The following is a 72089-nucleotide window of genomic DNA, read 5'->3' as shown; positions in this document are numbered from 1 at the left end:
ACTTGTATGACTGTGGTTGACAGGAGGACCATTTGGGCCAGCCCTGTCCTGCTGGGTTTTCTGGCAACTCCTTTACCCAAGGGGCAGACTGGCCACAGAGAGATGGCTTTGCTCACAGCCAACCAAACTTGCTGTCTGAAAGCAGAGCTTTGTCTTTTTCTGCTTCGTGACCTCAGCCTTGGGGAAGGTTTTGGCTCTCCAAGTGTGGCCCAAAAGCGTGGATGATGAGACACAGGGCAGAAGGCAGTGAGCTGTGCCTGGGCTCAGTGACCTGAGCTGGGTCTACTCCTTGGGCTTGGGGAGAGATAAAGTTGTCCTTCTGATAGGGGAGGAAGGGAAACCAATGATGAACTCCAGGCTGGGCGCTTTCCACACAGTGTCTCCTTCAATTCCCTACAAACCTGTATGATGAGCTTTCTTATCCCCATTTTACAGATGTGAAAACTGCAGCTTACAGAGGGAAAATTACCCAGCTTGTAAGCAGCCAAGTGGGATTTGAACCCTAGGTCTGTTTGACTCCAAGACCCATGGGTGATTGGTTTTCTTTCTTACTGCACTACTCTTTACATCTGTGAACTCAGACTGGAGCGGGTGGGACTGGGCGGATCAATGGCTTGGTGGAGTCCAGGTAAGGATGCATGGCCAGCTCCATCTGTGTCTGAACTTGGTGGGCAGTTCAGTTAGTTAGAGAAAGCTAATTACGTTTAACGCTGCATCTGAACATGCGTTCTTCTGGTTAGCTGGTTTTAGCTGTGGCTTTGATTTCTCAGCAGAAATTATATTCCTGTGAAATAATGGCATCCTCTAAGTGTTGCGCTTTGCTTGTCATTTAGACAAGTCCACACTTCCAGGAGACACACTATATGCCAAGGATGGATTCCTGGTCCAAGAAGGAAACCATATAGGCCCTCCAAGATAGAAAGCACTTGCTCCCAGGTGGAATTTCATTTCTCTGTGCCTTGGGGATCTGACAGGTGCTTTGAAAAACTGGCTTCACTAGCCGTTAACAGAGATATCTCTTGTTCACACATCTGCAACTGACTTTTCTTTGTGCTTGAGAAATCACATGTTCTTTTGTACTGTGCTGTTCAGAGGTCAGCAGGATAGCCAGAGCCACATGTTCTTGGCCATGTCTCTAAAACCCAAGTCAATGACTAATAACAATAACAATCATGACAGGGATCATTGCAAACCATTCACTCTGTATTTGCTATGTGCTGGGCCATGTAGCAAATTCATTTTCTATTCACAACAACCCACTGAAGTACAGGTATACCTCAGAGGTATTTTGGATTTGGTTCCAAATAAAGTGAAACAAATAAAGTAAATATTGCAATAAAATGAGTCGCATGAGTTTTGGGATTTTCTAGTATGTTGAAATATTATGTTTATACTATACTACCATAGTATTATATCTACAAAAAAGTACACACTTCAATCAAGATTTACATTTTTAAAAAAACATTCTATTACTAAAATTGCTAACCTTCATGTGAGCCTTCAGCAAGTCATATTAGTAACATCTAAGATCACTGATCACAGATCACCATAGCAAATATAATAATAACAAGAAAGTTTGAAATATTGTGAGGATTAGTAAAATGTGACACAGAGTTATGAAATGAGCCAATGCTATTGGGGAAATGACAACAATAGACTTGTTCAACGAAGGGTTGCCTCAAACCTTCAATGAGTAAGAAATGCAATATCTGCAAAGCACAGTAATGTGAAACCCAATAAAACAAGGTATGCCTGTGTGTATTATTTAGGATGGGCTTGACTGCAAGTAGCAGAAATCCAGCTTCAATGGCTTAACCAGATGAGAGATTTGTTTTTCTCATAGGCTAAGAAGTCTAGCACTAAGTACTTCAGGGGAAGTATGCAGGCTCCATCAAGAACCCGGGGTCCTTCTCTGAGGGAGCCTCATATTTGCAACCTGGCTGCTCTGCTTTGTGTATTACAACTGATTTTTAGACAGAAAGAAGGAAAAAGGATAAAGACTAAGTGGGGCAAACTAAAACAATATGTAAGCTGAATATTTCACTTCTAACAAGCTTTCTCAGAAACCCTAGCTGGCACTTTGAGTTGCGCCTCACTGTCCAGAACTGTGTTGCATGTCCATGGCCAACTGCAGGGGAGTCTGACAGCAGAAGAGTGTATACGTGAGCACCTTGGTTAGCAAGGAAGGAGTAGTGGGTACTGGCTTGGTGACGAGCAGGGCCTGGCTTAGGTGGTTAGTATTTGTTCAAAACTTATAGACAAAAAGTGAAATTAGAGAAGTAATTCTGTTACTCCTAGTTAAGGAGTGACAGGGCCCAGACCTAAATCCAGGTCTGTCTGATTCTAAAGCCACATTCCAAAAGCTCTGCTAGAATTTCTTCCTGATGCTTGTGGGTATTTAGGATGGAGAACAGAGAACTTTAGGGGCCTCTCCTAGGGAACAAAAAAGAGGAGTGATTTGTCAGCTTCTTGAGAATTGGGTGAAGGTCAACACTTGGAAGATATGAAAAGGCAGATTATGGCACAAGGTGAGGGAATGATTCTAACAGTAATTAACTGTTCCATGGGCTGGGTAGCAAACTCTCATTTGTATAGAGATGAGATTACCTATCAGAGAAGATCACTTAACTGATCGCGAGTTAGGATCTATTGTGAGTTCCAGATCCTGGGTCTAGGGAACTAAAGTGCTGATATAGAACAATGGTGATACAGGAAGGCTTCTGGATCTAGTGTAAAAGCCTCCTGATTTGCTAGAGCTAGAATGATTATACAATTTATGGTCCAACCTGAGGCATTTTTTAGAGTAAAAAGGGAATTATTGCTAATTACTCTGGGACTTGTCTTGTGGCTCAGATGGTAAAGAATCTGTCTACAATGAAGGAGACCTGGGTTTGCTCCTGGATCGGGATGATCCCTTGGAGAAGGGAATAGCTACCCACTCCAGTATTCTTGCCTGGAGAATTCTATGGACCGAGGAGCCTGGCGGGCTACAGTCCCTAGGGTTGCAAAGAGTCAGACAGGACTGAGCGACCAACACTGCTGCTGCTACTACCCTGGGACAAAAGGCATACACAAGGATCATCACAGACTTGTGGGTACCCTAAGAATAGACTTCTGAGGGATAAAGTAATGGAGAGGCCTGGACTTGAATGGGGGAAGCAGCTAGGGGATCTGTCAGAAAGGACAGACACCCCCAAGCCAGATCCCACTTCCATAGACTGGACCTTCCAAGAGGCCTTCTTTGTCTGTGACACAGTTCAGTGGTCGGTGTTGAAATGTGATGGGCAGGGACAATATGTAACATTATAACATTCACTTGACAGAGACCCTTAAGCCTGAGTCCCTGTAACATGACTTTTTTTAAGAGATGCTGAGCATGGATCATGCTGTGTTCCTTCCTGAGTCATGAACCAGAACCATTCTGGGCTGGAAAGGAAACTGGATTTCATATACCCCCAAATCCTTCTCAGCCTTTAAAAACTGCCTTTCTGCTTAGCTCAGTGACCTTGGGCGAGTCACAACCTCTCTCTATGCTTTGGTTTTTCCTTTAGTGGAAGTAGAATGGAAATAATTGTTACCTAAGAGAAAAAAAAATGATTCAAGATTTTCCAGTGAAGGATGCCACATGGAGCCAAGTGATATTATTATTTTTATGACAGTTATTAGCAGAGCTGCTTCTTGTCCCATCCCCTCTCATTAGGCCACTGAGCATGAATAAACACAGGTTCAGCCAGTGGCTGGTATTTGATGATGTTGGCACTGGAGATGAAAGGAAGGAATTTCTCTCTGGTTTGTGTTTCACTATTAACCTCCTCATGCCTGGATCTCAGTGTTTACATGTGTGGTAACTGGGCACCAGTGGGAGTCTCAGCCAGTGGCTTCATAACAGAGGCGCCCTATTCAGGAAGCCTGTTAATAATGATGCTATTAAAATATTGTCTTCACTCTTTCCCTAATTCCTTTATTTAATAGACATTGATTGTCTCTGTATGCCAGGTTCTCTGTCCCAAGCATATGACAAGATGCATAATGGCACACATTAAGCTCTCTGATGTTTGTGGAATCAAGGAATATGTCAGAGGAGAGCTAGTTTTCTGCTGCAATTTTACATCTCTCTTACCTATCTTTTTTTTTTCCTTTTTAAAAGAGCGTTTATTGAGTCTCTTACCTATCTTGATCCCTGAGAAACACTTATAAATGCAAAAGTGCTTTTGCTACCTATTTCTGGAAAAGTCAAGACTAAATTTCTTTTCTTAAAAATATTGAGGTATAGTTGATTTACCGTATTATGTTAGTTTCAGGTGTACAACATAGTGATTCAAAATTTGTATAGCTTATACTCCCCTTATAGCTGCTATAAAATATTGGCTATTTACCCCGTGTGATACATCCTTGTGGCTTATTTACTTTATGCATAGTCTTTTGTACTTCTTAATCCTCTATCCCTATCTTACCCCCCCCTCTTCTTACAGGTATCAGTTATTTTAATATAGCATAAAAGAATCTTCAGGATTTGCTCCCTTTTCTATCTCATCTCTCATCAAACCTCTTTTAGGACCACCAAGGTCCAGCAACGGGGCCTATCTGGCAGGCTCTTGAATATTTAATAAATATATTAAGTTTTGTAGATCTTGTGGTCCCTGTTGCAATTAATCAGTGCTGCTGCTGTAACATGAAAGCAGTCTTGGTGGGCATGACTGTGTCCAAATAAAACTTTATTTACAAAAACAGGTGGCAGGTTGCATTTGGTGCACGGGCTCTGGTTTGCTGATCTCTGCTTTAGATCTTAGCTCATGCTAGGTTCTTTCACTTCCTACACTAAAAATCTCTTCTTCCCCCATTTATCTGTCCATTTATTGGTCACCTCAAGCCTGAGACCTTTCTCTACCACCCTGGCTAGAACTGACCACTCACACCACCGTATTCTACACCTGCCACCTGCTTATCTGTGTTTTCTCCCCTTACTTGACTGTAAGCTTTATTCCTTCATTCATGCATCCTTTGATCCACTCATTCAACGTTATTTAATGAGTGCATGCTGTGGGGCAGAGTTGATGACTTTCTAGTCTTTGTGCAGCACTGAGGTGGAAGGCTAGCCCTTCATATGTGACTAATATGTGCTTGTTGAATAAAAGGAGTTAGAATATAGAGAAGTCCACTGCTAAGAGATATCTGTGTCTTGAGTATAAGTGCCTAGAAGTGGGGAATTACTTTGATTTTGAAATCTCTCCATTGTGCTGAAGGCTTTAAGGCTTTTGTAATGTTCCTTTCGAGGTTTCCGTAGCCTGGTCTGTCTGGCATAATTCAGTGGCTCCCACCTACTGTCCATCTTCGTCCTCTTTCCTAAGTCCTTGGGGTCCTACTTCTGGGGACCCTATGTGGCAGGATCGAGAGCAGCAGCACCAACTCCTAGACCCCTTCATGGGCAGGGCTCGTGTGGGATTGAAGTTTACCAACAAAGTGTCACCATAGTACAGTGGTTTCTTGCTTTCATTTTAAATAGAAGATCTGGTCTTTCCATTGCTTCCTGAGCAAGCCCTTACTGTTGTTTAGTCACTAAGTCGTGTCCTGTTCTTTTGTGACCCCATGGACTGTAGGCCTCTAGGCTCCTCTGTTCATCGGATTTTCCAGGCAAGAATACTGGAGTGGGTTGCCATTTCCTTCTCCAGGGGAACTTCCCAACCCAGGCCTTGAACCCGTGTCTCCTGCGTTGCAGGCAGATTCTTTACCACTGAGCCACTAGGGAATTAGTCCAGGGCTATCTGGACTAAGAAGCTTAAACAGCCCACAGCATGAGAATATTGACATTGCCTCCTTGCAGAGTTCTAAATCTATTTTCTTTTTTTAACCTACAGTTTCTGGCTCTTTGAGAGTGATTATAAGATAAATGGAAAAATGAAGCTCCTTGGTTACTCATATTATGGCAATTACTTTATGGCTCCTTGGAGGCCCAAAATATTCGAAGCCGGACATAATCTGTTTTCTTAAATTTGCAACCTATTCTATATGTAAGCAGAACATTTATTTAATTGGTTGCTACCAATGAAACCAAAATTACTTTATTCCATTCAACCCAGTCAGATGTAAATTTTGAGTGGTTACCAGAAGGTTATGAGTTTGTGGTCAGAGGCAGGGAAAAGAAAATGGTTACAGCTGGTGACAAAACAAACCCCAAACCTCCACATGTTTCTCATGTTACAGGACCAAATAGGAAAGGAGCCCTGACGAGATGCCGGCACAGAGTGTGTGTTGGGTAAATTCTAGAGAGACTGTTCTGGATCTCTTCACCAGTATTTCTGTTTGTTTGTTTGTTTTGTTTTTTAATACAGGAAGCCAGTGAGGAAAGTGGCAGCTGAGCAGAGTACAAGATTGTCATTCATCAACTCACTCCCACAGGTAATAGAAAATTAAATAAATCAAGTTCATTGTGACAGAGCCCTTTTCACGGATGCATCCATCCGTAATCTGCCTGGCCTGACATTTTAAGACTGGTTACTTTTGTGAGGGAACACTGGCAAGAAGAAATCGTGTCCCTGGTAATTCGGAGGAGGAAGGGAGGGGGGTGGGTGATAAATTGACCTTTGGTTACAAAAAAGAAAAATAAAGCAGTGTTGCTAAATGACCAAGGCCACAAAGATAGTAAACACAGCAAGGGCACAGTGGAGAACGTGTGGTATTCGTGAGCTAACCCCATTGCAACACTCACGCAATGTGGTGGTAAGAAACTTCTGGCAAGTTCCTCCTTTAGCGAGTCGCTGTCAAGTGTATTTTGAATGGATTCATACTAGGTGGGTAAGACATTGGCAAATGAATTTCATTAAAAAAACGAGATGCCTGACAGGTATTACGGTTTAAAATAAAACATAATCTTCGCTTTTGTTTCTAGCGTGAATGAATACTTTACTTTTGGCAATTCTCACCAAAACTTGAGTGTCACTGTTTGAGAATGTTTATCAGAATTAAAATTCACATACCCTTTGATTTTGAAAGTCCATCTTGAGGCACTGATTCATTCTATTCAGATGCGTGCAAAAATATGTTTGTGGGAGCAAAGGATTGAAAGCTACGCATTTGTCCATTAGGGGTTGGGTAAAACTGGGGACATCCACACAGTGGAATATTGTGCAGCTGTTGAAATAAAAAAGGTAAATCTAAGTGTATAGATTTGCAATAAACTCCACAATTTCATAAGTTTCACTGAGGAACAGAGGAGTATGTATAAGACAGGGAGGGGCACATATGCTTGTATATACATAGACTATTTCTGGAAGGATGCCCAAGAAATATAATACTGGATGCCTCTATGGAAAAGACTGTGAGACTGGGTTCCACAGGTTGATAGAAATTTACTTTCTTCTCCTTATGCTTTGCACTGCTTGAAATTTTTATTGGCCTGGCACACAAATCATTTTAAAAACAGAATTCCAAAGGAAATGTCATTCTTCCCAATTAATTGGGTTTTGTTGGTGTTGGTATCAGTGCCCAGTGAAATAGGTTGAACTATATGGTTTGATTCATGGACTGAATGCTTTAAAACCCTACAGGAGAAGGCATTTTGCAGTTAAGTGTGTATTTGGGAAGAGTATTTCAGTAACTAATGAATAATAAAAAACATTGATTTGGGGCTGCTATTTTTGTGTTGACAATTTGGAATCCCAGAGAGGTGTGTAGAAGTTCATGGCATGGCAAAGTTCCTGGCAAGTGGAAGGGTCGCCCTGACCTGCAAAATCATTCATTAATGACTTCTAACTTCTCATGCATTCTAATTTCATAGCTGTCATCATTGCCATTTCTTTCTTTGCCAGTGGATGACTGAAGAATGATTGAGAGGATAAACAGCCATTGATTTATTTACATTAAATAATACCCTGCTTGCTCCCAGGAGCTGATAAACTCAGTGGCCCTTGGAAACCAGTCACATGACAACAACTTAGCAACCTCCCTCTGAAGTCCGGCTCACCAGCGATGGCAGGAGGGGAATGATAAGGACAGGAGAGTAGGGGCTAACACACAGTCTTTTCTGAGACTCGCTGCTGAATCAAGACACTGTGTTTTGGGATAGGGTGTATAGCAGGGTGCCCTTCATTTAACCTTTAATAGCCTTTGTTATCTCATGTAATGTTAGGCTTACTGTTAATTAACACTGTCTTTGTGTATGCCGTCTCGCTTCTCAAACAGAGACGAGCTTTCTCTGCGAGCTCTTTCAGTGCTAGACTGGTGTCTTCATCTATTCATTAGTTCATTTATGGAGCAAATATTTAATGCATTGCTGCCACACACGGCTGCTTTGCTAAGCCCTAGGGGATGTAAGATGAGTATTACTCGCTTTCAAGTCACTCACAATCTATTAGTCTCTTCAAAGTCTAATAGTCTCATTCAGATTTATATCTCCCAAGGTTATTGACACAGAAATGTTTAACAAACATCAAAAAATTGAGAAATTTCTCATTCTATGAGAACTGTGTCATGATACTGTAGGTGCACATTTTTACCAATGAGATTTGAGTAAATCTGTTTCTTAAGGTCACTTCAATAATAGCACTTAGAAACACAATTCCTTCTTTAGGTCAGATATTTCTAGACCTGGGAATGAACACTTTTAGGGCTGGCATTGAGGACAACAATTATTATAACCCAACAATAGCCAGGGCTGTAAACTCCTGAGGAAGCAGGCTCATTTTCACATGGACAAACAGCTCCACTAACAAAGAACACAGGAAGAGAGAAGGCTGTCTGGGAAGCTGGCGTTTCCTGAGTGCCCACTTAGGGCCCAGAGTCCCACATGCTTCACTTCGTTCAGGGAACAGCTACCCAGCAAACACAGTGATATGGATGTGGAGAGAAAGAAAGGAATGTTTTCAGTACTGGCCTGGTTGTTAGTGGGCCACAGACATATTTGTAGGTATGCATGCATGTACTTCTAACTTAAAATTAAATATTTACCAAGCCCTCTTCCAGGTGCTTGGTGCCTAAAGAGGTATAAGCCATAGTCTGTGCCCTGAATGAGGCAAGTGGTATAAAGAAACACAAAGCTAAATAGCCACATGGAAATTATATAGCATTTCCCAAGAGGGTTTTAGGGCTGACTGGATCCACAGTGAACATTTAACCTAGAGTTTGCTAAAATGGTGTATGCCCCTCATTGGTGGAATGCATGAAGATGTTATAAAAAATATTTTTAAATTTCATTAAAAATTTATTTTAATGTGCATTAGAAAAACCTATAATTATGACATCCAACCCTTGAGCATATGGATATTCCCTCTGTGAGGCTGCATATGAAAGTGAATTGATTTGAAGATTATCTGAAGGAAAATATCAAGTAAATAACCAGGATGGGATTTAGTGTGTGCTGTGTGTGCTAAGTTGCTTCATTTGTGTCTCACTCTGTGTGACTCTATGGACTATAGCCTGCCTGGCTCCTGTGTCCACGGGATTCTTCAGACAATAACACTAGAGTGGGTTGCCATTCCCTTCTCCAGGGGATCTTCCTGAGCCAGGGATCAAACCCGTGTCTCTCCTGCATTGGCAGGCAGGTTCTTTACTACTAGCACTATCTAGGAAGCTGTGATTCACGGATATGGTAATGATTCTACAAGTGTTACTTGAATAACCTGAGTTTGGAAAACGCAGATCAAGTCCAATTTCTGGACTGCAGGGAGGTTACATGAGTTCTCCCAGGTCAGAAAGCCAGCAAAGAACACAGACCAGAATCTGGTCACCTGACTGGCCCTCTGACCCCACATCCTCATTCAATCACTACTTCCTATTTTGCAGATGAGGAAACTACAGCCCTGAATCACACATCCTCTCTTGGTACAACTTACTTGAGAATCTGTAATGTAGAAAGAATAGAATTGCCTTCATGAAGAATCAGTTAACATAATTATAGTGTACTTAACTAAGCATGGCAGTATTATAAAAATATCATACTTATTAATTTTTGGTCATCCCCAAACCAGCCTGTGAGATATCCTTAGCTATTTCTACCATCCCTCTTTTCATAGGAGAAAATTAAGGAGCAAAGATCCAAGATCTTCCCTAAGATTGTAACATAACAAAGCTGGGATTTGAACCCAGATTGTTCAGCTCTGGAATTTATTCTTTTAACCACCCCACACAGAGTTCACTGTACAGAGGGGAAGGAAGCAAACTCTCTCCCTGCTGAAACCAGACAGAGTCTACTCAGACAATATATTGATATTACTCCCTGTTTCAAATTCCCAATAGACCCGCGTTCATCTCATAAAAGGTTTTGTTTCTTCAAACCATCATTTTTTCATATGTGGAAGCTCCTGAGAGGAACCAGTGATTACCAAAAGCAACCTTTGTACAAGAATAATTTGTTAGATCACTATGATAAGTACTATAAAGAAATGAAGGGGGGAGCTGGAGAGAGTCGGGGAAGGTGACTGGAGAGAGGGATGGTCTGGGGACACCGTGGGGCTGAGAGTGACCCGGGAAATGGGGCTCCTGCAGGGCTCCTCCCTGCGCCACAGGGGGCCACCAGGTGCTGTGAAAGCCCTGCACCAGCCCTGCCTGGTGCCCAGGGCTTGGCACAGCACTTGGCACACAGCAGGTGCTCAAAAGCTCTGTGGAGTGAGTGGAAGCCTGGATGGAAATCAAAGGCAAGCCAGGAGGCAGGCATGGGTACAGTGACTGGAGGTGAGAGGGCATAAAACCCACACTTGACCTACTTTATCACTGCTCCAGGTGGGCCCGAGGACGAGAGCACTGGGTGAATCTGAGTCAGATAAAGGGTGCTAACCACTTAACATGTCCCGATGTGTCCAGGAAGTTTTGCTTTGGGGAAATCCATTTATTAGAGCAGCCCCAGTTCAACCTTCAGGCCTAGGCTTCCTAAGATGAAAAGTCCTCATTCCCCCTCAGGACAGGGTGCTTCAGGGTGAGACCAAGGCCGCCTGGGGACCAGAGCCAGCCTGCTCTGTGAGGCTGCCAGAGAGGGATCAGCCTCCAGCAGCCGCCTCCACACCAGCAGGTGCCGACAGCTAAGCCATTTGACGCACCTTTGGGGCAAAGAACTGCCAAAACCAAGGCCGAGCTTGGAGCCTGAAAATTCCTCAGCAGTCTGCGAGGAGAAGCCCAAGGGTGTGCTGACACATTACATAGGGGGGTTCGAGGCGGCCCGCTGGTGTGCGGAGCCCTGGGCCTCAGAATTGCGCAACTGTTACGCAGGAGCGCTTGTTAAGTGTTGCAGCATGACTCCACATCTTTATCAAAAATGTGAAGCATCCACCCGGCACACACTTGGAAAACACCAAAGCTTTTCTCCACCAGGTGGTTGAGGCTCTTGATCTGGCTGACAGGAGAAGAAGCAGTCTGGGGGGACATGACTTACTGTAGCTCTTGGCCCAGGAAGCTGAACACGCAGTACCTTGTACCCCGCTAGCCTTGGGCAGCGCAGGCTTCTGATAAATGTACTTTTTTGTGTGTTTGTTTTTCCTGGCAGTCTCATTTTGGGTTATAAATGGCTCATTATTTCCATCCCATAGATCCATTCTTGCCTCTGTTGTGTTCTTGCTTCCGAAATAACTGAAAGGTTGGTAAAATCATCACTGAGGAACCCTGCCTGTCCCGACCTTGAGCGGAGGCCGGATTGCCACATCGCTCATGCCCTCTACACTTGCTCCCTTGTGGGAGCGGTTGGCTGGAAAGCCGCCATCCTCCACCCCCACCCCACCCCACCCCCACCCCCGCCCCAAAGCAGGGGATATCATTCTATTTACACTAAAGCACTTGATGCCCTCCAATGCCAGGAAGCAGTGTGGACTTTCGCTCACTCCGGGCCTGCAGCCTTTTCAGAGGACTATTGAGCAATCGTCAGAGGTTATGAAGTTGGAATAGCATTCCCCCTAGATAGGTCATTTTCCTTGCAGGGCAGCCTGGAGGCAAATTTCATTAAGTATCAAGTAGCTGACCCCAAGCAGTATAAATAGCGAGAGAGCATATGACAAACCCAGAACTGAATGTGGTTAAACCCTAGGCTGAATACGCGTAATGCGTTTACTGTCATCAGCACCCGCATGGAGATGTTTGCCCAGCAACCATTCAGGAAAGGTGTTGAACCGTAGGGTGATATTAGGTTTCCACCTTAGAAAAATAATTTTATCCCTATGTTTGAAAGCTTGCCGACCACACAGTTAGCCCAAGGAAGGGACCTGAAGATAGGCGGGATGTGCTTTCTTATAGGTAAAGATTGACCTTATAAAACATCCCAGGTTCATCCAGCCAAGAGCCAGAGAAAGGATGGAAACCTGATTTGTAGCAGGTGAGAACTGTAGGGAAGATCCCCTGGAGGAGGGCCTGGCAACCCACTCCAGTATTCTCATCTGGAGAATCCTATGGACAGAGGAGCCTGGCGGACTGCAGTCCATGGGGTCGCAGAGTCAATGACTGAGTGACTAAGCACGGCACAGCACAGCAGGCAGTCCTATCAGGCAAAAGGGATGCCACAGTGAAAATTTTCAAGGGAAACAAGGGGGGAATTTTAATTCCCTGTTTTTCCCCACTGTTCCCTATCTTTATTTTAGGAAGCAACACAGTGTAAACCATGCTTTAATGAGACCAATCAGATCGCAGAAGATTGAGTTATGAGAGGCCACTGAGCTTGCCAGGGCCAGTTTCCTAAACAGGCTGCTTTGTTCAGTTCTGCCCCCACTGGCTGGAGCTGTTGACATTCCAGAAGATAATCTTGTGGTCTTATAATGATGGAAGGAGGCTCTGGGAAGGCCCAGTGTAAGACTGATGGACAGTGGAATTTGTTGAACGCTTCTATTCAGAGACAACAAATTTCCAAGTACTCCCTGGTCTTGCCTGCAATGGCAGCTTCCTATTTCCCTCATAAGGAAAGATTTCTGCTTCATCAGATCGAAACTCCAAAACTATTTTGAAGGGTGGCAGCATCATTAGAGTCTAACTCCTTTGAAGAGGACATTAGCCTCCTGAGCATGTCAATTTGTGTGTTTATTAAAAATCAGTTCCTTAACTTTGTATCTAGAACCAAGGCAAAAAAGCCATAGGCGGTCAGAGTCCAGAGTGACCACGAGGGGCTGATGTAGTCAAGAAATGCTGCACGGGAGTGGTGGGGCCTGGATGAGGACCTTTTTCCAGGCTTGCCCTCAGTTTCTTGCAAAGACTGTCAGTTCCTTATTCACTCTCCATTTCTTCCTTAACAAAACAACTCCTATATGGCAACAACTCCTGGCTGAAGACTGTATTTCCTGGTGTCCCTTACAGTTCAGTTCAGTTCAATCGCTCAGTCGTGTAAAACTCTTTGCGACCCCATGAACTGCAGCACGCCAGGCCTCCCTGTCCATCACCAACTCCCGGAGTTCACACAAACTCATGTCTATCGAGTTGGTGATGCCATCCAGCCATTTCATCCTCTGTTGTCCCCTTCTCCTCCTGCCCCCAATCCCTCCCAGCATCAGAGTCTTTTCCAATGAGTCAACTCTTTGCATGAGGTAGCCAAAATATTGGAGTTTCAGCTTTAGCATCAGTCCTTCCAATGAACACCCAGGATTGATCTCCTTTAGGATGGACTGGTTGCATCTCCTTGCAGTCCAAGGGACTCTCAAGAGTCTTCTCCAACACCACAGTTCAAAAGCATCAATTCGGTGCTCACCTTTCTTCACAGTCCAACTCTCACATCCATACATGACCACTGGAAAAACCGTAGCCTTGACTAGATGGACCTTTGTTGGCAAAGTAATATCTCTGCTTTTTAATATGCTATCTAGATTGGTCATAACTTTCCTTCCAAAGAGTAAGCATCTTTTAATTTCATGACTGCACTCACCATCTGCAGTGATTTTGGAGCCCCCCGAAAATAAAGTCAGTCACTGTTTCCACTGATTCCACATCTATTTGCCATGAAGTGATGGGATCAGATGCCATGATCTTAGTTTTCTGAATGTTGAGCTTTAAGCCAACTTTTTCACTCTCTACTTTCACTTTCATCAAGAGGCTTTTCAGTTCCTCTTCACTTTCTGCCATAAGGGTGGTGTCATCCGCATACCCGAGGTTATTGATATTTCTCCTGGCAATCTTGATTCCAGCTTGTGTTCTCCCAGCCCAGCGTTTCTCATGATGTACTCTGCTTAGAAGTTAAATAAGCAAGGTGACAATATACAACCTTGACGTACTCCTTTTCCTATTTGGAACCAGTCTGTTGTTCCATGTCCAGTTCTAACTGTTGCTTCCTGACCTGCATACAGATTTCTCAAGAGGCAGGTTAGGTGGTCTGGTATTCCCTTCTCTTTCAGAATTTTCCACAGTTTATTGTGATCCACACAGTCAAAGGCTTTGGCATAGTCAATAAAGCAGAAGTAGATGTTTTTCTGGAACTCTCTTGCTTTTTTGATGATCCAGCGGATGTTGGCAATTTGATCTCTGGTTCCTCTGCCTTTTCTAAAACCAGCTTGAACATCTGGAAGTTCATAGTTCACATATTGCTGAAGCCTGGCTTGGAGAATTTTGAGCATTACTAGCGTGTGAGATGAGTGCAATTACACTCATCCCTTATAGTAGGGGGTGGCTAATGAGGTTTAAGAGTTGTTGGGAGGGCAGCATTGTCAGATAGAATGTGATTTTCCCAGTTAAATTTGAATTTCAGATAAACAATGAATAATTTTCAATTTACCTAATATGTGACTCAAGAGTAAAGAATCTGTCTCCAATGCAGGAGACTCAGGTTTGATCCCTGAGTCAGGAAGATCCCCTGGAGAAGGAAATGGCAACCCACTCCAGTATTCTTGCCTGGGAAATCCCAAGGACAGAGGAGCCTGGAGGGCCACAGTCCATGGGGTCACAAGAGTCAGACCCGACTTAGCAACTAAACCACCACCACCATATAATATATTATTGTTTTCATTTACCAAATTGGCAACTCTACAGGTGAGGCTTCTGGGAAGCAAGCTAGAATACTTCTTTGGCCCTTTTCCCCCTTTCTCCTCTTTCCTGGGTTATGGATGGGAAAGCTGAGACTTCAGCAGCCATGTTGGATCATAAGGTTGAGAGAAAGAGGAAGGACTTGGGGTCCCTGATAATTGAACACCTTCCAACTTTTTAAGTGAGAATAAACTACTGACTTGCTTTAGCCACTAACAGTACTTCTGTTATTTGCATCCAGCTGCTACTCCTAACTGATACAGTCATAATAACAAGCGCACTGTTAACTTAGCTATTCAGTCTGTTTACTCTGTGTCATCTGCCTCTTATGTAACACAAGCTACTTCACTTTCACTTAATTTTTTTAAGACCTAAAGAGGGACGGATGGTGCTCTTTCTACCCTCTGAAATGACAGCCCCTCAGCATGAATTTCTACATGGCACTATTGCCTTTTTTACAAATAACATATATGTATTTTGAGCACTTGCTTCAGGTGATTAATAATAATAATGATAATATTACTAAAGCAGAACAGTTCTTCTCTCCGCACAAATATTTGATCTGAAACCTCAAGTCCCATCAAATGATACTCTGAAACCCCAGAATTATTATTTCAAATCAGTAAATCACATTTAAATTTTGATCTTTTGCTTAGAGAAAAAAAAATTTATATAGTGTAGGTCTTCGTTAGCCCTTATATTGACAAACGTTCTTCTCTGTGGTAAAGATTAGCTGAGCATAGTCATGTGCACAGGTAAAGTTGATTTGCAAAGCTCCATCGATAATTCAGGAATGATATAAGCCCTAACTCCTCCAGGCTTGTTAGCAAGTTGACTTCTTTGAATGTTCCCTGTGAGTCATGTGGGGAAATTCAGGGGGTCATAGGATTGGCCTCGTTATGTATGAGGTCAAGCTAAATAGCTTAGCTCTGCTGGGTGTGCAGAGGAAAAGAGGTTCCTGGGCTGTGAACTGTATAAATCCCTGCCCTTCCTTTTGCAGTGGAATCTTTCGAAGGTTAAGTCATAGTAAATAATCAACTAAGATTTCTCAGATTGGCCGCATTTACCTTTCTCTGAAAAAAAAAATTTTCCCCATGAAGACAAAGCAACTTTGGCATGAGAGCAATATTTCCTTTTAGGCCTTCCTGCTTCAGACATTCAGAAAACAAGATCAGGCCTGGCCTAACTGGCAGAGGCTGCCTGGGGCAGACAGCTAGACTTGCCATGTGGGTGAGTGGAGGTGAATTAGAATTTAAGAGAAGGGAAGGGAAATTCCCATTTCATGTTTTAAGATTCTGCACAAGCCTTTCAGAGGTGAGCAGAGTCTTGCCCTTCACTTATCATTGGGGGTAAATGATTAACTCCTGAAATCTGAGGAGTATATGTATATATATTATAATATATACATTGTTAACAAGTAATGCACAAATGAAATAAAATTGACCTAGAAGGTCTAACTTTGGTATTTGGTGACAGGTCATGATACCATGATTGTTAGCTCAGGAAAATTGACAGATGAGCATATTTGTACATGTCCATATTACAGATGCAAATAAAAGTTGACTGATGTGAATTGTGGGGAAAAAAACATATCTGCTGAGTAGTATTATCTATGCAATGTTAAGGGGGAAAAATTGTAATTTTTTTTGTTCAGAGTGCATTAATTTCTATTTTGACCACAGCATATTCATTATATTTATATTGAATACCCATCCAGCAAGCATTCACTGAGTGCCTACTATGTCCCAGGCTAAGTTCTATGTGCTGGGAATGCACCCAGTAGTATAGGGCTGATAGCTGAAAGCATAATAATGCCTTTGAACTTCACAAGTAGGTTAGAATTTTACAAGACCCCTCTATTCTCTTCCCTCAACAAGAACACAGCCTGAGCCAGCCACCTGCCTTGGACTATGATCTCTTAAGATAATGACAATTGCTGTTTAAAACAAAAGTGCACATGGGCTTATTTGTAAGTTTTTCCTTTCTTTTAATAACCTTATTAGAAGCCCCGTAGTAAAAATTAAAAGACCTTTTTTTGTTAGAAATCTTTTCTCTGCTAGTGAATAATAACAACTTTGGTCAAGTTTTTAAATTTTTCTGAGACTAGATTTAAATATTTATAAAATGAGATGGTAGAAAGTAGGGCTAGGCTGAGTTAATGATTCAGTTTTAGAATAAGCAATAAGAGAAGTTTACTAGCCGCTAACAAACTGTATGATCTCAGGGTAGTTACTCAAACCGCTTAAAGACTCAGTTTCCTTATCTGAGAAACGGGGATAATGTGCTTATTGTTAGAATGAAGTGGGTTAATGGGTATCACACCTGGTTCAATGCAAGGCATAGCAGAAATACCCCGTGAATGTAACTATGTTCATCCTACTAAAAAATTATCTGTCTTGGTCTATTGTATGTATATATGTGTGTATGTATGTATCTCTCTCGTTCTCTATCATCTCTCTATCATCACTGATATCTTAGTAAGTGGTTAACTGAGGTATGTCAGCATCTTAGGGCACAAAAATGTAAAGGATTTTTTTTTTTTACCCTGCCAATCAGTGTCTAGCCCCTCTTTCTATCCCTCAACAACATCTAGGGCAGACTGTAGAAATTTTCAGTTTTTAAAAGCTAGGTCCATGCAGTTTGAATCTTACTCTAGTTCACAGCTTCTCTCCCCCCTCCGCCCTTCCCTAGGCTCGGGTGCATTGGCAGAGAGGAGGGAAAGAGGAGGGGACACACCTCTTAACCGGCCATCCGCCTCTGCGGCCCTCTCACCACTGTGGGTCCTCTGCCTCAGGCTGCCCCTGCTGGCACGCTGATGCCTGAGGCTGGCAGCACACCGTGGATCTGGGGGCACCCTGTGGGGCTCCTGACTGTACAGATCAGTGACCTGGAGGGCCTGGCCCTGGATGGACTTCCTGTCCTCTTGAGTCCTGCTGCGGCTCTTCCCCTCCCAGGCTGCTACACTACGGCACTATTGCTTTAGCACCTAGCAAGGCGTCTCCATGCTCAAGTGTGATCTCACTGGTATTTGAACTGTGCTCCAAGAATGCAATTTTTGCCCTTTAGATGCTTCAGGCTCCCATGGGTATCTACTTCTGGCTGAGACAGTTAATTGAATAATGGCATGAGAGGTTACATTATAGTCTTGATTTAATCCCAGTGATTTACTTGTCTTTCATTAGTTCAGATTCAAAGTCCTTTATTAGAAACAAGGGAGTTAGTATAATAAGCACTTTGTATGTATATTTAAAATGTATAATTATATGTTATTTATATAATATATTAAATATAGTATTTTATATTAAATGTATAGGATATTTATTTTAGATTATTATATATTATTACATATACTTCTGTCAGAGAAGGAATTCTTTCCTTTAACATTTTAAATGAAAATGCTCTTAATGACTATGTATAATGTAATACAGTATATATCATATAATATATATTATTTTATATGTATACTATGACCTATAATATACTTATATAGTGGGATTCCCAGATGACTCAATGGTAAAGAATCCAGCTGCCAGGGCAGGATCTGCAGAAGATGAGGTTTCCATCAATCCCTGGGTTGGGAAGCTCTCCTGGAGAAGGAAATGGCAACCCACTCCATTATGCTTGCTGGAGAGTCCTGTGGGCAGAGGAGCCTGGTGGGCTATAGTCCATGGGGTGACAAAGATTTGGACACGACTGAGCGCACACAAGTGAAAATACTATATATTATTATATACATTATATATTAATTATATAAATATATTCTATATATACTAAATATATATTTAATAAAAGTGTATGTTGATGTATCAGTAAGGGTGTTTTCATTTAAAATTGTTAAAGGAGAGAGTTCCTGCTCTGACAGCAGTAAGAACCTAGCTGTTAATCTCATTTTATCTCTATTTTAAATGTATGTTCTCAAACAATGATATATTTCTCCCTTTTAGAGAGTATTTAATACAGGCATAAATTTTCTGGCACTTTTTAAAAATTATAATTTTTATAAAGTAATAAATTTAAAGATTTAGTTTAGTGGAATTTTGCATTCGTATCCATCTATTTGATGTGGAGTATGTACATTTGAAGTACACAAAACTATACTTTTATTATGTCTATTTCCATTTCTACCCCACAACCTTCTACGAAGACAACAACAACAACAAAAACAAACAAGCCAAGGCCAGGGAGAGCAAGGGGTGAAAATACAGAGGAGGAAAGAATGAACACAGGGTTGAGCGGTGCCCTGTGCCAGGGTTGCGGTTAGCTCCTCACAGACTCTCCAGTGCAGTGCTTAGACAAGCATGATGGGGTAGTCATGTTTCCCTTATTATACAGCAAGGACATTGGGGTTCAGAGTGGCTAAGTAATTTGTCCACGGCCATCCTGTTAGTTAGATAGAATTTGAAAGTAGGCTTCTTGGGTCCCAGAGCTTTATTCTTCCTCATAAAGAACTATCAAGGAGCCATCATATTCTCTCAACCTGAGTTTCCCAGAAAGCAGACCCTGAGATATTTTATTTAAAATAAAAGAAGAGAAGTGGGAAAAAAGGAAGGGGCAGGGAAAGTGGGAAACCCAACACAAGGATGAATTCTTGGTTTGACCACTACTGCAGACAACCTCTGTTCTATCTCACTGGAACATTCTGAGGAGCCTTATGAACTGCATCTCAAAAATGCCTACCTGGTAGCCATAAAAGGGAACTATGTATTCATTAGTTTCTGTCATCTATTGGTCAAGGGATGGCCTGAGGCGTTACTGGCCCTCTCGCTTCTGGGTTGCAATGTGGTAGTGTATATTGTGTACACACTATTGTGTCTGGCATAAGAGAAGACCTGGAGCGGGACGCGAGAGGTCTGTGACGAGGGCACAGGTGAGACACTATCAGATTTACACCCAGGGGAAGCTGCACGAAGGCCCCATGGAACTTGATGCCTCAGCAGTGGGCTGCAGTAGGAGTCAGGTGAGCGGACGTGAAGTGGTGCGTGGCAGGTATCCAACACACACACACCAAGAATGCTTTGGTAGTGTAGACCAGATTGGAAGCCATTGCCAGGAACATGCCTCTTCCTGTAGCAGAGATTTCAACCTGAACCCAGGCCTCTTCTTTTGCTGGAGTTCATGTCCAGGCATGTTTGGCAAACTAATGGGACACAGCTGAGAGAATCTATTTATATGTTTCAGTATGGAAGAGCCTAGAAAGAGATATTAAGAGATGGAGGGAATCAGATGGTCCTGTTCCATGACAAGCTCTGAACTCCATGGAAAAAGGGGCTCAGGCAGAAAGGGCAGGATCTGTTTCAACACCTTGATATGCAGCTACACAAGCTCTGTAAAGGCCCTGGTGACAGTGTGATAAAATTAGGGAAGCTGAGCATTCTCCCCACTTCTGCTTCTGGTCCCACAGTAGGAAGATCAAATGTTTATAATGCAATAAACCCAGTTTGAGTGCTTCCAAGAATGCTGTTCCATGTGCCCTGTATATTTAGAGACTGAGAAAGTTTCTTGAGATGTTAGTAGCTGTCATTACTGGGGATTGGTCAGCGAGGGATGGAACTCAGAGTCTAAACCAGTCTCCAGAGATAGCACAGGAGTGGTCCAACCAGTAGGCAATAGAAAGAAGACTTGGCAAGTGAGCTGAGTTCAGTATTCAGTTGCAGATAGATAGCTTTAGTACAGGTGGCTATTTAAGAAAGAGAGGAGATCCAGTCATGGAAACTTGGTAAGGAGGTTACACCAGGGTTATTCCAGGCCCAGAGGAAGTAGCATTCAGAGTAGGAATCCAAAATGAAGCTCAGGAAAACATGAGGAGAGTCAAAATCCTAAAGGGACTGAAGCCAGTCACCAGAAATAATGAGCCTTGAAACTGACTAACTCACAGCCCCCTTTAGTTCATCTGCCTAGGGTAGGTCCGAATGCCCAGAGGGAGGTAAAGAGGCTGTTTACTTGCTGAACAGGCAAGCCAGCAGCAGGGGCGGTGAGTCAAGCTGCTCTTCACAGTTGAATTATCAGTAAACTCTGTGTGTCTGAATCCACTAGGATTCACGAAGCAGGGCCCAATTGGTGAAAGCCTGTCTCCAACAGGCCTTATAAGAGAAGACTTGTAGTCTGTGTCTGTGAAGAATCCCTTCTCTTCCTCTTCTGGTAGAACTACTTTCTTTTTTTTCCTTTATCCTTCCAGTTTTGTTGAGATATAGTTGGCACATAGCATTGTATAAGGTTGGGCTTCCCTGGTGGCTCAGCTGTAAAGAATCCACTTGCCAGTGCAGGAGAGACGGATTCATTCCCTAGGTTGGGAGGATCTCCTGCAGAAGGAAAGGGAAACCCACTCCAGTAGGCTTGCCTGGGAAATCCCATGGACAGAGGAGCCTGGTTCACCACAGTGCATGGGGTCACAAAACAATCAGATGTGACTCAATGACTAAACAACAACTGTATAAGGTTAAGGTGGACAACATAATGATTTCACTCGTACGTAAGGAAATGATTATCACAATGAGGTAGATTTAAGATTAAGGTTAGGTTTAGGGTTAGGATATCTCACTGTGGTTTTGATTTTCATTTCCCTGGTGACTAGTGATATTGAGCTTCAAGTGTGTGATGGCCATCTGCAAGTCATCTTTGGGAAAATGTCTATTCAGATCCTCTGCCCATTTTTCAGTTAGTTTGTTGGTTTTTCTGATGTTGAGTTGTATGACCTCTTTGTACATTTTGGATAGTTGCCACTTATCAGATATGTTTGCAAATATTTTCTCTCATTCAGTAGGTGGCCTTTCCATTTTGCTGATAATTTCTTTTGCTATGCAAAAGCTTTTTAGTTTGATGTAATCCCATTTATTTTTGCTTTTGTTTCCCTTGCCTGAGGAGAGATATCCAAAAATAAAAAATCATGAAGTCTGATGTCAAAGAGAGTACTGCCTATATTTTCTTGTAGATATTTTATGATTTCAGGTCTTACATTTGGGTCTTTAATTGATTTTTAATTTATTTGCATACATTTGCATGCATAGTAGGACAGAGTAGTCCAGATTGACCCTTTTGCATGTAGCTGACATGTGACCTAAGCCCAATCAGAGTGCTTTGTTCCCCTGGTTTGGGGAAATGCAGGAAACCTCAAAAGACCGATCAGATTCTTCTTTGAGATTTGCCATTTAGGTGCCTAATTAGAGAGCAGTGCTCTCCCAGTCTAGAGATCACAAACTATAAAGCTGAGATCAATGGGAATGTTTTCTGGTCACCTTTCCTGGATGCATGAGGAAAACCATCTACAGTTACAATGAGTTCAAAGTCCAGAGAAAATAAGAAATAAAGAGAGATGAGAATGAGGTAGAGAGAGAGAGAGGGTCCTAAGGACATTACTTAGGCCCTGAATCCAGCCATGCCTGAAGCAAAAGACATCTCTGCTCTTTCATCAACCAATAAGTTGTCTTTTCCTTAAGCCAGTTTCCAGACTATTTCAACTGAGGTTCTGTCATTTGCCGCCTAAGGGAATCAGACCAATTTATTTATTTATTTAGTGCTTCATGGTGATACATATCTATTATCCTCATTTGTAGATAACCTGAAATTTAAAGTTTGGACAGAAAATACTTGCTCAAGTCTGGGCTTCATGCTCTTCACAAGGACACACTGACCACTTGGGTAAACACAGAGCTAACGTTTCCGATCCGGCAAATCTCAGTGATATTGTATCTGTGTCATTGCTCAGCCCTGCTTTTGACATATGCTTGTTCTTGGAGTTCACTGCTCCCTTTTTCCCCTTGGCCTTCTCAAACTATGGGTGAGATCCTCAGCTCTTTCTATTTTGAATCTTCCTTATTGCCCATCAGTTTAAACCTACAACTCAAATCCTGACCTTTCTCCTGAAACCAGGTACCTGTATTTAATTTCCATTTGTGGCTTCAGTGATCAGTTTACACTCAACAAGTCTGAGACAGAGCTCCTAGTAATGTGGATGTTGGCATCACCATTGCACCCATCATCAACCCCTGACAATTCTGGAGTTATCCCAGTGGTCCTTTCTCTCATCCTCCTGAGTGTTAAGTCAAGGAGACATCCTTCGTGATGCCTGCATGTGCCAGGAGCTGTGTGAGGTGCTGGAGGGAGATGAACAATCCGACATGGTTCCTGACCTGAAGAGTTTGCATTCTAATAGAGGAGTAATCCAAGGCAGAAAGTGCTGAGTGCCGCAAGAGCGGCAGCCAGGAAAGGCAGCCTGGCTGAGGGCAGCATTCACGTCTCCCGCTGGGGAAGAATTTCACAGACTGTGAAGGGACAAGGACATCATGAGCAAAGGGAGCCAGGAGAGCAATTGACTGAAGTGATCTTGGAATGATGTCTCTGCTGGTTCATGCCGATGGCTGGGGGAAGCACTGGGAAACATGGTTGAGGTCAACAGTGTGGGTGGAGCACAGAAGAGCCAATCACAGTCCCTTCTTCCTTGTCTTCCCATATTATGGAGCTAGAAAACTGAAATACCAGCTTCCCTTGCAATTATGCATGAGCGGCTAGGGCCAAAGAGAGTCAAGAAGAGTGTAAGTTGATGAAAGTCGTGGGAAAGCATTTAAAAAGTAGACAGCTTGTACTGCCATGCTCATCTTGAGCTTCCTCTCCCCACTTCTTCCTACTTCAGAGCACAGGCCATTACTTGTGGAAACAGCAGCCATCCTGGCACTGTGAGACCCTCCAAGAATGAGGATATGTTTGTGGGATGGCAGAGGAGAAAGCCAGCAATCTCCTGCTTCCTCAGTGACATCATCTGGCTACTGTTTCCTCCACCTCCCCACATGCCTTGTGCATGGAAAAAAAAAAAAAAATTCCTATTTGAGTAAAGTCACGGTTAGTCAGATTTTCTTTAGCTCACAGCTAAATAAAATGCCAACATATAAGCCATATGTTAGAAATATTGCATGCCATTCTAGAGAAATTAAAGTTTATTTAATAAGGAAGAAAGAGGCAGAAAGCACTTTGCACGGAAATTAGGGAGATGCCAGTATCAGAAAGCCCTCTCGTTTTGCTGCTCACTGTCCATAACCTTTCCATAGCTCAGTTCACTCTCCCCCATTCATGAAAGCTTCTGTCCCTTGTCTTAGCCACGGTTATCCTCACTGCCTTCTGGGAAATTATCAAGTGTAGCTTAGTGACATGTATTGTTATTGATTTTTCATGGATATATTATATATATATATATAAAATGTATGCTCAGTAGGACTGTAAGTGCCTTGCAGGTAGTGGCCATGTTTCATCCTTTCATTCTTGAAGTGCCCAGGCCGGAGAAAAATCACACATTGTTTTGGTGCTTAGGCACAGAGGTCTTGAGTTTGACCCTGACTCCATTTTGTAGATCTTAGGCAAAATTTTTAACCTCTTTAGGCTTCAATTTCCTCATCAGGGGAACAAAGATTGATAGTAGAACTTGACTCACAGGGTTGTGAGGCTCAAATGAAGTATCTTCATGAGTTCTTAGCATCATTTTAGTCATTGTTAAATATGTAGTCTAAGGATTGCTTTAATAACCTCCTTGAGTCCGGTGTGCATTCCAATGTGACTTTGCTGCTTTTCCCATCATAAGGTGGACTCCACTTTCCTGCCCTTGAATCTGGACATCCTTTGGCCAGTAGAATGTGGCAGAAGTGAGGCTGTGCTAGTTCCCAGCCTAGGTCTCAGGAGGCCTGGCACATCTGCATGCTTCTCTCAGTGCCCCCAACTTTACCATAAGAACGAGTCCAAGGGGGTGGCTGACGTGGCCACCTCATGAAGTAGAGGTGAGTCTCCCCAGAGAAGGCCCCCTTAGATCAGCCAATCTGCTAGCTAGCTACATACACAAGAGAGAGTCCAGCCAAGATCAGAAAATCCACTCTGGAAACCCATACACTTATGAGCAGTAATGAATGCTAATTCTTGAAAGTCAGTAAGTAAGGGGGAGATTTTTTATACAGCAATAGCCAACTGATTTAAGTTATCCAAGAGAGAGGCAGGACTTCGCTGTTTCATTCACTGCTGTATCCCCAATACCCAGGACAGTGTATCACACGATCAGGTGCCCAATATATGTGTTGCATAGATTCTTGACTGTAATTGTGATTACTATTATCTTAAAGGGTCATAGTGACAAGGAAATGAGGTGATGTGGGAAGAGCATTTAGTATTGCTCCTGGCACACAGTGACTTCTCAATAAATATTAGCTATTAATCAATGACTGACCAATTGCTTAACACATTTTTTATTAACATAAGACCAGCTGGTGAGTAATGTGGTCCTGAGCTCAGTGAATGAAGCAATCCTCTCTATCCATCAGAAAACCTAACATTAACCACAGTTGGGTGTTTAGCTTATAATTTTAAATACATGGGCTTCCCTGATAACTCAGTTGGTAAAGAAACCACATGCAATGCAGGAGATCCCAGTTCGATTCCTGGGAAGGGAAGATCCTCCAGAGAAGCGATAGGCTACCCACTCCAGAATTCTTAGGCTTCCTCTGTGGCTCAGCTGGTAAAGAATCTGCTTACAATGTGGGAGACCTGGGTTCAATCCCTGGGTTGGGAAGATCCCCTGGAGAAGGGAAAGGCTACCCACTCCAGTATTTTGGCCTGGAGAATTCCATGGGGTTGCAAAGAGTCAGACATGACTGAGTGACTTTAACTTTAACTTTCTTTAAATAGATAGATGATAAATAGGTAGGTAGATGGATAGACACGGGGTGGCTCCTCTTGGCTGTCGCCCCTGACCTCGGACGCGGGGTGGCTCCTCCCGGCCACTGTCCCTGGCCTCGAACGTGGGGTATCTCCTCCTGGCCATCGCCCCTGACCTTGGATGTGGGGTAGCTCCTCTCAGCAGCCGCCCCTGACATCGGACGCTTGGGCTCCAAAATCACTGAAGATGGTGATTGCAGCCATGAAATTAAAAGACGCTTACTCCTTGGAAGAAAAGTTATGACCAACCTAGTTAGTATATTCAAAAACAGAGACATTACTTTGCCGACTAAGGTCCGTCTAGTCAAGGCTATGGTTTTTCCAGTAGTCATGTATGGATGTGAGAGTTGGACTATGAAGAAGGCTGAGCACCGAAGAATTGATGCTTTTGAACTGTGGTGTTGGAGAAGACTCTTGAGAGTCCCTTGGACTGCAAGGAGATCCAATCAGTCCATTCTGAAGGAGATCAGCCCTGGGATTTCTTTGGAGGGAATGATGCTGAAGCTGAAACTCCAATACTTTGGCCACCTCATGCGAAGAGTTGACTCATTGGAAAAGACTCTGATGCTGGGAGGGATTGGGGGCAGGAGGAGAAGGGGACGACAGAGGATGAGATGACTGGATGGCATCCCTGACTCGATGGATGTGAGTCTGAGTGAACTCCAGGAGTTGGTGATGGACAGGGAGGCTTGGTGTGCTGCAATTCATGGGGTCGCAAAGAGTTGGACACAACTGAGCGACTGAACTGAACTGAGATGGATAGATAAGCAATAAATTAACTGTCCCAGGCCACTGTGTGTTGAGTTCCAAATGACTCTCAGTGTGTTGCTTCTTCCCCCCTAGATGCTGGGGAGACCTCTCATCTGGGGCGCTGCTGGTCACCTTGGGGGTCAGTGGTGTGGGGGTGGGGGGGAGTTGGGGGAGTCAGGGCATGAAGCCTGGGGTAATTCCTCTGTAACCGCACTTAGGGGCTGGTCCAGCTTGCTAGCTCTGCTCTGCTATTGAGAAAAGAGGCCTTTTCTTCCTCACCAAGCAAAGATTCACACTTTGTAATCTCTCAGTGAGCTGGTTAGTTCCCAAATTACATTTGGCCGCAGGAGGATGAACACATTGTACCCTCTCCGTGGGACTCATTATTTCCATTCTGGAGACTGTCATTTATGAAATTCCAACTTTCTTTCATTTTGTATTTACACTAAGCAAGGCTAGGAATATTGTAATTGTCTGTGATGTTTTGAAAACACTTGTCACAAACCGAAGCCAAATGCTGATTAATGTCAAGTGTTTTGAAGAACCAAGCTTTTGGCTCATTAACTGGACTTGAATGGCATTACCCATCAGCTTCAAGTTCTGATAATTGCTCATCACAGATTGGTGCTAATTTAGTAATAGTGGCGCTGACACATCTGTATGTTTTCCCCACACTGAACATTATGTATACATATGAAGGCTAGTGCAAATGCCAGAGCCGGAGTGGGAAGGCCTACTCCAGGTCTGCCACAGTGTCAACATGAGCAAGTCAGCTGACCTCGTCTATCTCTATTTCCTTACGTAAAACAAGGGGCTTAGAGGAGATGATCTTCAATATCCTTCTTACCAAGATCCAGTGGGGTCACTATTATGTGCTTTGGTCTTGAGTCCCATAATAAGCATGGATTCATGTTAGGAAAGGCACAAACATGGGGCTAAACTGATATCCATGGAATATGGGCAAGGATGGCAGCTTACTCCCTTTCTCCTCTGCACTTTTCTATATTAAGAGGGAAAGAAATGTTCCCTGTGGGGCTTGCAGGATAAGCCCTTAATCAAATGTTACATACCATCTGTTTGAGACAGTATTTGGTAAGTCAACTTAAGTAGCTATAATCACTGTGGAATCTGAAACTGCTTCCTGTTATCCTGTCTATTTTCTGAAGCAGAGGAAGGTAGTTGAGTTTCTTAAACCAGCACGAAACAGTAATATTCCAAGGAAGAAAGACACTTATTTTGAAGCTCATACTTTGGGACTGTTTATTGCGTTTGCCTCTCCTTTTCTCCTATAATCCCACTTATTTACACTGCTTCCTCCCCTTGGCCTTTTATATGAAAATTACCAGCCCCCTCAATGTGGCTGACTGACTTCCTCTCTGTTCCCATTCCTTGGCATAGTCCTTGGGGATTTCAACATACTTGTTGATAATTCTTACCCTGGCATTAGAAGAGGACCAGGCCCAGAGATGTTAATGACTGGTCAAGACGGCATCTCTGGTTCATGGCAGAGGATGATAGATTATCATGAGGCTTAATTCAAGCAGTATACATTGAATGCTTCATAGGGTGTGGGCTCATGAGATGCTCCCCAACAGGTTTTGGAATATAGAGTTTAGGCTGCCTAGCCTGCTCTCAGGAACTCTCTGCTCTGGTAATTTGTTTCTCCAGTTTGAAGACTAGGAAAGTAGCTTCAAAAGCTGCCTTAGTTTTCCTTCCAACAACAGACACATTTTCTTAAAGGCCCTCTTTCTCTTCTACTGGCTGAATAACATATAACATACCATGCTTTTCTATTTAAAAGGCTGGGGTCATCTTCTGGAGTTATCCATGCCAGCTGGAAAGGGGGTAACAGCCAAGTAAATGGTGGAGATCATCTTGAGTTCATCAGTGGTCCAAGTCCTCGGGGTTGGTTTACCCAGCAATAGGCATCTCCGTAAGTCCTAGGCCTCCCAGGATATTAAGTGTCACATAAACAGCGCTCCACCAGAGCTGCCTGTTGAGTGGCTGTTGTCATCTGTCAGAAGGCAAGGCCATGGGCTGTTTACTTGTTGCAGAGACAGGACGACACCTCTTCCTGGAGCTTTTCAAGTGCTTAAGTTCTGATCTTGGACAGCAGTGGTGCTGCGGTGTCTGGGACTACCGAAGGACACTGATGAGAGAATGCGGGGTTGCTGGGGACATGACCTCATAAGGCTTACCTTGTACATTTGGGTATGACAGGGATGGGTAAAGATTGGGGGTGTGGAGGTACAGATTGCCTTTCCCTGGTCAGAGGGAGGTCCTGGGGCGGAGAGGACTTGATGATCTGGTCTTTTGCACTATGTTATATCGTGTGTACGGGGAGAGCTACCCGTGTGCTATTGGCTGCCCCAAGGGCTGCGTCAACTTTACTCTGAAAACCACCTTAAAATGGTGGGTACTAGGTAGACTTTGGGCTTCTCTGGTGGCTCAGAAGGTAAAGAATCTGCTTACAATGCAGGTGACCCAGGTTTGATCCCTGGCTTGGGAAGATCCCCTGGAGAAGGAAATGGCAACCCACTCCAGTAGTCTTGCCTGGAGAATCCCATGGACATGGGAGCCTGGCAGCCTACAGTCCACGGGATCGCAAAGAGTCAGACACAACTGAGTGACTAAACAGCAGCAGCCGGCTGACATTGGTACCTGCGCTCCAAAGATGAGGACGCCGAAGTAGAGTCCGGACCAAGGTCACCCTGCAAGGTCTTCTTGGAGGCAGAAATAGAATCTGAGTCCTGACTCCTGACCCAGCTCTAAATGTTATTCCAACACGCCATGGCCAAAGGTGACAGGACGAGGCATTTAAATGTGAGCGCCAACTTCTGGGTTCACTCATGTCTTTCTGTTCTTTAACTTGGCCTCTTGCTGCTGGTTCAGGGCAGCTCTAACTTGTTGTTGTTTTCTTTAGGCTGGAGAGCGTTACCACACTTCCTGGTTCTGACCTCCAGTGGGGGAGTATGGAACCTAGCGCCAGCGTTTAGGTCATATTTGATCTAAGTGGAAGCTCCAAACTAGAAGAGCTGGAAGCTTTGAGTCTTCGTCTTTTAACCCTATCAAATAGAACTGGTCTTCCGTGCATGATTTTCAGTAATGGAGATTCAGACAACCAGCACCTGTCATAGATCCCTGCAGGGGAAGCACTAAGAGGGTGCTAGAACCCAAATTTGAAGGGCAAAGTATGCTGGGTTCAAATCCCAGCTGTGCTGTTTCCAGGCTGTGTAATACTGGGCAAGTCTCTTTAACCTCTCTGTAGCTCAATACCCTGTTCTGTAAAATGGGTATAAAGAATCCATAGGATGAGATCATCTTTGCAAAGTCCCTGTCACATAAAAAACTTCAGGAACTGTGGGTTTCTTCACCTCTCCTCACCCCACATATATGTTGAATATAGTAACCATATTTTGAACCTCACATTAAAAGAATAAATATTGTGCCTAGAGAAGCTAAATGATGCAAGAGCTAGCAAAAATCAGGTCTTTACGGTTAGCTATGCCACATGCCAAGTATAGATTTCCTGTTAATGAACTCTAAATATATTAATGAGAGAATGCTTTAACTCCTTGGATGGAAACACAGTATTTTGTGCTGCTGGTATCCATGAAGAAGTACTGACACAGGCAGATCCCTGTAAGCTGTGCAGTGTGAGTGAACTGAATCTTTTTTCTTCTAATATCACCAAGGGACTTGATCCCAAAGGGGGAAAATATACCAATGTATGCCATATCCTGCCATTGTAATTACTGATGATTTAAACTGAAGCACAGCCTTTCACATAGGAGGTTTATGATCAAGAATTAAGAAATCTAAAAATGTTAAACCACAGGATAGACTTTCACCTTTAAATCTAATCCATTTGAAACGACGTCAATACTTTAAAAAATTGGGGAAGGCAGGAGGCGTTACATTCTGCTGTAATTCTCTCTTTTTCTTCCCTGAATCAAAAGGCAAGTCTGTCTTACCTACTTTATGGCCCACAATATGCATTTAATTAAACCCCCTCTATTTATAACACATTTAGACCAGCAGTGGGCAAGTGGGTAGATGCAAAGCTAAGTGACACAATCTTCGCCTCAAAGAGCTTACACTCTGGTCAGCCCTTTGGGTAACAGTCCAAATTAACCTGGCCAGAGCAATTGCAGCAAAGTAGGCTATTCTGTTTTTGTATCCATCTCTTGGTTTCTCTCTCTCCCTCTCTGTAAAATAAGACATTAAGAAGTGAATGGAGAGGTCAGCTAATGTTCACCCTCAAATTGAATCCTAGATTATTGAGAATAAGCAGTTTTTTCTCCCAAAAGTCAGAAAAATAAATAAAAGTGTTAATAACTATTTTAAAGTTGTATATTAGGAAAAATTAACTTAAATTCTAAATAATCATTATATAGAACTCTTAGGTAGAAAACAGATTTTCAATTCTGTATCTACTGGAGAAGCGGGGCTGCCATTCAAGGCTATGACATTCCAAGCTCTCATTTGTATATGGGCAGGTACAGCGAATGCCCCTCTAGTTCGAGGCATGGCAGGTGATGGTGGTAGTAGATCTATGTCAACAGGTCTCTGCTAAACAATCATCTGGGCATGTATAAGTAACCAGCGCTCCTTCCAGTCATACCACCCAGCTCATATTCACACAAAGAGGAAGAGGATATTTCCAGGGTTCTGTCCAGAGGGCATGAGCTCCTAGCTGCTTTCTTTTATTCAATTGCTTATCCACTCATTTGTTCATTCACTAACTCACTCAATCAAGGCGTCTCAAGTCAGAGATGAAGGTGATACCATACCCATCCTTGGTGAACTAACAGTTAAACAAGAGTTCTTGCCCTGTGCTCCATAGATTGCCAGTGAGTCTAAAGTTGGGCTTGAAAGGTCAAGAAATACCTTGAAAGTAAGTGTAACCATTGGTCTGAATGTGTGTATATCAATCTTTCTGAGACAGGAACCATATCTTTCATCAGAGAATCAAAGGCCTTGAGAGCCAAAAAATGTTAACAAATAACTGGCCCAGTGGGGGAGAAAACCCAGCCAAGCTCCAACAACCAATGGCAGGTTCTGTAACCCTGGCCAGAAGCCAGGTAGGTGGCTTCCCATGTTCCCTGCTCTAGTTCCCAAGCTACTCTTTCTTTATATCTTCACTGTGAATTCCCAAAAAGTGAAGTTTTATCAGCCCCATAAATTCCCATAATTTCTACTGGGGCAAAGCCTTCTTGCCAGGATACCTCAAAGGGTTTCACCTGCCAATTGACTACCTTTGGGTCAAGCACCAAAATGGCTCTGTAATCAGTTATGCCAGGTTGGGTGGGGGAGTGTCACTGGGAACAGATCATGGCACTACTCTAAGCCCTTGTCAGGAGTCCTCCCCAGAGAGCTTATTGATGAGGACATTCCCTGAGAAATTAGTTGTACATGTGACAGTCCCTACTCTCATGTATATAGAATCTTGAGAGTCCCTTGAACTGCAAGGAGATCCAACCAGTCCATCTTAAAGGAGATCAGTCCTGGGTGTTCATTGGAAGGACTGATGTTGAAGCTAAAACTCCAATACTTTGGCCACCTGATGTGAGGAGCTGACTCATTTAAAAAGACCCTGATGCTGGGAAAGATTGAGGGCAGGAGGAGAAGGGGATGACAGAGGATGAGATGGTTGGATGTTATCACCGACTCAATGGACATGGGCTTGGGTGGACTCCGGAAGTTGGTGATGGACAGGGAGGCCTGGCGTGCTGCGGGTTCATGGGGTCACAAAGAGTTGGACACGACTGAGCGACTGAACTGAACTGAAATCCATACATTATAAAAGGATGGTTAGATAAGTTGGACCAAGCTGTCCATTATCTTGCCAGATCCCTGTTGGGATTGATTGGTAAGATGACTGCTACAGCTAAGTCGCTTCAGTCGTGTCCGACTCTGTGTGACCCCATAGACAGCAGCCCACCAGGGTCTGCCACCCTTGGGATTCTCCAAGCAAGAACACTGGAGTGGGTTGCCATTTCCTTCTCCAAGGCATGAAAGTGAAAAGTGAAAGTGAAGTCGTTCAGTCATGTCCAACTCTTTGCGACCCCCATGAACTGCAGCCTACCAGGCTCCCCTGTCCATGGGATTTTCCAGGCAAGAGTACTGGAGTGGGTGCCATTGCCTTCTCTGAGTAAGATGACTGGTTGTAGTCTATTGCATAGTCATGGGCTACAAGAAAGCTGATTGTCCTGTGCATATTGATTAATAAAGCCTGGAACTTTGGCCGTTTTAGTCTTTGCTCAACCCAGTTAGCTTGTAATAGTAACAGTGAAAAGCACAGACACTGGAACAAAGTGTCTTTATTACCGGTTCACCATGAACTCCTACTTGTCCTGAGTTAGGGATCCAAAACCAAATAATATTTGCAACCTGCCCTTACAAGGATCACTTAAGAATAGAAGTTATATTGTTTGGTATAAATAGCTGAATTGAAATGGCAACGGGCTGTGGGCCAGAGGGCCAGAATTCTGGTGCTGACTGTGATGCTTACTGGTTGCATGAGCTTGGCTCTACTACTTGAATTCTCTGAACCATAGTTTTCTTACTTTAAAGTGGGCATAGTACAATGCACTCTGCTCGGCTCTATGGTTATCAGAGAAACTAAATAAGATAATATATGTGAAAATGCTTTGCTTTACATTGCCAGAGCAAAACAAGGCTTTAAAAAATTATTGCCTTAGTTTTGGGTATTGTTGGCAGAACGAACCATTCATTACTGGCGCCATGGTAGCTCCTATCATTAAACACATTCTTTGTCCTCTCAAGGTCTTTGCAAGTAGGTTGAAAAGACATCTGATCATGTTGGAAACACGTGTATTTTAGTGGTGTGCATTTGGTTTCAAAGGACATCTGATAAAGGCTTTAAAAGTTAAAAAGTACAAACTGAATATTAAAAGTACCAGTTAAAAGTTAATGAAGCAGGGCCCATCAAGAAAGAGAAGTTGTTTGCTGAGGGTGAGACAGTGCCTCTGTCTTTTGCAAGAAGTTTCAAACTGTCAAAATTGTGCTAGAAATTTCCCAAGGGATGGATTGGATTCTAGTTGTATTAAATTTCATAGAAGACTCTTTGACCATGGCACCCAAAGTCCAGAACAATTATGGATTTGAATGGTTTATTTTATGCTGAATAAAGTGTGTGAACAAGAGTTCCTTTTCTGATTTCAGTCTGGTAGGATGAGGTCTATGAATAGGTCATTCACATAGCAAAGTAGCAGGCGCTTTCTTTTGAGGACTTTTGATTCTCCAAATATTCTTAGTACTGTCTGGGTCACTGAGGGCTTAAATTGTTTATGTTCTTAAGTATTACTGAACTTTCTGTCTCCAGTATCCCCAGTGGGAGACTGAGATCTTTGGGGATAGGAACTGTGTTGTATTACTAAAAATACTTAAAGTGCTATACTGGATATCACATTAGAGAGCACAAGTCTTGTTGAGGCAAAATTTTGAACGGGAGATAGTCATCTATTTTTGCCCTTTCTGAGTTTCAGAGTCTTATCAATAATAAATAATTAGATATGGTTTACTGCACCAGGTATCTGTATGTGATATCACCTGAAGTGATTTCTTAACTGGGTTTAATAAAGCCAATAAAAGGAAATGACTACATCTACTCATTGAAGTGAAGACTGTACATAGTTTACTAACCATATTTAGAAACAAGGAGCTAACAAATACCCATAGTGTGGTGGTATTCACCACCAGTTACCTTTTACTAAGGCCTGCCAGTCATGATCAACCAGCACTGGGGTTAAAGAACTTAGGCTCTGGGGTCAGACAGACTTGAGTTTGAAGTGCAGCTCCACCACTAATTAGTTGTGACCTTGGTCAGCTTACTTAATTCCTTTAAATCTCTGTGTTGCCATCAGGAAAATGGCGACAATGATATTGCATTCTCATTAGGGGCTGTTGGGAAGATTAAATGAGGTGATATGTACCAAAGCACTTAGCAGTGTGCTTGGCACAGAAGATGTGATTAATGCCTAGTGGCTATTACTATTAGTCAAGAAATTAGTCTTTGAGCTGCTCCAAGTTTTAGTCCATTTAATGTGCCCCTAGTTGTCCTTATCTCAAGGGCTCTGTTCTTGGGCTTGCATTCTTGCTTCTTCCTTTGTTGATAATTACATATTATTTTTCTCTTTGCGTTTGAACCCCGGGAACAGCTGCACAATGCAACTTCTTTCCCTGCCCAGAGTTAGGGTTGGACATGTCTCATCTCCTGACCGCCTGCCAAGTCAGCAGTGAGTCTGTGTGCCACTGTGATTGGAGGAGGATTTAAACCCCTATAGGCCAAAAAGAGTCACTGTCCTCTGGGAATGTGATTTGAAAACAGATTCCCCTTCAATTCAGGCTTCTCACTGTATAGCTGCATTAAATAGCCCAGCAGCAGGGACTCTGGACATGATAGTTTAATCATGTCATGCCCAAAGCCATATGGCAGAAAGCAACTTAACACTGGATACTGAAACTGCTCCATTAAACAAATGCCTTTTAATTTAATAATTATTGCTGTTACATAGATGCTGATTTCAAGTATAGCCTTGAGGGAGATGTGAACTCTGGAATGTTCTTTAAAACTCTACTCTGGCCATAGGCTTCTGTCTGATTGACATCTCAACTAGCCCAGAGTGAGAGCGCTTTTTGGCTTTAAGGATCATTTACTTCATAGAAAGTCTGGTTACTTACAGGGCTGGTGTTCCGCTGCTGTGAGTTGGATATCAGAATCTCACTGTGGGCTCTGAGGTTTGTGCCAGACCTGGTTAGTCTGGCCAGGAAGAATGTTAAGAGAGAGGATGTGAGTCATCTCAAGTAAGCTTGAAATGGGTTGATACAGCTCTGCTGTGAGAAAAACCTAATCCCAGAAACACGCTCTCTTACCTTAGGCCTGTTGAATTGAGGGAAGAAGAGCTCTCTTCCTATGAATTTACGCCTGCTCTTTGCTGAAGTTCCAGACTTCTCCCAGCCTTCCCCCCTGCTTTCTCTCCTAGCACTGTTGGCAGACTGAAGGCTTATAGATTCAGGTCAAGGAATTATAGTTACATCTTGCCCACTAGGTTAGTGTTACAAATGTGTCAGGTAACCAGAACCCTCAAGCATGGAGGAATAATGATCATCCCTGAGAGTCTTCATATAGTTTGAAAATATAATAAATTTTTTAATGTTGCCAGATGGTTTCTAAAGAGTCCAATTCTGACTAAACTGAAAGTTCCTTGGGAGGAAGGACTAGTTTCAGTGTTTGTATTGGCCCCATCTAGCCAATCGCAAACCCCTACGGTATATATTTGTTGGGTGGATGGATGGATGAAGCTTCTGTAATATACTAATAAAAATACTGTAGTTTACATTTCATGGAAGAGGCAGCATGGAAGGGAATGAAATGGCTTCCCAGAAGGACAATAAGTACCAACAAAGCAACATGGAAGTATTCAGGAAAGGTGAAGAGAGGATAGTGAAGCCAAAAAGAGTACATCTGATAAAACAGAAAGTCACAGGGACTTCCCTGGTGGTCCAGTGGTGAAGATTCCACCTTCCTGTGCAGGGAAGGTGGTTTGGACCCTTGGTCGGAGAACTAAAATCCCACATGCCATGAGCCAACTAAGCCCATGGGCTGCAACTGCTGAGCCTGGGCACCTCAACTAGAGAGAAATCCGTACACTGCTGCTAAGACTCAATGCATCCATAAATAAATATTAAAAAACATAGAAAGCCACAGCTGAAACTGGGAGACAAAGCTCCTTCTAAACAAAAAGTAAAGCCTACTTTTTGTTTTAAAGAAATCCTCAAACATAACTAACATTCTTTTCTTGAGTCAAACTGTTGTCTCTGCTTCAGAAAAATTCCTTTATTTCTATACTATATTCTGAGTGTATGTCTATCTTTTGTTGAAGGAAAGGAGTGAGAAAAAAATGTTCTTTCTGTAGAAAAAGATTCACCTTTTCTCATTTCTTTATTAAAAGCAGGATTTCCAAGCAGGATTAGACCATCCCATAACAGGTTCCTCCAGAAGCAAGTATGCAGAGGAAGGTTTGAGGTAAATTTAGTCCTTGAGTCTCACAGTTGTACTGTTCTTGTAAATATTTCACTATACCCTAATAAGACCCCTCCATCTTCCTAGTGAAAGATAGCCTACATTTCTTCTTTGCTTTCAGCAGCCTCTCTAAGAACCTGAGACATTAAACCTCAATACATTAACAGTGGCTACTGAAGATTTAGTTTCAAAACCATCAATTACTCTCAGCTCCACCTTAGAAGTATTAAGGGAAAGCCATCTTGTAAAGTTATAATTAGAGATTGAAACTGCTGACCAGGAAGCTCATAGCCCTTTTTTAGATGCTCCTGGGGCTTGCTCAATTTCAAAAGGCTATTGGGAAAACATTATTAAAGGCAAGGAGAAAAAGATCTAAGAATTTCAGCCTGGGGGAAGGGTAGCAGCCAGAAGTATTTTGATTAGAAACTTGTTCCCACAGCCTTCTGGTGAGACCATGAAAGAAAAGTGCTACAACATAAGACTGCAGGACATCCAGAGTTTCTTTCTGTATCAAACCCTTTTGGATGCAGACTTAGGCAGCTTCATTCTACTCTGCGGAAGAGTCAGAAGACTAGTGCCCATATGGGAATTATTTACGGTGTGAGGAATTAGAGAGCAGGGCCCAAGCACATGCCTAAGAACTTGTGAAATATTCGCTACAACTAAGTAAGGTTGGCATAGTTTCCATTTCTGTCACCCTAAATAAAGGGCCTGTGATTTTCAGCACATTTAGTCTATGATTTAACTCATAAATGCGTGTGGGGGATCTACTGTATGCTAGGAGAAGCCCTACTGTTACTGTGTGCTTTGTGAAGACATAAAGACCAGCCTTCCTCTCAAGGAGCTCATAGCCTAGCAAAAGGAGTGTGTGCCTGCTCAGTCACTTCTGTTGTATCCAGCTTTTTGTGACCTTATGGACTGTAGCCCACCAGGTTTTTCTGTGCATGGGATTCTCCAGGCAAGAATACTGGAGTGGGTTGCCACGCCCTCCTCCAGAGGATCTTCCTGACCCGGGGATCGAACTCGTGTCTCCTGCATCTTCTGCACTGCAGGCAGATTCTTGACCACGGAGCCGCTGGGGAAGCCCAGGAAGACAAGTAAACGGGAAAGTGATGAACGTAAGACGTTCAGTGAGGGGCAGGAACAGGGAGACAAAGAGCTGTTTCCGTTTGTGGGAAAGCGGCTGCCCTTTGATGGCAATACCATCCAAAAACACCTGAAATACCACACTTAGTCCCATGTAACCCTTACTCTCCCTGTGAGCCTTCACATACCTTGCTTCCTAACTCTTCATCTAAGCCTCGGGCCAGGATTGGGAGTGCTGTCTGTTGGACTGTGTTGGAAAGAATAGTAGAGCTCAGTGGAACTTCCAGATGTTCAAGCTGGGTTTAGAAAAGGCAGAGGAACCAGAGATCACATTGCCAGCACTCACTGGATCATAGAGAAAGGAAGGGAATTCCAGAGAAACGTCTACCTCTGTTTCACTGAGTATGCTAAAGCCTTTGACTGTGTGGATTATAACAAATTGTAGAAAACTCTTAAAATGGGAGTACCAGACCATCTTACATGTCTCCCAAGAAAACTGTATGCAGATCAAGAAGCAACGGTTAGAACCAACCCTATACAGAACAACTGGCTGGTTCAGGATTGGGAAAGGGCATGACAAGGGTGTTCACTGTCACCCTGTTTCTTTAACTTATATGCAGAGCACATCACGCGCAATGTCTGGCTGGATGAGTTACAAGCTGGAATCAAGACTGCTGGCGAAAATATCAGCAACCTCAGATATGTGGATGATACCACTCTAATGGCAGAAAGTGAAGAGGAACGAACTAAAGACCTTCTTGATGAGGGAAAAGAGGAGAGTGAAAAAGCCAGCCTAAAACTCAATATTAAAAAAAATTTTTTTTAAAGTAAGATCATGGCATCTGGTCCCATCACTTCATGGCAAATAGAAGAGGAGAAGGCAAAAGTGGTGACAGATTTCTTCTTCCTGGGCTCTAAAATCACTGCGGATGGTGACTGCAGTCATGAAATTAGATGATTGCTAACAACCCAATCAAAAAATGGGCCAAAAACTAAACAGACATTTCTCCAAAGAAGACATACGGATGGCTAACAAACACATGAAAAAATGCTCAACATCACTCATTATCAGAGAAAGGCAAATCAAAACCACAATGAGGTACCATTTCATGCCCGTCAGAATGGCTGTGATCCAAAAGTCTACAAGCAATAAATGCTGGAGAGGCTGTGGAGAAAAGGGAACCCTCTTACACTGTTGGTGGGAATGCAAACTAGTACAGCCACTATGGAGAACAGCGTGGAGATTCCTTAAAAAACTGGGAATAGAACTGCCACATGACCCAGCAACACCACTGCTGGGCATACACACCGAGGAAACCAGAATTGAAAGAGACATGTGTACCCCAATGTTCATCACAGCACTGTTTATAATAGCCAGGACATGGAAGCAACCTAGATGTCCATCAGCAGATGAATAGATAAGAAAGCTGTGGTACATATACACAATGGAGTATTGCTCAGCCATTAAAAAGAATACATTTGAATCAGTTCTAATGAGGTGGATGAAACTGGAGCCGATTATACAGAGTGAAGTGAGCCAGAAAGAAAAACACCAATACAGTATACTAACACATATATATGGAATTTAGAAAGATGGTAACTATAACCCTCTATGCAAGACAGCAAAAGAGACACAGATGTATACAACAGTCTTTTGCACTCTGTGGGAGAGGGAGAGGGTGGGATGATTTGGGAGAATGTCATTGAAACATGTATAATATCATGTATGAAACAAATTGCCAGTCCAGGTTTGATGCAGGATACAGGATGCTTGGGGCTGGTGCACTGGGATGACCCAGGGGAATGGTATGGGGAGGGAGGTGGGAGGGGGGTTCAGGATGGGGAACACGTGTACACCCCATGGCAGATTCATGTTGATGTATTGCAAAACCAATACAATATTGTAAAGTAATTAGCCTCCAATTAAAATAAATAAATTTATATTTTAAAAAAAGATGATTGCTTCTTTGCAGGAAAGCCACGATAAACCTAGACAGTGTGTTAAAAAGCAAAGACATCACTTTGCCGACAAGAGACCGTCTAGTCAAGGCTATGGTCTTTCCAGTAGTCATGTGTGGTTGTGAGAGCTGGACAACAAAGAAGGCAGAGTTCTTTTTGAACTGTGGTGCTGCAGAAGACTCTTGAGAGTCCTTGGAAAGCAAGGAGATCAAACCAGTCAACCTTAAAGGAAATCAACCCTGAATACTCTTTGGAAGGACTGATGCTGAATATGAAACTCCAATAATTTAGCCACCTGATGCAAAGAGCCAACTCATTAGAAAAGACCCTGATGCTGGGGAAGATTGAAGGCAGAGGGAGAATAAGGTGACAGAGGATGAGATGATTGGATGGCATCACCAATTCAGTGGACATGAACTTGGGCAAACTCCAGCAGATGATGAGAGTCAGGGAAGCCTAGAGTGCTGCAGTCCATGGGATCGTGAAGAATCAGACACGACTCATCAATTAATGATGTCTGTCAAGGGTGTGGGAAGTGGTGGGTGGCAGTATGTGAGTTTTACGTTTGCCAGTCCTAGACTAGGGCATATATTCAGTGAGTTTGCTGTAGCATACAAAGCTAAAATTCATTCAGCTGTAACTTGAACTAATAGTTGCTTTTTTGATTTTCCCCTACATTGGTAATTTTCACTGACTTTAACAGCACTTTGTAACTATGACAGATATGCTTTAGTATTGATAGATACTAAGAGTCTTGGTGTGATCACTAATCTAGAGCCAGACATCTTGCAATGTGAAGTCAAGTGGGCCTTGGAAAGCATCACTACGAACAAAGTTAGTGGAGGTGATGGAATTCCAGTTGAGCTGTTTCAAATCCTGAAAGATGATGCTGTGAAAGTGCCACACTCAATATGCCAGCAAATTTGGAAAACTCAGCAGTGGCCACAGGACTGAAAAAGGTCAGTTTTCATTCCAATCCCAAAGAAAGGAAATGCAAAAGAGTGCTCAAACTACCGCACAATTGCACTCATCTCACATGCTAGTAAAGCCATGCTCAAAATTCTCCAAGCCAGGCTTCAGCAATACATGAACCATGAACTTCCTGATGTTCAAGCTGGTTTTAGAAAAGGCAGAGGAACCAGAGATCAAATTGCCAACACCCACTGGATCATGGAAAAAGCAAGAGAGTTCCAGAAAAACATCTACTTCTGCTTTATTGCCTATGCCAAAGCCTTTGACTGTGTGGATCACAATAAACTGTGGGAAATTCTGAAAGAGATGGGAATAGCAGACCACCTGACCTGCCTCTTGAGAAATCTGTATGCAGGTCAGGAAGCAACAATTAGAACTGGACATGGAACAACAGACTGGTTCCAAATAGGAAAAGGAGTACGTCAAGGATGTATATTGTCACCCTGCTTATTTAACTTATATGCAGAGTACATCATGAGAAACGCTGGACTGGAAGAAACACAAGCTGGAATCAAGATTGGCGGGAGAAATATCAATAAGCTCAGATATGCAGATGACACCACCCTTATGGCAGAAAGTGAAGAGGAGCTAAAAAGCCTCTTGATGAAAGTGAAAGAGGTGAGTGAAAAAGTTGGCCTAAAGTTTAACATTCAGAAAACTAAGATCATGGCATCCGGTCCTATCACTTCACGGGAAATAGATGTGGAAACAGTGTCAGACTTTATTTTGGGGGGCTCCAAAATCACTGCAGATGGTGACTGCAGCCATGAAATTAAAAGACGCATACTCCTTGGAAGAAAAGTTATAACCAACCTAGACAGTGTATTCAAAAGCAGAGACATTACTTTGCCGACTAAGGTCCATCTAGTCAAGGCTATGGTTTTCCCTGTGGTCATGTATGGATGTGAGAGTTGGACTGTGAAGAAGGCTGAGTGCCTCAGAACTGATGCTTTTGAACTGTGGTGTTGGAGAAGACTCTTGAGAGTCCCTTGGGCTGCAAGGAGATGCAACCAGTCCATTCTGAAGGAGATCAACCCTGGGATTTCTTTGGAAGGAATGATGCTAAAGCTGAAACTCCAGTACTCTGGTCACCTCATGCAAAGAGTTGACTCGTTGGAAAAGACTGTGATGCTGGGAGGGATTGGGGGCAGGAGGAGAAGGGGATGACCGAGGGTGAGATGGCTGGATGGCATCACTGATTCGATGGACATGAGTCTAAGTGAACTCTGGGAGTTGGTGATGGACAGGGAGGCCTGGCGTGCTGAGATTCATGGGGTTGTAAAGAGTTGGACACCACTGAGCAACTGAACTGAACTGAAACATCATTATTAACATTAGAAATTAATCGCACAGAAATATTCAGCAGCAGAATAAATATAAAGAAGTATAAGAAAAGTAGCTTTATATTCTAGAGGGTATGATCTAGTCAGGGACATAAAAGATAATAATAATCAAACAAGGTAGTATATACTGTGTTGCATATATAAATAAATATGTGTGCTAGAGTTGCTCATACTAGCTTTCACAGAGCCAATTGCTAAATTTTCCGAAGTATTGCAAGCTGGTTGCTAAATGTAGCCATTATTAAAAATTAAATTATATTCAACAGTATGTGAACTGAGAACTTCCAGATGTTCCAGCTGGATTTAGAAAAGGCAGAGGAACCAGAGATCAAATTGCCAATACCCATTGGATCATCAAAAAAACAAGAGAATTACAGAAAAACATCTACTTCTGCTTCATTGACTACACTAAAGCCTTTGACTTTGTGGATCGCAGCAAACTGTGAAAAATTCTTAAATAGATGGGAATACCAGACCACCTACCTGCCTCATGAGAAATCTGTATGTAGGTCAAGCAACAGTTAGAAGCAAACGTGGAGCAATGGACTGGTTCCAAATTGGGAAAGGAGTACATCAAGGCTGTATATTATCACCTTGCTTATTTAACTTTTATGCAGAGTACATCATGCAAAATGCTGGGCTGGATGAATCACAAGCTGAAATCAAGATTGCCAGGAGCAATATCAGTAATCTCAGATAAGCTGATGACACCACCCTTATGTCAGAAAGAGAAGAGGAACTAAAAAGCCTCTAGATGAAAGAGAAAGAGGAGAATGAAACAGCTGGCTTAAACTTCAGTATTCAAAATATGAAGATCATGGCATCCAGTCCCATCACTTCATGGCAGATAGATTGGGAAACAATGGAAACAGTGACAGACTTGATTTTCTTGGGCTCCAAAATCACTGCAGATGGTGACTGCAGCCATGAAATTAAAAGACGCTTGCTCCTTGGAAGAAAAATTATAACCAACCTAGACAGCATATTAAAAAGCAGAGACATCACTTTGCCAACAAAGGTACACTTAGTCAAAGCTGTGGTTTTTCCAGTGGTCATGTATGGTTGTGAGAAATGGACCATAAAGAGAGCTGAGAGCCAGAGAGCTTATGCTTTTGAACTGTGGTGGAAAAGACTCTTGAGAGTCCCTTGGACTGCAAGGAGATCCAACCAGTCCATCCTAAAGGAGACCAATCCTGAATATTCATTGAAAGGACTAATGCTGAAACTGAAGCTCCAATCCTTTGGCCACCTGATGTGGAGAACTGACTCACTAGAAAAGACCCTGATGCTGGGAAAAATTGAAGGCAGGAGGAGAAAGGGATGGATGAGATGGTTGGATGGCATCACTGACTTGATGGACATAAGTTTAAATAAGCTCCGGGAGTTGGTGATGGACAGGGAAGCCTGGCATGCTGCAGTCCGTAGGGTCCACAAAGAGTCAGACATGACTGAGTGACTGAACTGAGCTGATGTAAATTTATGATTAAATAGATTATATTAAAACAATGGTAATAAGACCTGAAACTCATCGCTTCTTAATCATTTTACTATCATCTCTGATCTTGAGCGCAAGTATGCCTACTGTATCTGTGCAGTGTGCTATAGTGCATTTCTTCCAACTGTGTTCAGTGGCATCACATTGATGGTGGCTTGAACTCACTCATGGTGGGAGTTCTTACCCCACAGAAATTGACAAGCCTTGCAAAGCGAGACTTCCTCCCTCCACCTCCCACCCCCAGCCAGTTGTTGAATATTTAGCAGCATACCACTGTATATAAACACCAAGTAGGAGAAAAAACTAAGAACTGTCACTGGGCAAAGAAGGATGAGGTCACCTCCGGTTTGGGGATCAGGGAGGAAAGTTTTTGAAGCTGGCTTGGTCAAGACCATCCTCAAGGACAAATCACAGAATGCCCGCATGTCCCTGAACATTTCCACACAGGTGAAAACAGGTTAACATGAACTTTAAAAGCCCTTTTGAATACAAAACAAAGTAAATAAAAAAGCTGCAGTCAGCCTGAGGGGTGTGTGTGTGTGTGTGCATGTGTGAGTGTAAGGCATGTAACTCAATCTCACCCATTCTGGCTGAGGAGTCCTGAGATGATGAGATAACCACAGTAAGGGCCAGTAAAGAAGTAAAGGTATTTTGTACTTCTCTTCCTTCCAGGAGCTGCTGCCCCAGAGACAAGGTATTCCCTTTGATCTTGGTGTGTAACTACAAAAGAAAATGATAAATTTGAATGGAAAAAGAATAAGTGCTAATAGGATTAGGTGGAGTCCTGCAAGGGGGAGAGGGACAGTCGTTGAACTAGCACCCAGATCACGTTCTTTTCTACCCCCACATCTTTGCCAACCTCTTAAAGCCTCCTGGGAGAGAACAAGGGCAATTACTAATTTTCAATCAATGGAAGATGATTGATGTAAAGGAAAAGAAGCTTAAGGGAGAAATCATAAAGAGTAATGGTAGTAGAAATGAGATGGCAATAGTGAGCCCTAAGGAGTTTTGGAAAAGGAAAAAAAAAAAAAAAAAGGAAAACTTCAATCTTAACAAATGGTCATGGAGCAGCGAACTATGCAGCCAGCCCTGGCAGGACCATGGTGGAGCAAGGGAGACAGGAAGAAGATTCCAAGGACACGGATAGGAGCCATTCATCACTTGGGGCTAGAGCTGATGTCAGGTGAGGAGAGGATACTGACTGCATGTGGTCTTCATCTCAAGAGGACAGGTACCATATTTCACCACTGCTGAAGTGCCCTTTTTCATACAATTTAACAATGATGAATTCAGGATGCACCTTATAATTGACGGTGTCAACATCACTGTTGGTCAGATGGCAGATTTGACAATGTGGTCATTGCTGTGCATGTGGAAACTTGGTATAGATGTTCATATTGTGGACATGTATTGTTTAAGAAATATGTATTCATATCAAATAAATTTAGTATAACAGGAAGTGAAAATTTCTAGTAAGAAAGCATGGTGTCATGGTCTAATGGGCGTTTTTTTCCTTCTATGACAGATTAAATAATAACGTGCCTTATAATTAGTGGCATCTTAGATTCAGTGAAATGCAGGTTAATTTGCTGTTTAAGTATCTAAATTAACTGTTTAGTGAGTGAGTGAAGTCGCTCAGTCGTGTCCGACTCTTTGAGACCCCTACTATGGACTAGTAGCCTACCGGGCTCCTCCCTCCATGGGATTCTCCAGGCAAGAGTACAGGAGTGGGTTGCCATTTCCTTCTCCAGGGGATCTTCCCGACCCAGGGATCGAACCCAGGTCTCCCGCATTCCAGGCAGATGCTTTAACCTCTGAGCCACCGGGGAAGCCATGAAGTCATATTCCAATTACCTACAGTCTTAGGTCTTCTCGTTGAGTATCTCTGTGGAACCAGAAATGTGTGAGTTAGGTTGAACAAAATAATCACCCAGAAATCACTATTCTGTGTACAGAATTGGTCGACCATTTTCTGAATTTGGTTGTTTGCTTATAGCAATGCCTGTCCAGACAGGGACTATTTGGCTTCGTACTGCTGGATGCTAAACGTTACAATTACATGGAGATGAGTGAGTTTCTGGGGTTTTTGCTTAGTATCAAACAGTTGAACCAACGTCTAATCTTTCCTTTTTGTGGCAGTGAGCTGCCACTCACTACATCGGACCAGTGTCCTCCAGTGTGGGTGGCTGAGAGAAATCATCTTTATTTGGTATCCACTCCAAAATGACTCTGCAAGCAGAGTGAAAGATGTAATGATCAAAAAGTGAAAGACATGTTTGGGAGATGGTCTGGAGTGGTCTGGGTTTGTATGGGAGAAGGGTTACAAGTAAAGATGGTGAGTTAGGTGCTATGTATGGGGTCAGATCAGAATGCATGTATAAGATATGCACTGATATTCACCTGGAAATCAGCACACAGTGAATCTTTTGTTAAACTGAAAGAACAGGCTAATGAAGGAATAGAAAGCTGCAAGGCAGTAATGCAAAATTCTTGACAATCTTTGTCAAAAGTGAGGGCTTCTATTCCAGGTGTGAGGTTGTAGGGCATAATCCTTTTCACAGTTGGTGGCCTGTTTTATTTTCAGAAGAGATTGGAATAGGGAAGGTAGGGCGCCTCTCCCCTGATGGCACAGCAGAAGTAGGAGGAAGAGGATCCAGTTCATTTGTTTTTCTCTCATTAGGCCCCTGCAAAAATAAAGACAAAGGATTTAATTGCACTGTTTTTTGCTTCTATCTCTAGAAAAGCCGAATTGGTAATTGCATGAACTTGTTACTGTGCCTTGCACTTACAGGGTAATATAATTTTAACTATTGCTTCCTAATCATAGGGTTTTCATTATTCTGAAAATCCCATTCAGCATGTGTTCCATTTTCACTTTTATGAAGTTCTTCGTGGAAAAATGGGAGCTGCATCTTTGAAAGACCCAAGCAGAGTTGAAGCTGTGACTTGCCCAAAGCCATTTCCAACTGTGAGAAGCAAAGCATGACTGTGGTTTTCATCCTCCTTTGATGAATAACGCTGTTGGCAGAGACCATATGCTCTGTCTCGCTTTAGGGTCCGGTGGCACTGCACAGCAGAGGGATAATCACATCGAGCCCAGGATGGTTTGTTGGGTGGTAGTAACGGCAGAAGTAATGGCAGTCATTAACATCATGCTGCTAATGGCAATGGGCCTTCAGACCACAGGACGTTGGTCAAGGACAGGTCACTCTCAAAAGCTGTCTGGAAGGGATTACACATCATTCCTTGTTCTTTCCTAGAGAGCTTTGCGTCTGAGAATTAAAGGGGCAGTCTTGAGTCTGCCATTTCTTGAATCTACATTGTGGTGCTTTTGATATTTCCAGACAATCTCCCTTAGGTGAGAATCAAAGTGGACTCACACAAACCTGAATTCATTCATAGAAAGGTAACAGGAAATATCCTTGGGATGTTCCACTCCAAATTCAACAAATATAATTTTTGCAATACCAGAATGCAGACACAGTGCTAAAAGCTGTGAAGGCTTTGAAGATTAGAATGGTTATGGTTCTTTGGGACCTACTCCCCAGGAATGGAGGGATGTACTTACAAAGAACTCTAATGTAGAGCAACATGTGATGTCATGTATGTGTTACAAGAGAACTGGACTACTGGAGTAGGGGGGAATTGGTTCAGACTACAATGATTTGAGAAGGTATACCTGGACTACAGGGGAAAAAATACTTGAGTTAAGCGTCTCTGCAAATTTCACAAAGGTGACCTTGAACAAATCATTTAATCTCTTACTTGTCAATTTTATCATCTTTAAAAGAGAAGTTGTATTGTTCAGTGGCTAAATTATGTTTGACTCTTTGTGACCCCATGGGCTGTAGCACACCAGACTTTCCTGTCCTTCACTATCTCCCAGAGTTTGCTCAGATTCATATCGAGTGAGTCCATGATGCTATCTAACCATCTGATCCTCTGTCATCCCCTTCTCCCCATGCCCCCAATCTTTCCCAGCATCAGGGTCTTTTCCAATGAGTTGGCTCTTCGCATCGGATGGTCAAAGTGTTGGAGCTTCAGCTTCAGCATTAGTCCTTCCAATGAGTATTCAGGGTTGATTTTTTTTAGGATTGACTGGTTTGATCTTGCAGCCTAAGGGACTCTCAAGAGTTTTCTCAACCACCACATTTCAAAAGCATCAGTTCTTTGGTGCTCAGCCCTCTTTGGACATCCTCCATGGATGGAGGAGCCTGGTGTCCACGGGGTTGCAAAGATTCAGACACGACTGAGTGACTTCACTCACTCACTCACAGCCCTCTTTATGGTCCAACTCTCACATCCACACATGACTACTGGAAAAACCATAGCTTTGACTATATGGACTTTGTCAGCAAATTGATGTTTCCATTTTTTAATATACTGTCTAGGTTTGTCATAGCTTTTCTTCCAAGGAGCAAGCATCTTTGAATTTCATGGCTACAAAAAAAAAAGTACTTATCTTAAAGATTATTGGTAGGGCAATGAATACCTCTCACTGAAAATTTTATTTTAACAAAACTCTGAATTCTAGGTGGGATTGGCCAGGTAGAAACAGGCGGAAAAGCAATTCCAGGTGAGGAGGACAACATGGATAAGGGCCCACTGGTAGGAAGGCGCTTTTCTGGTTTAGCATGGAGTTGGTATTGATATTTGTGTGTATGTAGGTCTCTGCTGTGTGTGTGTGTGTGTGTGTGTGTCTCCTTTCTTTGTTAGGGTAATCTTCCTCTACCATCTTCCCTTACAGCAGCACCTCTAAAATATTATTAAACCCCAAGACAGAGGCAAGTTATTTTGTAAATTATATCTGCAGAGACATTTGCACAAAAAGAAAAAAATGAATAAATAGATAATATTTAGATTTCTTGACTCATACAGAGTCATGCTTAGATGATGACTCAGGAGCAAATTGAAATTTATTGCTGTTACCTTAACAAAGGGAAGACATCGTGTATAGCAGATAGTCCGAGAGCCAACAAATGTATTTTTATGGTCTGGTTCTAACTCACAGAATTCTGCCAGTAGGCTCACAAGCATTTATAAGATTGCAGGAACACAATAAGATTTAGCATAAAAATTAGAATAGGTAGAATTTTATAAACAACATTACCTTACCTTTGTTGGTGCTTTTTAGTTTACGAAGTGCTTTCTTCATTGTCAAAGTTTATACTCACTGCAAACCTGGAAGAGAAGTGTTTCTGATATTACTCTGCCTGCTTTCCAGATGTGGAAACTGGTTCCATGAAGTTATGTGACTTTTTGTGAATTTTGCACCCAACAAGTGCTAGAACTAAAACCTTAAACTTTGGACTGTTGCTCCAGGATTCTTTCCAGCACATTATGTTGTCTTAGGGAAGATGCAGTCGGCCCACTTTTTTTTTTTTTTTTTTTTTTTGAGTAAGCAAGTCCAGAGGGTTGAAGTGGTGCACTCAAGATTACATAGTTGATGGCTTCTTTGGGCCTAAAACCCAAATTTCCTAGCATCTTGCCCAGAGCTCTTTTCATAATGCAAGCTATAGAGGACACATGTTCAAACTAAAGCACTGCAGAATCCTTCCACATGGTATGGATCCCATAGGACAATATCACTGTAAATGTCAGGTGGTAAAATTCCATAGGAAATTTCAAGGAAAATAAATACAAGCTGAAATATATGACACACCATACTTTGGGCTCTTGAATTACTTTAACTCATTTAATCCTCCCAAATACCCTCTGAGGTAACTGTGGCTGTCATCATTATTTTATCATTAGGGAAACAGATACAGAAAAATAATCTGACCAGGGATACATAGCCAGAAAATGGTAGGTGGGAACGCAGATTTAGGCAGTAAGGCCCTGGAACCTGATCCTTAGGCACTCAGCTATTAAGTCAAAATGCACCAATAGTTGGAATTCAAAACAGGTTTTGAAATGAAGTCACATTTTCTTAGGAAACTCTTTAAACAAATTGAGCAAATTAATCATGAAAAAGCAGTATAGGGTAATGTTTAGAATAATTAAGCGTGTAAGTAATGACAATTATCCATCATATCTAGTCACTAAGTACTTATACTCCTTGGTTTTTAAGATCACAGCACATTCAGAAGCTATATGTTATTGCACTTTCATATTTATTTTAAGATTGAGATATAATTGGTGCTGTTGTTGTTTAGTCACTAAGGTATGTAGTTTTGTGACTACATGGACTGTAGCCCACCAGGCTCCCCTGTCCATGGGATTTCCCAAGCAAGAATATTCGAGTGGATTGCCATTTCCTTCTCCAGGTTCCCAGGGGATCTTACTGTCCCAGGGATTGAACCTGCATCTCCTGCATTGGCAGTCGGATTCTTCACCACTGAGCCACCAGTTCAGTTCAGTTCAGTCGCTCAGTCATGTCCGACCCTTTGCGGCCCCATGAATTTCCATCACCAACTCCTGGAGTTCACTCAAACTCATGTCCATCGAGTCAGTGATGCCATCCAGCCATCTCATCCTCTGTTGTCCCCTTATCCTCCTGCCCCCAACCCCTCCCAGCATCAGAGTCTTTTCCAATGAGTCAACTCTTCTCATGAGGTGGCCAAAGTACTGGAGTTTCAGCTTTAGCATCATTCCTTCCAAAGAAATCCCAGGGCTGATCTCTTTCAGAATGGACTGGTTGGATCTCCCTGCAGTCCAAGGGACTCTCAAGAGTCTTCTCCAACACCACAGTCCAAAAGCATCAATTCTTCAGCGCTCAGCTTTCTTCACAGTCCAACTCTCACATCCATACATGACCATAGGAAAAGCCATAGCCTTGACTAGATGGACCTTAGTCGGCAAAGTAATGTCTCTGCTTTTGAATATGCTGTCTAGGTTGGTCATAACCAGGGAAGCCCATAATCGGCATACATCACTGTATAAATGTGAGGGATACAGAGTAATGATTTGACTTTCATACCTCATGGAATGATTGCCACAGTAAGTTTAGTGAACATCCATCTCATCTTTTTCCTGTGACAAGTCTTGGTGATATCTAAGTGATGACTCTTGGTTTTCGTATGTAACGTACAGCCATGCTAACTGTATTGACCATGTGGTGCATTATACCCTAGTAATTATTATCTCATATCTGAAAGTTTGTTCCTTTTGATTCCTTTTTTCCACTTCCCCCAACTCCAGTCCCCCACTTCTGGTAACCACAAATCAGACCTCTTTTTCTGAGTTGGTTTGTTTTTGAAGTTGTTGACCTATAGTTGCTCTGTCAGTTCATGTTACACAACATAGTGGTTCAACATTTCTGTATGTTTCAAGTATGCGCACCGCCGTAAATCCACTTGCCATCTACCACCACACGAAGGTATTACATAGCTATCGACTCTACACCCCGCACTGTGCATTTCATACCTGACTCACTTATTTTACAGCTGAAGATTGTACCTCCTCCTTCCCCCTTCCTATTGCTTTCATCCCTCTTTCCTCTCCTCTCTGGTAACCACCTGTTCATTCTCCATATCTGTGACTATTTCATGTGTCTGTTTAGTTATGTTTGTTTATTGGTCTTGTTGGTTAGATTCCACACATAAGTGAAATCATATGGTATTTGTCTTTCTCTGTCTTACTTATTTCACTCAGCCTAATACCCTTTATGTCCATCCATGTTGTTGCAAATGGCAAGATCTCATTCTTTTTTTATATATAGCCGAGTAATATTTCATTGCATACCGCATCTTCTTTATTCATCCATCTATTGAAAGACACTTTGGTTGTTTCCATACCTTGGCTACTGTAAATAATGCTGCAATGGACATAGAGGGTACATATACCTTTTTAAATTAATCTTTTTGTTTTCTTTTGATAAATACCCAAGAGTGGAATTGCTGGATTGTACGGTAATTCCATTTTAAATTTTTTGAGGAATCTCCATATTGTTTTCCACTATTATTGCATTAAAAAAAAAAAACCTATGCATTGCATTTGTGCTCATTCAAATTAACATGTCTATTATTAGTCTGACCTACTGAAGTTTCCTATCCATTCTACGCTTGACTTTATTATCAAATAGTGATGATACCTTGGGCTTATGAAGAATTTTCTAAGGAAATTTAGATTATGGCACATCAGAACAGTTAGGATTGCATGGACTTTTTCTCTGTGTGTGTCAGAAAAAGAATGAGGGTGGTGCAGATGCCCGGAGTGACATGGCCAGTGGAGACGAACAGGGTTACTGCTCCTGTCTCTAAGATGCTGCTCCAGGGTTCAGTGGAGAGAGCAGAGGGAGCATCATTTCTGGAGTCACACAGGCAGCTGGTCCTGTTATCTTCTGTTCCTTACAGTGAACTCAGCCACTAGGTACAGATCCTGTAGCTAGAACACTCAAGGAATTCCTCTGGTTTCTGTGTGTTCTGAGACTGGAAAGATGTAGTCTCATTGCTAGAAATTTTTACTAAACTCAACAGAGATTACACATAATGAATGAACAACCAACTCCAAGTCTCCATGAAGCCTTGCATTCCGTGTGAAGCATCACCTAGGAAACCTGCCTTGCTGAAGGTGTGCCACTTGTGGGTAGCTGATTACTCAAGAGCCCCTTGTTGTTGCTGTTCACTCAATCATGTCTGACTCTTAGCGACCCCATGCACTGCAGCATCCCAGGCTCCTCAGAGTTTGCTCAAATTCATGTCCATTCAGTCAGTGATGCCATCCACCCCTCTCATTCTCTGTCACCCCCTTCTCCTCCTGCCCTCAATCTTTCCCAGTATCAGGGCCTTTTCCAATGAGCTGGCTCTTCACATCAGGTGGCTAAAGCATTGGAGTTTCAGCATCAGCATTAGTCCTTCCAATGAATATTCAGAGTTGACATCCTTTAGGATGGACTGATTGGATCTTCTTTCTGTCCAAGGGACAGAGTCTTCTCCAACACCACAATTCAAAAGCATCAATTCTTCAGCGGGAGGGATGAAAATACAGAGCCAACTAGAATCATGACAAGGAAACAGAGCCTTCATTCCCCTCTCCTCTTTTTGTCCCCTTATTTCCAGAAGTTCTAATTCCACCAACAATTTTAGTAGTTAAGCAGTTCCTGAATGGCAGGAAAACCAAAAGCCATTAATTCTGTTTATAAAGAGCAATAACAATTGGAGGAGTGTCAAAATTTTGTGGCTACATTTGTCTTGTCTTTACAAATTAGTTAAAATGGATAACAATAATAAGAAGTTAATTGCTTGTTTAGTCTTTGTGATGTGGCAGATGCTATAGAACCATGATTTCATTTATTCCTTACCATAACCACAAGAAGCTGCTATTTGGACTTAGAATTGAGTCTTAGAACTGTATCAATACGATTTAGTTACTATTTCATGAAAATTTTGCCTGGGAAAGACAAGACTATAAACCAATAAATAACTTCTCTGTTTGCTTCAGGAAATTTCTGCAGATCTCATCATGGGCAAACTTCTCATCAAAACATAGTTACCCATCAAGACTTGCTTTAAGACCCTCACCTCCTTGTATCCATCTATCCTAAACTATTACTTCAGGAACTTAGCTCAATTTTATGGCAGTTCCCTTCTTGAAAGACCTGCAGGAAGTCCCTTGAACCCAGAGCCCAAACCCTACAAAGATCCTTCCCTGATTTTCCTTTTCTGAGATGCTATTAAGACTTTCTCATAGAAATGTTTCCCTTACTCAATTGTCTGGTAGTATTTTGGAGACCTCAATGATCCCTATTTTACAATTGAGCAAAGAAAAACCCAGAGCGTTTCAGTAATTTGTCCAAGTCTACCCACTTAGTTAAGAGGTTCCTATCCAGGACTGTCTGACCCCAGCCCATATTCCCCATTACTCTGCTACTCTACTTTTAGTTGGAATTAGTTGGAATTTAGCTGGCTAAATTTAGTTGGAATTTTGCCAATTTTTTTCTGTTTTAAGCCTGAATTTATTTGACTTTCTAAAATTATATATGTGTGTGTGTATATATATATATATATATATATATATATGAAGTTGGTGCAAATGTAATTGCTGTTTTGCATTGTTGGACTTAGCCCTTTGATATTAGAATATATTCTTAAATAAATGTGGTTATCTTATACATTATTTTAATATGCATTTCTCACTTTATGTTTTTTTGCTATTGACATTACTTGCTGTTTATTTTATATTTATTTTAGACTATAGAATAATGTTAGACAAAAAGCAAACGAGCAATTTTTTTATTTGAGTTCAAGATGGATTGTAAAGCAGCAGAGACAGTTCTCAACATCAACAACACATTTGGCCCAAGAACTGCTAATGAATGCACAGCGCAGTGGTGGTTCAAGAAGTTTCCCAAAGAAGATTAGCGCCTTGAAGATGAGGAGCTAGTGACTGGCCATCGGAAGTTGACAACAACAATTGACAGTCATCATTGAAGCTAATCCGCTTAACAACTACATGAGAAGTTGCCAAAGACTCAGAGCCAACCATTCTATAGTCATTTGGCATTTGAAGCCAGGTGAAAAAGCTTGATAAGTGGGTGCCTCATGAGCTAACCACAAATCAAACAAAATCGTCGTTCTGAAGTGTTGTCTTCTCTTATTCCACATGACAACAACGAACCATTTCTCAATGGTGTGATTGTAACTTGAGATGAAAAGTGCATTTTATACAACTGGTGATGATCAGTTCAGTGGTTGGACCAAGAAGCTAGGTCCCAAAGCCAAACCTGCACCCAGAGAAGGTCATGGTCACTATTATTGGTCTGCTGCCCTTCTGATCCACTACAGATTTCAAATCCTGGTGAAACCATTATATCTGAGAACTGTGCTCAGCAGATCGATGAGATGCACTGAAAACTGCAATGCCTGCAGCTGGCTTTAGTCAACAGAATGGGCTCCATTCTCCATGACAATGCCTGACTGCGTGTTGCACAACCAACACTTCAAAAGTTGAATGAATTAGGCTATAAAGCTTTGCCTCATCCACCATATTCACTTGACCTCTCCCCAACCAACTACCAGAGAAGGCAATGGCACCCCACTCCAGTACTCTTGCCTGGGAAATCCCATGGACGGAGGAGCCTGGTGGGCTGCAGTCCACGGGATCGCTAAGAGTCAGACACGACTGAGTGACTTCACTTTCACTTTTCACTTTCATGCACTGGAGAAGGAAATGGCAACCCACTCCAGTGTTCTTGCCTGGAGAATCCCAGGGACGGGGGAGCCTGGTGGGCTGCCATCTATGGGGTCGCACAGAGTCGGACACGGCTGAAGTGACTTAGCAGCAGCAACAGCAGCAACCGACTACCTCTTCTTCAAGCACCTTGACAATGTTTTGCAGGGAAAATGCTTCCACAACCAGCAGAAGACAGAAAATGCTTTCCAAGAGTTCATAGTATCCTGAAGCAAGATTTTTATGCTGTAAGAATAAACAAACTTACTTTGCCTTGGCAAAAATGTGTTGATTGTAATGGTTCCTATTTCGATTAATAAAGATGTGTTTGAGCCTAGTTATAATGATTTAAAATGAATGATCCGAAACTGCAATTACTTTTGTACCAACCTAATAATATATGCCAATTGTATCTCAATGTTTTAAAATGGTCATTTTCCAAAGGTAATGGAAAACTAAGTCATTATCTTGGTAACTGCTAACTAAAAGGAAATATTAAGCCAAAAAAAAAAAAAATCCAAACAGTGGTCCCAAGAAAGGCAGTTGCCCTGTGCCCTTACGCATTTAAGTAGCTGCAGAAATTTAACACTCAATTTCAAAATAAATTTCAACAATGACGATTCACCCACATTCTTTAAATGAAGACTGTAATTCAACCAAGGGCCAGGAGAGCCAAAATTATAATTGGTTAATTTTTAAAATATTAGTGAATTATTCAGCTGGTATATTCGTTTCCTAGGGCTGCCATAACAAATTCCTGCAAAATTGGTGATGTAAAACAACAGAAATTTATTCTCTCACAGTTCTGAAGCCCACAAGTCCAAAATCAAGATGTCAGCAGGGCCATGCTCCCTGTGGGGGTCCCCAGGGACAATGTGATCCATGCCTCTCACCTTCTGGTGGCTCCTGGAAACTTTGCCTTTCCTTGACCTGAGGCCGATATTTCTAATCTCTGTTTCTATCCTCACATGACCTCCTCTCTGTATCTTCTCCTTTTCCACCTCTTATAAGGACACTTGTCAATGGATTTAAGTTTACTTTGATTGAGGATGATCTCATCTTGAGACCTTTGTCTTAATTACATCTGCAAAGACCTGTATTCCAAATAAGTTCACTTTCTAAGGATCCAAGAACCACATCATTTGGGGGCCACAATTGAACCCACTACAGCCAGTAACCTCTATTACTGACCCTGTGCTATTATCAGCAGTATGTCTAAAATAAAAATGCCAACCAAAAATAATACAAAGAATAATGTAACAAGTAGTTAATGACAATACTTTGGCCTCCTAATATGAAGAGCTGACTCAATGGAAAAGACCCTGATGCTGGGAAAGATTGAGGGCAGGAGGAGAAGGGGACGACAGAGGATGAGATGGTTGGATGTTATCACCGACTCAATGGACATGGTTTTGGGTGGACTCCAGGAGTTGGTGATGGACGGGGAGGCCTGGCATGCTGCAGTTCATGGGGTCGCAAAGAGTCGGACACGACTGAGTGACTGAACTGAACTTAATGACAGTTCATTTTCTGGATTCCATCATGTGTCTTATGCACATAATTGTAGCAATAATAATGATTCCCATTCATATTTAACTTCACAGTTTGCAAAAGGCTTGTTAATAAATTACATAGCTAGATGTCCACAAAAATAGATTCTTACAATTCTGTGGTACACAAGGGAAGTATAATAAAAAAGAATAATGTAACAATATCTCCTTTAAATATATGCACTCTGAAAAAATTGATATTAAAGCATTTTCTATGGGGTATTCCAGTGATCATGATGTTTGAATATCAAAATGCGTATATGTAATGTTTAAATATCTTATTCATATTATTGATTGTGATGTATATACAATAACTTTGTGATCAGTTTTCAGAAATGTAATAAATGTTTGTCTAGAGCCTTTAATGTTCTAGGCACTAGGGGAGGTACATCAATAATAACAGTGTGGTTTTGCCTTCTCCAGTTTGAAAAAAGGGAAAAGTGAAAAGGAAGATGATGAAGTGGTAACTTGGTCCCAACCTTAAGCCATCAGTGGAAGAACATAGTGAGGCTCAAAATATGATTCCTGTATATGTTAGCAAAATTATTTGTAAAAACTTACAGTGTATTCTTCCTTTTTTACCTCCACATTGACAGTATAGTAGGTTCATTTCTGAACCACAGCATTTAGTCAATGAGAATTTCTCAAACTGTTTTGACCCTGTGGTAATACACTTTGCATTGTGATCAAGTATATGCGTCCCTGAAATCAGTTTCACAATACAATGTTTACTCTTAGAACCACAATACCACCTAACATTTTCTATTCCATTGTATTTCATTAGTGATCGAAATTCAAAACTCACTAATGGGTAACCACAGTTAATTAAATAGCATTACCCACTCCTCTCCATATTGACCCAATATACACACCTTAACAAGATTTCATAGTGAGTGGCATTCTCGCATTTTGTGCACAAAATGTTAGTTGCTCAGTCCTATCTGACTCTTTGCAACCCCCTAGACTGTAGCCCACCAGGCTCATCTGTCCATGGACTTCTCCAGACAAGAATACTGATTGAACCTGGGTCTCCTGCATTGCAGGCAGATTCTTTACCATCTGAGCCAAATAATCAGATATAGCCTCATTCATGTGTACTTTACTGGGAGCAATATTTCTAAGGGCTGTAAAGACACGGTTAAATAGTTGGGGAAAAAACACGTTAAATGATTGTACATTAGCTTTCACACTGTTCGAACATATTTTTTCCCCTGGAATACACTAAAGCCTTTACAACATTAATAAATGATATTCTACATCTGGTCCCTTTCCTCCATAGACCAATGTTTGCAACCGCTTTATAATAACTTCAGCTTGCTCACAGCTTTGGGTTGCCATGGCACTGATTCTTGCTATGTCTGTGTGATCTTTCAGTTCTCCAGCTCTCCACTGGTTCAGTCTGCTGAGTGACTGACTTCTGTGACTCTGCTCCAGATTCTCAGCAGGTCTTTCGGTGGTTCAGCATGGTCAGCGGCTCACATCTGGTCCAGTCAGCAGCGGCCTGATTAAGGGGCTCATGGAGGACCTGTGGTGGCATTTCCACAAGTCTCTAAGAGGGTAGGGAGCAGTCAGGGTCCCAGCAGAAGTACATGAGGCACCAAAATTGGGAAAAGTGGGGAAGATTTTAATAAAAATGTGATTTAAAAAGGTCTGGGCAAGGTGTGAGAAACCACGAGGGAGACTGGTAGAGTGTCCTTAGGTTAGTAATTAGTAATCACGGCACACCATTACCGTGGGTTGGCCCAGAGGGGCAGTGGGAGGGAGCCACTGCAAGTCTAGGGAGAGAGCTGGCTGGAGAGGTCAGCTCCCCATCAGTTGTTGAGGGATCCTGCAGGGAGGGCACTCAACCTCCCTGTTTTTCCCTGTGCCAGTTTCCTGCGGGTTCTCCCCCTGTTATAAGGCCAACAGGACCCGAAGTCAGAGACCAAGAAGGAGCACACCACTGTGGTTCAGGATCCAGAAACAGAGAGCAGGCAGGGGCAGGGATCTAGAAGAGCAAGTGCGAAGTATCTTCAAGCATAGGAGGTGTGGACAAGGAGGGATTGCTTGGCATCATCTTCAAGCATGGAAGTATAGACAAGGAGGGAATGATTGGCATCTCAGCTGCAGGGGAGGTCAGGAAAGTTTCTAGACGTGCTGGCATCTTTAGTTTTATATACTGCTGCTAAAGGTTTAGGGACCCCCTAGTGCCAGACACCAGTCTAAGACTTCTTCCAGTCTCCACCACCCTCAATGGTAAACTCTCTCCTGGTTTCCAACAACAAGAATGATTTTTGCCTGGTTTTGAACTTTATGCATTGACATCATACAGCACTAATTCTTTTTTTTTTAATTGGAGTCTAATTACTATACAATATTGTAGTGGTTTTTGCTATACATTGACATGAATCAGCCATGGGTGTACATGTGTCCCCCATCCTGAACCCCTCTCCCACCTCCCTCCCCATCCCATCCCTCAGGGTCATCCCAGTAGATTTGCCCTGAGCAACCTGTCTCATACATCACACCTGGACTGGAGATCTATTTCACATACGGTAATATACATGTTCCAATGTTATTCTCTCAGCTCATTCCACCCTCACCTTCTCCCACAGAGTCCAAAAGTCTATTCTTTACATCTGTGTCTCTTTTGCTGTCTCACATATAGAGTCATCATTACCATCTTTCTAAATTCCATATATGTGTGTTAGTATACTGTATTGGTGTTTTTCTTTCTAAATTACTTCACTCTGTATAATCGGCTCCAGTTTCATCCACCTCATTAGAACTGATTCAAATGTATTCTTTTTAATGGCTGAGTAATACTCCATTGTGTATATGTACCACCACTTTCTTATCCATTTGTCTGCCAAGGTTGCTTCCATGTCCTGGCTATTATAAACAGTGCTGCAGTGAACATTAGGGTACACGTGTCTCTTTCAATTCTGGTTTCCTTGGTGTGTATGCCCAGCAGTGGGATTGCTGGGTCATATGGCAGTTCTATTTCCAGTTTTTTAATGGATCTCCACACTGTTCAACACTAATTCTTTTGTGTTATATCTTTGCTCTTTGCAGCAACAGCCACAATTTTTTAATGGAGTAAAATATACATAAACTTTACTATTTTGATTATTTCCCCAGCTTTATTGAGGTATATAATTCACAAAAAATTGTATATATTTTACTTGTACAGCTTGATGTTTTGATAAATGTATATATTTTGAAATAATCACCACAATCAGGCCAATGAACAAGTTCCATTATCTCATATATTGGGTTTGCAAAAAAGTTTGTCTGGATTTTCTATAATTTCTTACGGAAAAACTTGAATGAACTTTTTGGTCAATCCAAAGTTACTATTTTCTTTTTTCCATTTTAACTCTTTTTAAGTATACAAATCAGTGGCATTAAGTATGTTTACAATGTTATGTAACAATATCCTCTATCCATCTCTGTAACTTTTTCATCATCTTGAACTGAAACTCTCTACCCATTAAACAATACCTTGCCCCCATTCTCTCCTCCCTCCAGCCCCTGGAGAAAGCTCTATTCTATTTTCTGTCTCTATGAATTTGCCTATTCTAGGTTCTATAAATTTGCTTGTTCTAAGTACTTTGTATGAGTGAAATAATACAATATTGGCCTTCTTATGTCAAGGTGTTTCCACTTAGCATAATGCTTTCCAGTTTCAAATTGTGCCCTTCATTTTGCACATAAGGAAACTGAGGTGCAGAATCATTAAGGAAGCAAATGGTGAACCCAGGCTATGAACCCAGGCATTCTAGCTCCAGAGCCTGAGTACTTGGTGCTTTATGGCTGTGCATCAATGAATCTTGTTTTTACAAAGTCAGTGATAACTGTTTCAATCATGGGCTAGCTGGATGGCTCTGCCGACTTCTCAGAGTCTACCCAAACAAAGTAAGATGACTTGCAATCCACATTTTCTCTCCTGTGTTACTAAAGGAAGAGTTTCCTACTGTTTCCTGTGTCTGGTTAAAGGGCAAATTTTTCTTTCTAACCGAAGACTTTCTGTTAACTGTTTCTGCAGTCCCTGCCATTTGTCAACTTCTAGAATTACTCCATGTTCATCCCTGAGTTTGGCTTCTCACTCCAGAGCCAACATTTGGTTGTCTCAACTCCCTATTGGGTAAAATTCATCTTCTCACCACTCATAACTACATATAATTTGCTCATACTAGTGTGGTGCAGAACCTGCTGTTGACATGGGAACCAGATCAATCCCCTTTGAAGCCAAAGATGTCAGCCTGGCTACTGTTAGGAACGGGGGAGCCCAGTTGGCAGATACCAATCTGTCTCATCCAAAGTGAATTCAGGGGCCAACAGAACCCAAGGCCAAGCTCCTCCCTCTCTTCGTGCAGTCAAACCACAGAGAGCACATGTGAATTTACAAACAGCCCTCACATGTCTGACTTTTTCTTGCCAAATCCCCTGAATTCTCACATCTCAGAAAGCTGGATCCCAAGTAAAGGCAGGTAGTCATAGCTATCTTGCATGGCATGACCCAGCCTGCAAGGGAGCTCTCTAGGAAAGAGGCACTGTCCTTCCAATGCTGGAAAAAATGCAGCAACATTATGTCATAAGCGTATTTTTTAATTTGAGCATTTCCAAACATAAGGCCCCCTATATACCTCTCACCCAGTTTAAAAAATTATCAGTATTCTGCCAACAGATTTTCTTTCTGCAATGCAATGAATTACATCATTTTCTGGTCCCATTTGTTACCAGACAAATGGCGATCTAACCAAAATGCTATCTCTTCTTCTTATACTGGATCTTTATTACAATGTTTTGTGGCTCAATCCCCCAAGTATGGGGCTTTAAATGATGCTTGGACTTGCCAGAAATCACTTGGCTGTGAGTAAGAGAAACTCAGCTCACTTATCTGAAACAAAAATGGGAATTCATTGATTTACATGATCATGAAGTTAATTTCTGGAATAACAGCATGAAGGGACTCAAAGCTACATCAGCACATTGCTCATCTCCCTCAGTCACTTGAACCTGTTTTCTGCTGTGTTGACCTCATTCTCATCAGGCTATGACCCCAAGGTGGTTAAAAAAAAAAGTCCTGTTTTTTCTAAGCTTACACTGTACCAGTTTAGCATTCCTGCCAGAAAGAGAGCGGGATTTTTGTTTCTAATTGTTCTATCAAAAGTCCTTTGGCTAGTTGTTATCGAATTGACCTAATTCATTTAAGCATCCCTTAAGAATCACTGTGACCAGGTAGATGACATATGCTAACTGTCCAGTCGTGCGATTTGGCCAGAGGAGGGCTTGGCACTTTGAATAACAGCCCCATCAAGATTATTAACCAAACAGAGAAATATTTCCCCCAAAGAAAATCAGGATGCTTTTAGCAAAAGACATGGGACACTATGCTAGACATGATTATTTCATCTATGTGTTGATAACTCCCAAATTTATTTCTTTTCATCCTAGGCCTTAACCATGAACTCCAGGTGAAAATACCCAACAGCCCCCTTGACATATTTCACAGGCATCTGAAACTTGATATGTTCAAAATGTGTCTCCTGGTTGTGAGCAGCCTGCCCCGATCCTACTCCGTACATCCTTTGGTTACAATAAGAACTGGCAGAAGGAACATGTTGGAAGGCTTTGGGACTCACAGAATTGATTGCAGGCTGGAGTCCTGGGCTTGGGAAATAGAAGAAACAGCAGCTGCCTCTTTTTTTTTTTTTTTTGGTGGAGAGGTGGGGAGGGTTGCTGGGCTTGGTCTTTGTTGCTGCACTGGGGCTTTCTCTAGTTGCGGTGAGCAGGGGCTAGGCTCCAACCGCGATGCGTGGGCTTCTCATTGCAGGGGCTTCTCTTGTGGAGCATGAGCCCTGGACACACACTGAAGAATGTGAGCTCAGTGGCTGTGGCTTGAGGGCCCTCAAGCACAGGCTCAGGAGTTATGGCCCACAGGTTTCATTCTTCTCAGGCAGGTGGGATCTTCCTGGACCTGAGATCAAACCCGTGTCCCCTGCTTTGGCAGGCAGATTCTCAACCACTGGACTAGGGAAGTCTGCAGCTGCATTATGAAAGAAAATTTGTTAGGAGGTGGAATTACCATGTGTGTTTGTGTGCTCAATCGCTCACTTGTGTCTGACTCTTTGCGACCCTGTGGACTATAGCCCACTAGGCTCCTCTGTCCATGGAATTTTCCCGGCAAGAATACTGGAGTGGGTTACCATTTCCTTCTCCAGGGGATCTTCCCAACCCAAGGATTGAAGTAGCTCTGGCATCTCCTGTATAGGCTGACAGATTCTTCACCACGGAGCCACCTGGGAGACCCTCTGACTTACCATATGATCCAGCAATTCCACTTCTTCATATGTACACAAAATAATTGAAAGCAAGGACTCAAACAGATACTTGTACACCAGCGTTTGCAGCAGCATTATTGAGACTAATGACAAAATAGAAGCACCTCAAAAATCCACTAAATGTACGTATATACAGTGGAAAATTATGAAACCTTTAGAAGGAAGGAAATTCTGATACGTGCTACAATGCGATGAACCTTGCAAACATCACACTGAATAAAATAAGTCAGACACAAAAGGACAGATACTATGTGAGTTCACTATTTAGGGGTCCTAGAATATGCAAATTCATAGAGACAGAAAGTAGAATGCTGGTTTCCAGGGACTTTGGGGAAAATAGGGAATTGATGTTTAATAGATTTAATGAGTTTTGTCTTGCAATACTGGGAAAGTTCTGGAAATGAATGGAGGAAATTGTTGCACAGCAATGTGAAGATATTAATGTCACTCAATTGTACACTCAAAAAAGGTTAAAATAATAAATTTAATGTTACATACATTTTACTGCAGTAAAAAGCAGCAGTACAGAATAGTTTTGAGATGTATGGCATCAATGACCATAGTTGGTATTCAGTTAAATTGCTGGGTGGCAAACAAGGAGAATCTTTTAGCTTTGAAACATGTCTCAGCAGGGACACCATGCACACAGAGGACATAGTAAATAGCATCCCAGTAGAAAGCATTCATGGATGAACTGTGTACCTGGCAGCCTTACGACGTCCGTCCTGCCATAGCCTAACCCTGGGGGAGTGGAGGGAAATTTTCCCGAGAGCATGCTCTCCCTATTTTACTCTAAAGCAGAACAACAGCCCTGGGAAGTAAACTCACTGTGAGAGTAGTCACCAGACGCTGGGGTGTCCCCGTCCCCTAGTCAACAGCAGAGACCTTCATCGTTGTCCACATGGGTGCCTGAAGGCCTGCAGTGGGCCTCTCTGGACTTTTTCTGTGAATGTAGCCCTGGCCCCCTCCTCTTCTTTAATTCCCCTTTTTGACAAAGAAACATCAGTCACCCAGCCCTTGAAGTGGAAGAACCTGATCCTAAACTGCAGCGTGAGAAGTCTCAGGGAGTGATCAGTTCACAGCATGTAATAACAAGGACTCTGAATTTAGAGAATTGCTGCTTTGCCTTCCAGTGGTTTCTCTGTTTCCAAGCCTTTCTATTTTTCTATCAACTTGAGCTCTTGCTCTCATTCTCCAGGTCCTTGAGAAAACCACACTCTTCCTGGTAGTTTCTAGGCTCATACCATAGATTAGATAAAGCTGTTCATTGGTCAGCTTCCTGTGTACCATGCAGAACTAATGCTTTTCCACTTGGATCCCCAAACCAGTTCATCCTGACTAGTCTGGTCTTAATGTGTCCAGCTTAACCCTGCAAAGAGTCTTCTACAGTAACCCACCCATGCCTTTGTTCACCGAATCACTTCAGGTCTAAATACCACCTCACAGACTTTTCCTTTCATGATTCCATCTCTTGTTTTTGTTCAGTTGCTAAGTTATGTCCTGACTCCTTGAGACCCCATGAACTTCGACATGCCAAAATTCCCTGTCCTTCACTAACTCCTGGAGTTTGCTCAAACTCATGTCCATTGAGTTGGTGATGCCATCCAACCATCTCACCCTCTGTCATCCCCTTCTCCTCCTGCCCTCAATCTTTCCCAGCATCAGGGTCTTTTCCAATGAGTCAGCTCTTTACATCAGGTGGACAAAGTTATTGGCGTTTCAGCTTCAGCATCAGTCCTTCCAATGAATATTCAGCATTGATTTCCTTTCTGATTGACTGGTTTAATGTCCTTGCGGTCCAGGGAGCTCTCAAGAGTCTTCTCCAGCACCACATGGTTTCATCCATGATTTCCTTTCATGATTTCACCTCTAGCCATTTCATTTACTTGTTAGTTTAGAAATGACTCCTCTGCTTTCTGGTCCATTTTTGCTGTTGACTTGGGTCAGGTCTCTTGGAAGCCTTAGATTGCATGCAGAGTTGGGGAAGGACCCTCATCACTGACAAATATAACCCATGTGGAACTGAAACATCTCATTTCCCCATCTCAAGACTGTGTGAGCAGAGGAGTTACTCACTGCCTAAGAGTAACCTGTCACTCATCAATTGGGTAACCTTGGTCACATCATCTCTCAATGTCTCAGCCTTCTTCTCTGAAAACAGAAATCCCAGGAATAGTACCCCTCTAATGGGACTGCTGTGAAGATTGAGTTAATATTGAAAGGACTTAGAATAGAACTGGCACATAATAAATGTGGCTTCAGTCTTCCCAGGTGGCTTCAGCGGTAAAGAATCTGCCTGCCAATGCAGGAGAGGCAGGTTCAATCCTTGGGTCAGAAAGATCCCCTAGAGAAGAAAATGGCAACCCACTCCAGTATTCTTGCCTAGGAAATCCCATGGACAGAGGAGCCTGGAAGGCTACTTGGGGTCACAAAGAGTCAGACACAACTTGGCAAGTGAACAACAACAACAACAACAAAATATGGCTTCATCAAAAAAATTTACAGAGATCGGTCCTTAATTATTTTGAGGGGGTGGCAATGGATGCGTGGGGGACACATTTACTCATGTTGCACAATACATAATCAAATCTCTTATATTGGGACTCTTTTGGTTGCAAGTGAGAGAAATTCAGTTCAAATCATCTTCAGGAAAAAAGAGAAAGAAAGGAAAAGGAACTTAACTGATGCTTTTACTCTAGCAAGCATATTAGAACAACACAATGAAAAGCTTTAAATCAGGTTCGAACACTGGGGTTTTCTTTCTCTCTTCTCTACCTCTGCTCCTTGTGTTTTCTCCTATTGCAGATGACATAGGCTTTTCTACATCATAAGGAACACGTCTGTTGACTAACCTAGCATCACCACATCCACAGAAAAATGTTCCACCTCTACGCTGTGTTAATTGAGAGAGGCCAAGATGCAGTGGTCATGTATGGATGTGAGAGTTGGACTATAATGAAAGCTGAGCACCAAAGAATTGATGCTTTTGAACTGTGATGATGGAGAAGCCTCTTGAGAGTCCCTTGGACTGCAAGGAGATCCAACCAGTCCATCCTAAAGGAGATCAGTCCTGGGTGTTCATTGGTAAGACTGATGTTGAAGCTGAAACTCCAACACTTTGGCCACCTGATGTGAGAGCTGACTCATTTGAAAAAACCCGGATCCTGGGAAAGATTGAGGGCAGAAGGAGAAAGGGACGACAGAGGATGAGACGGTTGGATGGCATCACCAACTCAATGGACATGGGTTTGGGTGGACTCCAGGAGTTGGTGATGGACAGGGAGGCCTGGTGTGCTGCGGTTCATGGGGTTGCAGAGAATTGGACACGACTGAGCGACTGAACTGAACTGAACTGAAGATGTTGTAACAAACATACCAACCAAGTGAATATGTTCACAGTATGCCTCAGGATGGGTTCTCCAAGTAGCAGACTTGGAAATTTAGCGTGCAGAATATTTATCAGGGGATATGCTTAGATTTAAAACCTGTAGAAAAGAAGGAAATGAAGCAGGATTGGGTAAGAGAGTTGAGCCCCACAGAAGCCTTGGAGCAAAGATGGCTTGTAAGTGATGCTCCCAGTTAGACTGCAGCGTCTGGACAGGCACTCTCATGTCATCTGATCACTGGATGCAGGCTTCCCCTGAAGTGTATGACCATGGGTGAAGCAACTCGCCAAAGGTGCAACAGTGCCTAAATTAGGGGCTGACTGCACTCCCTCAGCCGGGATAATTAGTCCCTCAGTGGTATGGAATCTGGGTGATGGGTCACAGTGTACATCATACAATAGTCATTGATCTCTTGCTCATATCATAGTCCTGGGGTTCAGCCAGGCAGGTAGGCTCGTTTCCATGCAGTTATTCAAGAAGCCAGGCTCCTTCCATCTGTGGCATCATTAAAATGTAGAACCTTGTTGTCATCTGTATTTAGCTGGGAGAAGATAGTAACACGTGTGAGAGGATTATATCAGTTCAGTTCAGCTCAGCTTAGTCGCTCAGTCGTGTTTGACTCTGCGACCCCATGGACTGCAGCACGCCAGGCCTCCCTGTTCATTACCAACTCCTGGAGTTCACTCAAACTCATGTCCATCGAGTTGGTGATGCCATCCAGCCATCTCATCCTCTGTCGTCCCCTTCTCCTCCTGCCCTCAATCTTTCCCAGCGTCGGGGTCTTTCCAAATGAGTCAGCTCCTCACATCAGGTGGCCAAAGTATTGGAGTTTCAGCTTCAGCATCAGTCCCTCCAATGAACACTCAGGACAGATTTCCTTTAGGATGGACTGGTTGGATCTCCTTGCAGTCCAAGGGACTCTCAAGAGTCTTCTCCAACACCACAGTTCAAAAGCATCAATTCTTCAGTGCTCAGCTTTCTTCACAGTCCAACTCTCACATCCATACATGACCACTGGAAAAACCATAGCCTTGACTAGACAGATCTTTGTTGACAAAGCAATGTCTCTGCTTTTCAATATGCTATCTAGGTTGGTCATAATTTTTCTTCCAAGGAGTAAGCATCTTTTAATTTCATGGCTGCAGTCACCACCTGCAGTGATTTTGGAACCCAAGAAAATAAAGTCCGCCATTGTTTCCGCTGTTTCCCCATCTATTTGCCATGAAGTGATGGGACCATGCCGTGATCTTAGTTTTCTGAACGTTGAGCTTTAAACCAACCTTTCACTCTCCTCTTTCACTTTCATCAAAAGGTTCTTTAGTTCTTCTTCACTTTCTGCCGTAAGGGTGATGTCATCTGCATATCTGAGGTTATTGACATTTCTCCCAGCAATCTTGATTCCAGATTGTGCTTCTTCTAGCCTGTGCTTCTTCCAACCCAGGTTTCTTATGATGTACTCTGCATAGAAGTTAAATAAGCAGGGTGACAATATACAGCCTTGACGTACTCCTTTTCCTATTTGGAACCAGTCTGTTGTTCCCTGTCCAGTTCTAACTGCTGCTTCCTGACCTGCATACAGGTTTCTGAAGAGGCAGGTCAGGTGGTCTGGTATTCCCATCTCTCTCAGAATTTTCCACAGTTGTTGTGTTGAGAATTATATAGGCTGGGTCTAAAAGTGACACACATTTCTGTTCGTGTTCCACCGACACGGCAATGCTAATGGCAGGGGAACCTGGATGCCAAGAAGAAGAGGAAATGGATCTTGGTGAACAGCTATCAGTCACTCGCTGGCTTCTGACACCAGACCTTCTTCTTATTACTTACAGTTTCCTAGAAAGCGGCTGCCTCTCCCATGGGGCTCCTGCTTATCACCTGCTCCAAATCCTGATGAACACGGTTCTGTCATTACCTATTCATGTCCTCCAGATTCCCTTGGTTTACTTTTCACAGTGAAGACTTTAAGTCTTCTTCAAAGTAGGTAGAATCCCTTCATAATGCTTCTTCCATAAGCCCCATAAGCCTCCTCTTCAGAGAGCCTTTCCAATCTGGCTGCTCCCCAACCATCTCTTCTTCTCCCTCCCTCTCTCAAGACACAAACTCATACAGACACACACACACACACACACACACACACACACACACACACATCCTTGTCACCAACTCTTGTAACTCGCCTTCCTCTTAACTATGCTTAAGTACCAAACTATCATGGGTTTCCCCTTATTTTTCTCTTTTATTTTTACTGTGTTCTGTCTGACCTTATTCAGCTACTTTCTACAAGGGTCCAAATGGAAGGGAATCTGAGCGTTTTGCACAGGGCTTAAAAGATCAGTATTAAGTTCTTCCCTCCATTTCTCCCTCCCATCCCTCCTCCCTTCTCCCTGGGGCAGAGATGGCTTGCTGACTACCAAAGACTCACAGTGTCTTTCCATTGTGTGAGTTCTTGTGATTGAGCAGTGTCACAAGAAACTAGTTTGGGCCAGTGGAATGGGGGCAGAAGTCATCTGTGTCACTTCCAGCCAAGGTAGACCGTGCCTTCCCGTGAAGTTTGCAGCACCCTTACAGACACACCACGTGCTAAGGACCACAGGGTCACAGGTCAGAAGACTGGATCCCTGGGTTACCACTCATAGGATAGTTGCCCAGCTAGGCACATCTGCTCAGACTCTGCAGAGTCTTTTGTTAAGTTGGGCATGTTTGTCACTGTCCTTGCATTTAGCCTACTCTAATACACTCCTTTTCCTTTGTTACATATTTTTTGGTTCCTACTGTTTGCCAAGTACTATACCAGGTGTTAAGGGTGCAAAGATAAACAAAACAGTCCCTGCGCTCAAAATCTCACAATATAGGGAGAGAAATCCATGTCTACATTGATATTTTTGTTACCTTGTATTAAGTCCTACATTATGGATATTAACAGAGTATTATGGGAGCGCAGAGTAAGAAATCTAAGACAGCTTCCATGGGGAGGAGAGTGGGCATGGGAAGGATAGTCAGAGGTCAGTAAGGCAACAGGGATTCCAAAGAGACAGGCATGAACAGAGACGGAAACAGGGGAAGCGAGTTTGTGGGTATATATGTATGGTGAGGGCAAAGGGTAAGAGGATTAAGAGCCGAGAAGTTTTGACTAGGATATGCTATTAGTTTTATTCTAAAGGAGACGTTTCCTCAGCAGAGACAATTATAACGAATTCTCAAATGTAATTAAAGTACTACTTAAGAGTAATAGTCGCCCTGTGGGACCACAATACCCCTGACTCTCCAGGGAAAAATGCTATTGGGACTCAGCTTTGAAGGTTTGTTTTCATATAATCCTTAAACTCTAATGAGTGCTTGATTCCAGTGGAGCATAACTCTACTCTAGGGAATCAAATTGCTATTTTAGAGACAGACAATCATGTACTTTTTAAATTTCCTATGTACTTAGTGCTGTTTATGGGGTATGATCTGTTTGTGCTGCTTTCCAGGGAGCTCTAGTAGCCAGTGGACACAGGCCTAGTTTAAGTTCTGGTTCCACTGATTGTGTTACATGGAACCATATGAGATGGGATGACGGTGTCACAAGGCTCTACCTGGTAAAATTGTGGGCGGAAGATTGAAATCCTCAGTCTCCATTCTTCACTCCTTGTAGTCATAGTATATACTCATGTACACGTTAGTATATATACTAACATATAATGCAGTAGTTTGACCACCTGATCTGAAGAGCCGACTCAGTAGAAAAGACCCTGATGCTGGGAAAGATTGAAGGCGAAAGGAGAAGGGGTGGCAGAGAATGAGGTGTTTAGATACCATTACTGACTCAATGGACATGAATTTGCATAATATACAGTCACAGTCCAATAATAGGAGCAGTATTCTTCCCCACTCACTGACTTAGGGTTTTGCCTTGGAGTTTGCTTTGGGCAATGGAATGGTACCAGATGCGACGTGCTTGTGCTTGAAATGTGCTTGTGTAGTTGGACTTTACTCAGGCTTCCGTATCACAAAGAGAAGTACCTGTCTACCTCTCTGGTTACCATCTGCGTGTTGACTGAATGCAGGGCAGCCATCCTGAGACCATTACAGGAAACTGCCTTAAAGAGACAAGCGGTTGTGCTGTGGATAGTAGAGCAGCAAGATGGGGGAAATGTCTTTCATGATGAAGTCACCAAGCTACAGAATTCACCAACCCCGAAACAGCCCTGTCTCCACGCTTCTTGCTATGTAAAATGATAAACATTTCCATTTTTTAAACCACTTTGCTTTGATTTTCTATTCCTTGTCATTGGTAGCATCCCAATGGATTACTCAAGAATCACCATTGTGACTTTAAGTGCTAAAGATGTTTAAGGTTGTAAAAAGTAGGAAGTGAAAAATTGAATAATTATCTCTGCCTTACAGGCAGAGGTCCTTATCAGCCTTGGTTAGAAGAGGGTTGGACCAAGTCTGACTTCTTTTGGCCTGAACCAATTATTTTGGTTCATCACCAAATTCTGTCTGGTGTTGTCATTTCCACCCTTGTTTAAAGTCCAATTTCCTTAAAGGAAGGAAACAGGTCTAAGGGTCTAAAAGTTGTATATCATATATTTTGTTGATCTAGGTCTTACAGGTGAAGTTAACTCATAATTAATGTTCATACAAGCTCTCTGCCCTCTGCAGGAGAGGTAAAGGGAAAAGGTAACACTGCATAGTCGAAGGAGCAGATATTTGGAGTTCACTGATTCAAGTCTTGACTAGTTGGTATAACTTGTGCAAGCCACTTACTGGCTTTAAGCCTCAGTCTCCTAATTTGTAGAACAGGAGCAATGATATGGACTTCAAGTTTGGGGAGTAAAGTATCAAACATGAAATATAAAGCACATAACAGGTGCTCTGTAAATGATCACTGTCTTCCTTTTCACCATCTCCCATGGCAAAATATATCATTGGTTATAAAGAAGATAAGCCTAAATATCATGAGTGGTTGGGACTGGAAAAGCCCATGCTTTACTGCTAAAGTCAGTAACAATCATTTTTGTAAACCAAGAACAAGACAGAGCCATTGTTCTAGAAAGTACCCCATGTTCTCAGGAAGAAAGATGAAACAGTAACAGAAGGAGGTATTATAGCTGTCCTCACCTCTTTCCCCAAACCACGTACTTATTTTTAATGTAAAATATATGAGAAGTTGAACAGCTTTTAATATGGCAATTTTGGAAACATGCCTCTGCCATTCAAACTCAGAACATATGCTTCTTTTCCCCATGATTATCCTAAATATCATTTTCCTCAGGACATCTCTCCCACCTTAGACTGATTATTTTTCAGTTGTCTGGAATTTGATAGAGTGAATGCATGCTTACACATGTGCACACACACACACATACTTTCTACAAAGTTATGTGGAGGAATCCAAGCTTTGCAGAGCAAAATGAAATTTCTTGTCTCCTGACACTATCTCCTGCTGGTTTCTTTGTACCTTTTCTTTCATCCTCCCACCATGCCTGAAAAACAGGAATTTCCTTTGGGCTACATGACCTAATGTTGTAGCCCTACAGGTTAGGCAGCTCATGAGGGCAAAGACAGAGTTCAAAAGCTGGGATGGGGCCTCTGGGTTGAGAAGAGACTGAAATCGAATTATCAACTCACAGACTTTTTCCAGAGGGAAGATTAGTCATAAAGAGATAAAAAATGACCACCTGATCTCTCTCCTATCTTATGCCCATGAAAGGCAAGATGATTGTAAAGGTTGTGTAAGACCCCTCATCACACATTTACTGTGTGTCAATTACCATTGTAGACAGGAGGAATACAGCCGTCTGTGTAAGGAACTCACATTCTAGGCGAGAGAAGATAATAAAAAAAGAAAAATAAGTAACAGATCCTGCATAAGTGCTTTGGAAAACAAAGTAGAGAAGGGGCTAGGAGCGTGCATGAAGAGAACTTTGCCATTTTAAGTGGGATAGTTTGGGGAGCCTCACTCGGGTAACGTTTGAGAAAAGACCTGAAGGGGTGAGATCTAGGGAACAAGCATTCCAGACAGCAGGAACAGCCAGTGCAAAAGCCCTGAAGTGGGAGCGTGTCTGGAACGCTCGAGAGAAAGCAAAGAGGTCTGCGAGGCTGAAGCAGAGAGAGCAAAGGGGTATCATCTGATGGTATCAGTGGGAGAGAACGTGGTCCTGAGGTGGGGCTTGTAGCACTGTAGGAAGCACAGTGCTCTCACACCCAGGAGAATGGGAAACTTGGCTGATTTTGAGCAGTAGAGTGACATGTTTTGATTCACCTGTTACAAAGATCCCTCTGGCTGCTGCAGTGAGAATAAAGTGAGGAGACCATGGCAAAAATCCAAGTAAGACATGAGGGTAACCTGGACCAGGCTGGTGGCAGTACAGGTAGAGAGATGTAGAGATATTCCGGGTTACATTTTGAAGGTAGAGCCAACAGGATTTCCTCACAGATTGGGTATAGGATGAGAGCAATAGAGGAGTCAAATATGGCTCCAAGGCTT

The sequence above is a fragment of the Capricornis sumatraensis genome, chromosome 4, assembly GCF_032405125.1.
Source record: "Capricornis sumatraensis isolate serow.1 chromosome 4, serow.2, whole genome shotgun sequence".
Lineage (NCBI taxonomy): Eukaryota > Metazoa > Chordata > Mammalia > Artiodactyla > Bovidae > Capricornis > Capricornis sumatraensis.
This window is presented reverse-complemented; position numbering follows the sequence as displayed.